The following is a 72,089-nucleotide window of genomic DNA, read 5'->3' as shown; positions in this document are numbered from 1 at the left end:
CTAGAGCCAATTTACCAGCACATAACTAAGCCCAAATATCATTAAAGGAACACAAAAGCCAGTTATTTGGCAATTTTTATGGGACAGGGTTGCCCTACTTACCAACTCTTAGACTTCCCCTAAGCAACTCCAAGTCTAATTTCTCTTTTCCTTCTTTCTCTTGGCCCCTCCAACTATTACAAGTAAACACTAATTCGTAGGAAGCCCATATTTGAATATAAGTAGTTAAGAGCCCAGGATTTGAATTTGAACCCTGATTAGATACACCCGGTTTCCAATCCCCAGGCCACTTTTACCACGTGTGTGATTCGGGCAATACCTCTTCATGCTTTGATTCTCCCATTTGTGAAAAGGGCATGATATTTCTTATCTAATGGAATTGGGGGAAATAATAACAGAATCTTCCTCACAGGGTTGATGGAAGGATTAAGTGAGTTATTACACACGAAGCACTTAGAACTTTCTCTGACCAATAGAGATCGGCTATACATATGTTTGCTGTATTTATTAGTAGGAAGATATGAGCACGCTGGCACGTTATAGAAGAAAATGATCTTTGTGTCTATTCTTTTTCACAGTGCTGTTATTATGCAAACATTACTAGAGATACAGAATGGGTATGTGGGTTGAAACACCTTTTTCGGCAGGCATTGGAAGCTGATGTCTCCGGGAGTGAACCCTTAGCTCTGGAAGTCAGTGAGCCCTCCCTGGTAGGTAGGGGGGTGTAGGCCAGGGGCCCTCAACCTGCGAAGGAAGCAGGGCAAGGAGAACGGAGTGGTCTTTCTCTGAACTCACAGAACTTACCCCCTGTACCGCTCAGTCTACAATCACCGGGATACAACGTGAGTCTGCGCTGCATTTCGGTGCTTATTTAACTCTAGCAGGGCCATGTGTTGCGCCAGGCGGGTTGGAAATGTCATCATGCCTTTTCCTGCTTTGTGTCCCCGCTCACACAGGAGGAGCTCAGCAAATACCTTGTGTTCACTGGGGATTTTGTTTCCACTGAGGGTACCAGGGTGCTCGGGCCGTCCCTCCTTGCTCTTTTGGGGTTGGGTGGGGCGATCCCGTGGCACCCCTTCTCAGCTGTTTCTCTGCCCTCTCCCTATGGCAGTGGCCCTGATTTCAATACCGCTGACTTAGCACGGAAGCCAAAAGGATGGGACAGAAGCTGTGGGACCCAGTCCCCGGGGCATGCCCGAGCCGAAGGCAAAGGGGGAGAGGAGGCGACGGCTCGGCTGGTGGCCCGTCGAGGGGGCAGGCGTCACACGCCAGCTCCTTGGCCTGCGTGGGCTCTTTGCCTGAAGTTCAATCTCATTACCAGAGGACTTCTGAGCTCTGAAGAACATCTCAGCAGAGGTGGAGTCCAATGCCCACAAGTGAGAGCCCATTCATGAATGAGGCTGTGTGACGCGGGTGAGGGGCATGGCTGTAAGATTTGCATGCGGGGACCCCTTACTACTGGGTATGGTTTATAGTTCGGTTTCTCTCAAATCTCTGAAATCGTGCTGAAGCCACGTCTGTCCATAGCCCCTGGCTGAATCGCGATGCTCTGCTCTCTTGGATTACAGAATTTATACCAAAACAACCTGATTTGCAGTGTTTGCCTATGTCGGTGGGCGAATACCACCACGCTGGCTGATGTCAGCTGCCATGGTTTAGTGTCCAGCTTGCAAAATTCCTGAATATTTAACAATCCTGTTTTTTGAGATGGCCCTCGCACACCACTGATTATCCGTACATATAATAGGAGGGCTTCTGGGTGAGTTTGGGCGATCTCTGCTCTCTTGCACTATTTTTTTTTTTTAGGTACTGGGGCCCAGGGATTGAGCCTGGGACCCCCTATGGGGGAAGCCGGGGCTCAACCACTGAGCCACATTGGCTCCCCTGAGTTGGTGTTTTCTTCGTTTTGCTTGCTGTTTTTTTTTTTTTCCAGGCGGCACCGGGAACCAGACCCGGGGCCTCCCTTGTGGGAAGTGGATCAACCACTCGAGCCACATTTTATCTCCTCTCTTGCACCTTTATTTTTAATTTTTTCTAGCTCTTTTATTTATTTATTTATTTATTTTATTTCTCTTCTCTCCCCTCCCCCGTTGTCTGCTCTCTGTATCCCTTCGCTGTGTGTTCTTCCATGTCTGCTTGTATTCTTGTCAGTGGCACCCGGAATCTGTATCTCTTTTTGTTGCATCATCTTGCTGCATCAGCTCTCTGTATGTGTGGTACCATTCCTGGGCAGGCTGTAGTTTTTTTCACATGGGGCGGCTCTCCTTACGGGCTCACTCCTTGCGCATGGGGCTCCCCTACATGGGAGACACCCCTGCGTGGCAGGGCACTCCTTGTGCGCATCAGCACTGCGCATGGGCCAGCTCACCACACAGGTCAGGAGGCCCTGGGTTTGAACCCTGGACCTCCCATGTGGTAGGTGGGCACCCTGTCCTTTGGGCCAAATCTGCTTCCCCCACTTGCACCTTTATTTACCCAGGACTGTAGCAAGACAACCTTTTTGAACTTCAGTTTTCTCCCTCATCTGTAAACCAAAAAAGTTGAAAGAATCAATTGCCTTCACTTTTTTTCCCGAAAGGTTTATATAATGTGACAATTTGTATGAAGCAGTATTTTTTCCCTTAAAGTGGGAAATACTTTTGAGAGGAAACATTCAGTTTCAAGTTTAATGACATTAAGTAAATATAGTCATCTCTTCCCCTCCTCAGCCCTTTATCTCACTGAGGCTCTTCTTGAACTTGCCTTCTTATGGGGTAATGGTTGAAGCAGACAGTCAAAGTCACTTTGCAGTTTCACCTTGCAAGTATTTTGATTTTCTAAGGCAGAAGTTCTTAATCTAAAATATTTAATACAATTAGTTTCCTTTGTATTCCTATTTTATTACATGCATATAAAAGTATTAATGTGGGAAGCAGACTTGGTCCAGTGGTTAGGGCGTCCGTCTACCACATGGGAGGTCCGCGGTTCAAACCTGGGCCTCCTTGACCCGTGTGGAGCTGGGCCATGCGCAGTGCTGATGCGCGCAAGCAGTGTCGTGCCACGCAGGGGTGTCCCCCGCGTAGGGGAGCCCCAAGCACAAGGAGTGCACCCCTGTAAGGAGAGCCACCCCATGCGAAGAAAGTATAGCCTGCCCAGGAATGGGGCTGCACACACAGAGAGCTGACACAACAAGATGACACAACAAAAGGAGACACAGATTCCCATGCCGCTGACAACAACAGAAGCGGACAAAGAAGAAGACACAGCAAATAGACACAGAGAACAGACAACCGGGAGGGAGCGGTGGCGGGGAAGGGGAGAGAAATAAGTAAAAAATCTTGAAAAAAAAAGACACCATCAGAAATGCTTTCTAAAAAAAAAAAAGCATTAATGAGGAGTGATCCTTAGACTTCACAGGACTGTCAAAGACTTGCGTGGCAAAAAAAAAAAAAAGTGTGTGTGAGCATCAGATGGAGAGTTCCGGAGGATGGAGGAAGAGAGCTTTCCCCCATCTGTGCTGCTGACAGAATCCTAGCAAAGGCACTGGGGGCCACCAACCTCACTAACCTCACTCTCCAGAATGCAAAGCTGGTGATGTGCTTATTCTGAGTAAATATGAATGAAATTAACTAAAATTTCTTATTAGCCATTAACTACACATAGGGTTTTGGTGGACTTCCTTTCCCAAAGCACGCCACCCATCCCCGCCCCCCTATTTTGTTCTTTGCCATATCTTTAAGTCAATGCTTACCATTGAGAGTTAGCATTCTTTCTGTCATTTATTTTTTATTTTTATTTTTTTAAAAATTCATTTATTTATTTAAATCCCCCCTCCCCCCCCAGTTGTCTGTTCTCTGTGTCTATTTGCTGCGTCTTGTTTCTTTGTCCACTTCTGTTGTCGTCAGCGCACGGGAAGTATGGGCGGCGCCATTCCTGGGCAGGCCGCACTTCCTTTCGCGCTGGGCAGCGCTCCTTATGGGGTGCACTCCCTGCGCGTGGGGCTCCCCTATGCGGGGGACACCCCTGCGTGGCAGGGCACTCCTTGAGTGCATCAGCACTGTGCATGGGCCAGCTCCACACGGGTCAAGGAGGCCCGGGGTTTGAACTGTGGACCTCCCGTGTGGTAGACGGACACCCTAACCACTGGGCCAAGTCTGTTTCCCTCTTTCAATCATTTAGAAGCACGCTCTTTCAGAATAATCTAGAATGAAAGAAAAGCTTATATTGAAACCTACTGCATCTTGGAAACTTGGATGTCTGTGAGCTTTCTCCTCTAACAAGGAGATGTTGTTTAGCACTCTCATTTTTTTTTCTTCAGATTTACTTATTTCTCTTTGTTTTTGCATTTGCTGTGTCTGTTTTTGTGTGCTCATCTTCCTTTTAGGAGGCAGTGGGAACTGAACCTGGGACCTCCTGTGTGGGAGGAAGGTACCTAATCACTTGAGCCACCTCTGCTCCCTGCTTTGTTGTATCTTTCATTCTGTTTTCCTCCTTGTGTCTCTTGTTGCATCATCTCGTTGCTTCAGCTCTCTGTCTTGTTCATCTTTTTTAGGAGGCACTGGGAACCAAACCCAGGACCTCTCATGTGGTAAGTGGGAGCTCACTCACTTGAGCCACATCCACTTCCCACTCCCTCATTCTTATAACAAACAGTGAGGACCACCCACTTGCCAGGCAGAGGCCTTGAGGCCAAACATGCCACATTCCTACCCTCAGAGAGCTTGCAAGTTCACTGAGGGGGACACTACGCAAACAAAAAGCACCAGCAGCAGGTGCTCAGTGCTACAGAGAAGAAGGGCAATGAGTGGTGGAAGGTGTGACTGCAACTTGTGGCTAGACAGTCCCCTCTTTTTTTGTTTTATTGATGAATGACATTTACTTTTTTTTAGATTTATTTTTATTTACTTTCTTTTTCTTTATTTATCATCCCCTCCTCCAGATGGCTCTCTCATCTGTCTGCTCACTGTCTGCTTGTTCTCTCCAAGAGGCACCGGGAACCAAACCCGGGACCTCCCATGTGAGAGGCGAGTGCCCAGTGGCCTGAGCCACATCCACTCCCCTTGGGCTGTGGCGTCCGCTGGCTTGTGGCATCTGCTTGTCATGGCAGGGGCGGAGTCTAGCTCGTCTTCTCTTAGGAAGCACCAGGACCCGAACCTAGGACCTCCCATGTGGTAGAAGGCACTCAAGGGTTTGAACCACATCAGCTTCCCTGGATTTCCTCTTTTATAATCATTTCCTTTTCATCGATTTGCACAGAATTTTATCAGTAAAGATAAATAAATGCATGGACTCTTCATTTTTTCTTCCTCATATGCAACTAGAACATATACAGTGTGTCTGAACCACAAATTCACATGAGCAAAAAGTAATACATTGCATTATTTACCAGTGGCCTCCATCCTGGTACACAGTAGGATTTTTTTTTTTTAGATTTATTTTTATTTTTTCCCTCCCCTTCCCCCCATTGTCTGTTCTTTGTGTCAGTTCACTGTGTGTTTTCCTGTGTCCGCTTGCAGTCTTGTCATGTGGGACTGGGAATCTGTGTTTCTTTTTGTTGCGTCATCTTGCTGCGTCAGCTCTCTGTGTGTGCTGCGTCAGCTCTCTGTGTGTGCGGCGTCACTCCTGGGCCGGCTGTGCTTTCTGCACATGGGGCGGCTCTCCTTGTGGAGCGCACTCCTTGCACGTGGGGCTCCCGTATGTGGGGGACACCCCTGCGTGGCAGGGCACTCCTTGCGCACATCAGCACTGCACATGGGCCAGCTCAGCACACGGGTCAGGAGGCCCTGGGTTTGAACCCTGGACCCTCCATATGGGAGGCGGATGCCCTATCCATTCAGCCACAACCGCTTCCCTTGTAGGATTTTAAAAACACCCCTGGGCCACTTCTTGGTGGGGGCATATCTGTGAGAAACCATGAGCCAACAGGATACCCTTAGCAGGGTGAGAGGTGCTGCCACGAGCCTCCTGCTCTGGCACCCACACTGAGCACTGTCACTCAAGGCACCTCTTCCAGGTGCTTCCAGCCAAGCCTCACCCGCCTCTGTTTGGAGGTCAGCCTTCAGGGCACAGGACCTGGCCCATGACGAAGCAGGAGAGGCGGGCCCCCTAGAGGAACTCCTTACCTCTCCGAAATGATTTCCCACCTGGAGAGTTGAGCCCTGAAATTCCACAGTTAGACAGCCATACCTCTGTGGGAAGCGTAATTTTCTTCAAAAATACCCGTGCCCCTGAGAAGTTACTGGTCATTCCTACTATTTTGTGAAGGAGTTTATGGGCTCATTTCCCGATCGGAGCTTTTGAAAGCCGGGAGCAAGGCAAATTTATAAGATTATTGGATTCGACCATTACGAGCTGAAAGGGCAGAGGAAGAGAGGGCCTAGGTTTGGCTCTCAGCTCACACCCACAAATCTGCCAACTCAAAGCAGGCCCCGTCCTTTATCGAAATGTCACTTCATAGTCACAGGAATTCCATAATTACACGAGTGATGCGCTTTCATCCATTGACCTCTCTTCTGTCTAGAAAATTCCCTCTTCAAGAAAACCCAAATGAGAAGCAAACAGAGGAATACAATTCCTAAGACAGAAATGGGGGGGGGGACCCTTAAAAAGTGACCAGTGCGGGCCAACGCTGCAATCCTCTCCGTGCTGTTCATGCAGGCTGCACACGTCCTGCTGGCTTGGGACCCCAAGCCCTTGTCCTCAGAGGAGCAGGACACAATTGCTCTGCAGAGCACTTAGCACGTCCCAAGGGCTCTGTTAGTGTCGAGGATACGAGCCGATCTTCCAAGGGTGTCTCCTCAGAGGAAGGTGCTATGCAAGTACAAGTACTGTTATTCTTTTAGTGCAAATTTATAATTGACTCTCTGTTAAATATTTCAGCAAGCGAGATTAATTCAGTATGATTGCCATCATTAAACAAATGCCTGATAATGACTGCTTCCTCATTTTAGCATTTCTCAAACCACTGGGGTAATCCCATAGAAGGCTTTCGCGCCTTTGTCACATTAATGGGGCTGCACAGCCCAGGGGTCACAACAGAGCATGCATGCCGCGAAATTTCTAGAAACCGGACCACAATCGAAGGCTACTGCTGGACGACTTGATCTCTGAGCTTTTCCCATTGCCATGGCCATTCCGTTAGGTGCAATTTGCATCCAAGTAGCTTAAGACAATTTCTATCAAACAAAGAGGATGCTTTTGCAACCAAAACACGGGAAGAGAGGTTCCTGGCCAGGTTTTCTGATGCTGAAACTCATGCAAAAGAAGAGCCAGGGACGGCTTGAGCCTGTTTTCCCACGGGCACGGCCACCCTGAGAATTCACCTGCCATCTCAGCCAGCAGGACCGAAATAGTTAAGTCCCGCCGGCCGTGAGTTAAAACCTCTGCCCGAGAGCAGCAGCGCAGTTCCAGACGTGGCTGCCAGGTGTGGGCCCGGGAAGGCTGCCCTCCCCACGCCGCTCTCCCTGCTCCAGTCCTGTCCGCGGCCACCTAGCAAGCTGGCCTCCTCCTGCAAAGGACACGGGCTGCACACACCCTGTGAGTCAGCTGACTGCTGAGCCGGAGCTGCTGCAGTCTGCGCCATCCCAAGCGCCTGAATTTCCAGCTCCTGCAGTTTTCTGGTCCTGCTGCGGCAAAAGCCAAGCGGCGGAGCTTTCCAGCCTTACTTTCCTGCTCCCACGTACCAGTTCTTAACCCAAGCAGCATTTGCCTTTGCTTAGCCGGGAGCCCAGATGCAGAATGAAGGCACATGGTGTGAATTTTCAGCCAAGCAGGTACTGCTCGGTGCCTGGAGGCCACACAGCCTCGGATGGAGACCAGCTGGTGGGACACCAGCTAGGAGGAGTTTGGGGGGGGGACTCCCCCGACCCCACGGCTCTAACCTGCATGAATAAAAGTCTAGGACCCTGGAGACGAGGCTTGTCCTGATTTGCCTGGCTGGGGCCTGCAACCTGGGTCTGCGGCTGTGACAATCTCCCAGCTCGCCTGAAAGCTGGTCACAGAGGCTGGCGCAAGATCCCTGCTCCTGGGCTAGGACCAGCTTTCCCGGAGAAGCCAGACCCCCCTGTCCTAAAGCAGTCCCAAGTCCTCCCTGGATGCAGCTGTGGACCAGCAGCGACACACCAGCCATCAAGTGGAGAACTTCTGGGATTGCAGCCGGGGGCCGGTGGCGCCTGGGAGAAGGACACTGTCTAATTTCGGGGGTCCGATGGCCTCTTCTTCTTTCCCTAAGTTATGGGGCTCGCTTGGTATACAGTTGTCTGGATTCGCCTGCCTCCCGGCAGTCCTGGTCTGCTCTGGCTGGCGACGAGGGCGCCAGGGTGCCTGCGGTAGCACGACGCTCTGCAGCTGGGACGGGTCACCCTGGCAACAGAGGAGGACGCAGGAAAAAGCACCCCGTTTATCTCCTCCTGCGGCGTGAGCGGAACATGGCTCTGCCTCGCCGGGATGCCCTCCTCGTTGCGCGCGCGTGTGTGTTGTGAGTTGTGTGTGCGTGCCTTCGTTCATCTCATCCAAGAGCCCAACGTGTCACCGAGGATGCGGCTTCTAATGATTTGGGGGAAAAAAAGAGCCCGTGGAGATGCGATTTGAGACAGCAGCCCGTTTAGGTTATTGCCACTTTGAAACACTCGGTTTGGGAAGCCAAGCCCTAAGGGACAAGCTCGGGTAACCGAAAAAAGATAAAGAAAATAAAAATGACAAGCATAATGGAGGCTCTGTGAAAGACCTGTCAGAGCATCCGTTCACGGATGGCAATTTCGCCAGGCTGGGACTGAATAATTCATAGACTGAAATTACCCTGCTTTCACCTTTCCATTTAAACCGGCATGATCTGAATCTCTAATAAATTTTCAAGATAAAGTAAAATGCCAATTCGAGTCTGAAGAGCTTTGAAAACCAGATGCCACATCCTGTCTCCTTGGGTATCTTTCACAATTATCCTGTGAGAGCGGCACTTCATCACGAAGCACCATTACCAGGGAAAATTACTGTGATTACAATAGCAGCAATAGAATGCCATCCAAAGAGCTCTAATTTACCTAATTTGCTAAGACTGTGTGGTTCCCGTGCCCATTGTGTTCTCCGTGCCTGGCATCTGTGGATCTATCTCACACAGGACAAAAGTGCCGCAGCATGGGCACCACCTAAACTCCGAAAATCTCCTGGGTTAAAATGTCTCCTTCCTTGGGATTGCGATTTTGTGTTTTGTGTGAGTGTGTTCCCAATGCCTGTTGCGGGAAAATGGTGAGCCTCTCATGGATTGGGTTTTATTCTTTGACACAGGAGAGCATTGGCTTGTTAGTTTAGACACGCTTATTTATTTTACTGTATACAAGCCTGTGCTTACCAGAAGGGAAGTATGATTGTATTCTGGGTGAGTAGTTTAAAAATGCAGCTAAGATGAGCTGTGTTTATGTCTTTTTTGTCTACCTTGAAATCTCTGTCTGCTTTCAGGTTAGAGATTCTTTCGGGGAACTGGAATCCTGGTGTGAAGGGTTTAAAAACCTCTCTGATTTAAATTAAGCTCAGGAGAAACAACCAGTAATGTCTGTGTAGCTTTTATTAAAAGCACGCATGTTGGATTCAGTGAGTCGATGAAGCTTTGGCATGACTTTGGTGTGTCTGTGCATGTTTGCCTTCCAGTAGAAGTCTGTCCTAAAGATAACTTTTTTTTTTCTCTTTTCCTGATAGGCTGCACAGTTCATTTCAGGGAAATTGTGACATCCTGAGAAGGTGGCATGGGTCATAAATCCTCACTTGAGAACAGACTGTAATCGTTTAGCAGGCACAGAGTCTTCTGGAATTTTTTTCCTCAGGAACAGGAAGGCAGTATGGGGGTTTTGCCCTCAAGTGATTTCTTTAAGTCTGAATCCTCTCTGGGAGGGTTTAAGGTATGATAGCAGTTTGGGAGGAAGGCAGGTTTGAAATCTATCAGCCTAGGATTCTGGTTTTCTGGTTCGGAGCTCTGGCTCTGATAGGGGTCTTAATCAGGTACCACAGCTTTTCCTTCAATTTCCCACAACGCCACAAACACCTTTGTGAAAAGGAGGTAAGTTGTCTTTCTCACCATTTGTGTAGCTGATTATGTTCTTCATTGGTTTCACTGGTACATGCTTTTTATATCATGCTTTCTTTCCACTTACTATTCTCACTACCCTTGGATAACTAACAACTTGTTCTCTGCACCTAAGGACCAATGCAAGTGTGGCGTTTAAAAAACATAATTTAAATATGGCTTTTATTTCCTTGAAACGCATTCAAGGCTTAATGCTTGTCAAAGGAAAAGGAAGAGTAGTTTTGCTTAGTAAATAATTTTTAAAAAATAATAAGCAATTTGCATGCATCAATTATGTTACCATATAGTTTTCTTTAGGATAGCTGGCGTTTTTCATACTGAATCTATTATCCTATCTTTCTAGAAAGAAGCTTGGCTGTTAGTGACAAAGGGTTTTACAAAAGCCCACACTGCCTATGTGCCAAAGTGTTTTCTTTTTATTAAAACATCGTCGTGATATTCTGCAGAGCGTTTTTAATTTCTGGCATTTTCAAGCTCTTTAGTAGTCAGAGTTTGAGCAGGGTAATCATTGATTGTACAAACTGGTTTACATGTCTGATATTTAAGTAACAGGTATTCTAAATTTATCTAAGAATAATTGGAAACCAGACTTTTGGGGGATTCATTGGAAACTCTATTTGCTTGATAAAAATAAAAAATTTGGCGCTTATAATTGTATGATTCAAGTATTTATACTTCATCTTCTCAGAAAATGAGTTTATTTTGTTTTTTTAGGATGCATGTGCCAGAATATTAATTTTAATTTTAATTTTTTTACAAAATGTGGGTAAGAATTTACTACCCTGTGTTAGTGCTTGGTGATATTAAAATTCACTTGTTTTGCCACATAAAAAAAGATAAATTCATCCTAGAGCTGCTAACTAACTTAAAAATTGTGAACTCCAGTGTTTCACTGAAATTAAACTTTCTTTTCAACCTAATTGAATGTAAAGAAACTTAACATTTTAAAATAAATTCTTAACATAATTGTTAATCCACTATCTACAACTTTTCACTATAAGTATATCTTACTTATTAGATGAAAAGGACTATGAGGCTAACTTTACAATTACAGTTGATTTGAAAAATATAATCAACTGTGAAAATACCTAGCAGGGGTTAATTTGGGTGATATCTCACACAGTCATGGCTTGCGCTTTTTTTTTTGGTGGCATTATTAAGATAGGTCAAGTAAATAAATATCCCCTCCCCACTTACGCTTGTCTTCCAATCACTCCAGAGCATGAGCTACAATTACAAATAGCAATTTCAAATTTAAACACATAGAAACCCACCCATAGAAACCACCACAAAAAGGCCTTGTGTTTAAAATGGTGTGTGTACATTTTATCACTTAATAATTACAGCTGTGTCTGGCTATTGGTGTATTTTAGGTTTCATAGCATTATGAAAGTCCAGCTTAGTGTAAAAACAAAAACAGCCAACTCACCTGGGACAATATTATCAATCTCTACTTAACATTTGTTAACAAGTTAATGAATATTGTGGTGACTGGATGCATTTTACATCTAGTCACACAGAATATTCAGAGTTGACGTAGGATTTCTCTAACATATTTTACATGAATGATGGTATAGTAACTTTCCCCTACTTTTAGGTGGATAGTCATGAATCATGCCTTTATCAAGTAACAGTATTTGTGCTCTACTAGACTGCCAAAGATAACAAGGTAGGTGAGATTAACAAAACAGGTAAAGAGAAATGAAACCACTCTCTATACAAGGAGCCCTTTTTTAAAGGTCAGGGTAGACGTGGTTAATTTCCAAGTTCCATTCCCATTTTTGGGCCAGCTTTCCTTTTTCTTTCCTGTGGGTCCATGAAAAGGAACTCATTTGCCTCTTAAACCATGACTAGAGATTTTCCCACCAAATCTGCTCTGCCTCTAACCTGTCCCCGCACTCCTTTCCCAGCTGGTCTTCTCTCTTCTCCTTCCTGAAGGGGCCTCCACGGGTCCTTCCTGGGAAACCACCTCCCCATTCCTGGCTTCCTTAGACTGTTGATTGGACCCACGAGACATCTGTTTAATCTCTTTAGCAAACAGTTGTCCAGCTCCACTCTTGGCCCTGTTTCCAGAGCACATTACCTGGATAGGCTGAAAATTTTCTAAATCATCCATTGCTACTCCCTTTTTGCTTAACAGTTCATTCCTCAGTTCATCTCTTTCCTCTAGCATTTTGCTAAGCAGCAAAAGAAACCAGGCTGTGCCTTCCATATTTTGCTTGGAAATTTCTTCAGCTAAATGTCCAAGTTCATTGTTTACAAGTTCTGCCTTCTACTTACCATTGGAACATAGTTCCGCCATGTCCTCTGCCACTTTATAGCAAGGATTTCCTTTCCTCCAGTTTCCAAGATCACAGTCATCTTTCTTTCTAAGGTTTCCAGAAGCACTTTTTAAAAAAAGATTTATTTTATTTTTTATTTATTTCTCTCCCCCCCCCCCCGCCTGTTGTCTCCTCTCTGTGTCCATTCACTGTGTATTCTTCTGTGTCTGCTTTTGTTATCAGGAGGCACCGGGAATCTGTGTCTCTTTTTGTTGCATCATCTTGCTGCATCAGCTCTCCGTGTGTGCGGCGCCACTCCTGGGCAAGCTGCATTTTTTTTTTGCACAGGACGGCTCTCCTTGAGGGGTGTACTCCTTGCACATGGGGCTCCCCTACGTGGAGGACACCCTTGTGGGGCACGGTACTCCTTGCACGCGTCAGCACTGCGCGTGGGCCAGCTCTACACAGGTCAAGGAGGCCCTGGGTTTGAACCCTGGACCTCCCATGTGGTAGGCGGATGCTCTGTCAGTTGAACCACATCCGCTTCCCAAGAAGCACCTTTAATGTTCATTTTTTGGGAAGATTCTGCTCATGACGATCTACAAATTTTATCAGATGATAGAATCTTCCTCTATAGCTCTCCTCCCTCTGAGTCCTCACCAGAAGAGCCTTTAAAGAGCGTATTTCTACCACCAGTCCCCTCAAGGCCATCTAAGCATTTAAGAAGCTCCTCAGCATGCTCCCAGCTTCCTTCAGGTTCCAAAGTCATGTCTACATTTTCAGGCGTCGGTTGCAGCGGCATCTCACTTCCTGGTTCCAAACACTGTCTTTAGTTTCCTAGGCCTGCGGCAAAAAAGGACCACAACAGCAGTGATGTATTGTCCCATTGTTCTGAGGCCAGAGCTCCAAGATCTGTGGAGAACCTCCCATGGCAGTTCCTTGTGTGGCCTTCTCCCCTGGGCCCTTCTGTCTGGGTCTCAAATTTCCTCTTCTTGTGAGGGTGGGGCCCCACTTACCCAGGGGCCTCGTTTTAACTAAGAACATCTTCAAAGACTCTTGTTCCAAATATGGTTAGGACTGGAGGGGGGTGGGGGAACTTGAACATATCATTTGGGAGAACATGTTCGTGTCTCAACAGTGATCTAGGATGAGTTTGTTTTTTTTTAAGATTTATTTTTATTTATTTCTCCCCACCCCCAACCCCCCATTACCCCTGTTGTCTACTGTGTGTCCATTCACTGTGTGTTCTTCTGTGTCTGCTGATATTCTCATTAGGTGGCTCTGGGAACCGATCCTGGGACCTTCAAAAGTGGGAAAGAAGCGATTACTCCTTTGTGCCACCTCAGCTCCTGTTCTGCTACGTCTTCTTATTTTCTCTCCTCTTTGTCTCTTGTTGCATCATCTTGCTGCACCAGGTCTCCACGTTGGCTGGCACTCCTGCGTGGGGTGGCTTTTCCATGCAGGACGGCATTCCCATGCAGAGTGGTACTCCTGCATGGGGGGGGGCATTCCCATGTGGGCTGGCACTCTGCATGGGCCAGCTTGCCCTCACCAGGAGGCCCTGGGCATCAAACCCTGGACCTCCTATATGGTAGACGGGAGCCCAATTGGTTGAGCCACATCGTTTTCCTATGATGAGTCCTTTTTTTTTTTTTAAAGATTTATTTTTTATTTCTCTTCTCTCCCCGCCCCCCCAGTTGTCTGCTTTCTGTGTCTATTTGCTGTGTGTTCTTCTGTGTCTGCTTGCATTCTTGTCAGTGGCACTGGGAACTTGTGTCTCTTTTTTGTTGCATCATCTTGCTGTGTCAGCTCTCCATGTGTGCGGCCCCACTCTTAGGCAGGCTACACTTTTTTGTGCTGGACGGCTTTCCTTATGGGGTGCACTCCTTGCACATGGGGCTCCTCTACACGGGGAACACCCCTGCGTGGCACGGCACTCCTTGAGGGCATCAGCACTGTGCATGGACCAGCTGCACACGGATCAAGGACGCCCTGGGTTTGAACCCTGGACCTCCCATGTGGTAGGCAGATGCCCTATCAGTTGAGCCAAATCCGCTTCCCTGGGATGAGTTCTTAACCCCTCTTTGTTTCTCAGTTTTCTCACACATAAAGCAGGGATGATGGTACTGCTTTCACAGGAAAATGATGAGGATTAAAACGGTTAATATTTGTAAAGCACTTAGAAAAGTGATTGGCCTGGAGTAGATGCCACAGAAATGTGTTAAATAACAAAGTAAATATGAACAATGCAAAAAATGAAAGTGCAGGGAATTCACTTGGATTGGAAAACGATGTGTTTCCAATCACACAGTGAATTTGTAAAAGAGCCACCATCCAACATACATATTGGAGCATCAGGATTACTCCTGAAAAGTCCACATTGCCCAAGAACTGATTTTAGCCAAAACAGAATATAGGTGTATCAGTTATTATAAAATCTCTAAAGAAAAAACAAAAAGAACTCTTCAAAACTAGAGTGTTACTATTCTGATAATTGCTAAGCTTTTGCTCTAGCCCTCCTCCTCTAGTTTTTATTCTTCTGTCCACAATTTTAACCCTTTATCATGTTAACTTCTTATTCCCAAGTAGTAAGTGTGTGGAGATAAGTCACTATGTCACTTGAGTGAGTTAATCACTCACTGAAAGTGAGGCACTGGAAAAAAGGGCAGTGCCTTACCCCCACCCCCACCCCAACACACACACTGTCATTGAACTGTGCCATCATATACAAAAGTAACAAAAGAATAGGATTGCAAGTGGGAAAATACCCAAAATCATAAAAAGGAAAATAAACGTCAACCTTGAGCCCACTACTCTTGAGGCAAGCACCAGTGGTCTATGTATACAGTCGGGTGTGTGTATAAATAAATTCTACGTATTGGATTTAAATTGCATAGCTGTTTGTCTGCTTCTTTGTCTATGATATATTTGTTTTCAGCTTTAGTAAACCTGTACAGTAGCTTAACAATTGCTAACCTATAGTCCCACGAGATATGAATTTAGCCCGTTAAAGGGCAGCATTTTACAAATTCTTTTTGTCATTAGCCTCACAGCATCCAGTCAACACACTGTTTTCCATAGTTCCTTCGGTCAACTTCTTTCTTTCTTTCAGCAAGCTCTCCCCTTTCCCCCTTCTTCCATTCCCTGGTATCCTTCGATCTACTTTCCATCTCTGTGAATTTGCTGTTTCTTGTCATCTCTTGGTGATGTGGTACAATATTGGTCCCGATGAGCCTTGCTTATCTCACTGAGCATGTTTTCAAGGTTCTCCCCTGTTACAGAATATCCAGTAACACAAAAAAAAACCTCCTTTTTTGTGTGATTTATAATGGTTTTATTTCACACAATTAAACCTGCAAATGAGTTCTCCATTCATTTTCTTTTCTTTTTTTTTAAAGATTTATTTTTTATTTATTTCTCTCCCTTTCTCCCCCGTTGTCTGCTCTCTGTGTCCATTTGCTGAGTGTTCTTCTCTGTCCGCTTCTATTCTTGTCAGCAGCACTGGGAATCTGTCTCTTTTTGTTGCGCCTTCTTGTGGCATCAGCTCTCCGTGTGTGCGGTGTCATTCCTGGGCAGGCCGCACTTTCTTTCACGCTGGGCAGCTCTCCTTACGGGGCACACTCCTAGCGCGTGAGGCTCCCCTACGCAGGGAACACCCCTGCGTGGCAGGGCACTCCTTGCGCGCATCAGCACTGCGCGTGGGCCAGTTCCACACGGGTCAAGGAGGCCCGGGGTTTGAACCCTGGACCTCCCATGTGGTAGGTGGACACCCTATCCATTGGGCCAAGTCTGCTTCCCCATTCGTTTTCTTCACTATGCAGCCAGGCATTGGGACGGGGGTCTATGAGATGAGCTGGGCTGCTCGTTCCACGAAGGGGTTGCGGTTCTTGGAAGAAATGCTACGAGGGATCTCAGCATGGTAAGACTTCCGGCACATCAGCAGCCCTTGACATCGTGGGCCAGGAACTTTTGGAAGCCTCTGGGCAATTGCGCTTTATTTTCTTGTTGCTCCTGTAACCAATGCTGGGCACCAAGATCTGGTCCTAGAATCTTCTCCACTCCCACTTGTCAACGCCGCTGGGGTACCGCCGGTTATACTTAATTTTGATGTATCTGACTGGTGCTGGATGAACTTCTTGGTCCTCCTTTTGACAATCTTGGGCTTCAAGTGGGGTCTGAGGGCACCAGGATGCCGAGCAGGAGATGACGGCCACCTCCGTAGTCAGCACCGACGAAGAGAGAGGCAAGGACGTAAGATGCTTTTTTTTAAAAAAATGAGCATATCCTGAGTATTCGTCCCAGTCCCTGAAAGAGTTTTTAAAAGCGAGCCCTTTAATTGTTATATAATGTTCCAATATACAATCCCTTTAATAGGACGTTGACGGTTCTTCTATATTTTCACTATTATAAATATAATTGGGTGACATTCCAAATGTAATGTGGCAGAATGCCTTGCTTGACAGTAAGCTGGGCCTGTTTTCTAGGGTGCAGGCTCATTATAACACAGCAGAGGTCTTCTTTTTAAAAAGACTTATTTCTCTCCCCACCCCCCCAGTTGTCTGCTCTCTGTGTCCATTCACTGTGTGTTCTTCTGTGTTCACTTGTATTCTTGTCAGCAGCACCAGGAATCGGTGTCTCTTTTTGTCGCATCATCTTGCTGCGTCAGCTCTCCATGTGTGTGGCTCCACTCCTGGGCAGGCTGCACTTTTCTCATGCAGGGCGGTTCTCCTTATGGGGCATACTCCTTGCACGTGGGACTCCTCTATGCCAGGGACACCCCTGCGTGGCAGGGCACTCCTTGCATGCATCAGCACTGCACATGGGCCAACTCACCACACGGGCCAGGAGGCCCTGGGTTTGAACCCTGGACCTCCCATGTGGTAGGTGGATGCTGTATTCATTGAGCCAAATCCACTTCTCAACAGAGCAGGGGTCTTTAAGTCCCTCTTCCTCCTCACAACCGCTAATGGGCCTGGGCTTGTGGGTTCCTGGGTTTTCCTTGGGCACAAGAGCCAGTAGACAAACCCTCGCTTTTCAAGGGTGTGCTTAGGTCAGCTAGAGCCTAAGTAAACTGCAGGGCCTGGACAGGGGAAAGTGGAGGCTTTGAACTTCTAGAGAAAAGAGGGAAAAGGGTCAGACCAGAAGAAGCGGTGGAATATCGCAAGATTAGAAGAGCGGGGTTGATTCCGCAGGTGGCTGGTGGTGGGTCCCCGAGGCTGAGTTTGGTTCACAGGATTGTTGGAGCAGCAGCAGAGGTGCTGGCCTGGACAGGACACTTGCCAGCCTAGAAATGAAACTTCTAGGAAATCCCATTCCTAAGATCTTGGACGGCTGCAACCCAAGGATTCTTACAAGGATGGCAGACGAAAACGGAAACTCAAAAAAGTGATGGCGCTTGGGTGTCCCACCACGGAGCTGATGGGTAAACCTGACTTAATATCCAGTATCAGGAGAAATTCAGGACTGTTACCTAGCACAATCCTTGAATGTATCACTCATTGCATTTCATTATTTTTCAGAATAGATTCCTAGATGGAATTACTAGAAAAGGGTTCAAACAGTTTAAGGCTTTTTTGGTAGATATTGAGCGTCAACTCTTATTTATGAGTTTTTGTATTTTCAGGTCCACAAATTTTATCCCTCAAGAAAGGTTGTTAGGGAAAGGAGGAAAAACAAAACCGGCCAAGGTGATTGATCATTAAATATAATTGATTGTTAAGCATAAATTTCCATTTATAACCTACCCCATTCCCAAAAGACTTCAATTACTAGATTGCTTTATTGATAAACCCAAGAGATAGTTAATCATTAAGTATTTAAGCACACAATATAAATTTCCACATGAGAAAGTGACATCGATTTTGTTAGTTATGCAGACTGGCAAGATATTATCAAGAAGATTGGAAACAGGTAGACCCGATTTAAATAAGCAACAACAATGACAACAACAAAACAACCTGCTTAAAATCTCTTAGTAGCTTCTCAGTAGCTTTAGGGCAAGAGCCAACTTGTTGACCAACGTTCTAGCTGCAGGGTTTTAGGCAAGCTACCTGGCTTCTCTGAGCTTCAATTTCTGCTTCTGAGTACCATAGATAATAATAGTACCTCCTTCATGGTGTTGCTGGGAGAATTAAAGGAGTTAATACACGTCACATATTAGACCAGTACCGGGCTCTGTATAAACATCATCATGGGCCTGCAGCACGCCTCTAAGCTCCCCTCACCGGAGGCCTCCCCTGGACTGAAATACTTAGTGTACTTAAACCTCTCCACATTTCATTTTTCTTGCCTTTGTATGCACTGCTTTTCTGCCTGGAATGCCCAAATATATATATATATATATTAATTTTTAAAAGATACTTAGATTACATAAAATGTTTCATAAAAAATATAAGGGATTCCCATATGCCCCACTCCCCACACCTCCCACATTTCCCCACATTAACAACTTCTTTCATTAGTGTGGTCCATTCATCGCAATTGATGAACACATTTTGGAGCATGGCCACTAAGCGTGGATTATAGCTTACCCTGTAGTTTACATTCTCTCCCACCCGATTCTATAGGTTATGACAGTATATATAATGGCCTGTATCTGTTGTTGCAATTGTCATTCAGGATCATTCTAAGTCCCTAAAATGCCCCCGTATCGCACCTTTTTCCCTCTCCCTGCCTTCAGCACCTCCAGTGGCCACTGCCACCACATCAATGATGTAAGTACTTCCGTTGCTAGAATCCCAATATGTCTATAGCAGAATCCCAGAAAGGCCACCTATGGAATGCCCTTGACCTCTTCGTTTCTTGGCTAATTCTCCTGTTCTCTTTCAAGATGCTGCTCCTGGGTCATTACCCTCCTCCTTTCCAACCCTCAGTCTGAGCTCGGCACCCATCTTAGGTTCCTCCATGGGGCTTGGCAGACTATATTATAATTGCCTGGCAGCGGACTTGGCCCAGTGGTTAGGGCGTCCGTCTACCACATGGGAGGTCCGCGGTTCAAACCCCGGGCCTCCTTGCCCTGTGTGGAGCTGGCCCATGCGCAGAGCTGATGCGTGCAAGGAGTGCCATGCCACACAGGTTGCGTCCCCCACGTAGGGGAGCCCCACGCGCAATGAGTGCGCCCCATAAGGAGAGCCGCTCAGCGCCAAAGAAAGTGCAGCCTGCCCAGGAATGGTGCCACCCACATGGAGAGCTGACACAACAAGATGACGCAACTAAAAGAAACACAGATTCCTGTGCCACTGACAACAACAGAAGGGGACAAAGAAGACGCAGCAAATAGACACAGAGAACAGACAACCGGGATGGGGGGAAGGGGAAGAAGGGAGAGAAATAAATAAAATAAATCTTAAAAAAAAAAAAATTGCCCATGTACGCTGCTCTGCCCCCACCCCCAGGTAAGCTCCCTGTAGGTACAGGATGTGCAGTATTTATTGTTGGATCTCCAGGGCCCAACAAATGCAATCATTTGTTGATTGAATGGGATAACTGGGAGAAGAATGGGCCTGTTTTATATGAGCAGAGTAATTTACTGTTTTCAAGTATTTTCACAAACATCTCCTTGGATTTGCATGGGACAAGCAAGCAGGGATAAGTCCCACTTTTACAGATGTGGAAACCGAGTCTCAGGAGGTTGAGGGCCTTGGCCAAGACACTGTATCATGCCAGAGGCAGAACCGGGACTGACCCCCAGTTCACCTGGCGCCCCTCTTTGCAGCCTGTTTTTTGCAATACACTGCCCCATCTCTCTAAAGTCTGACTTTGGAGGATACTGTGTGCTTTTGAGTAAAGGCTGATCTATTCAAGAAGGTGTTTAAAGAAAGTTAGAGCTGAGTAAACTCCGGAGACAAATGAGTTGGTTGGCAATGTGGAGTCGGCTGGTGAGGGCAAGGAATTGAGAAGATTGGAGAATGTTTTGGGAAGGTGGGAGAGGGGGCCTTTGGACGTGTGCCTTGTCCCGGACTTTGAGGAGTGGGTCCGAGCACTTACCATCGTCTTTTAGAGAGGGCTCTAGACCAACAAAAATCACTGTGGCTCCTTTGCCTTCATGCCTGCCTCTTTAAGCCTAAAGGCTCTCTAAAAACCTCCCTCGGTGATTCTTGCCTACAGCCCTGGGGAGGCCACTGGAGGTCCACCAACCCAAAGGAAGCAACGACCTGCCCTGCATTTTCCTCCAATACCCAATGAACTCTCCGCTTGGGAGCTGGGCTCAACATCCCACCCGACGTGTTTCTCTGCTAAACCCTCACACTTGGGTTTTAGAAGACTGGTGGGCAGAAGGGACCCACTCTTGACCACGCATGTGTGTGCTCAAGGAAAATTAATATGCTCACATACCAGTAAGGTTGTGACCAAAAAAGCTTAATTTCATTATCTCCCCATGGAGTCTTACAATTAAATGATCTTGTATTAGAGCTTTGTAAGTTTGAGCTGAAGTGTTCTCTCCTGCTGCCTTTAATTTCCAGTCCCTTCTGCTTTGCAAGCTATCATCACGGTAGTTCTTCCTATCTGTATTTTGCGTTTCAATTTTCAAACCCCTCTCATATCCATTACTGCATTTGATTCTTCCAACCCTGAACTTGAATTTAAACAAGGTACTTCAAGTTATTCAGCTGGTGAGCAAGAAGCTCAGAAGCTCAGGGTGCCCTACTGGGGACTGAGGATTCTTTGCTTACTGCTCTGAGGATGTTGCCACAGGACTTCTCTAAGTCCAGTGTGAGGTTAGGCTGCCAGGACACTGCAGAGAGGCACGGATTAGCCATCCCTTAGAAGGAACGCTTCGGAAGCCAAGCAGCAAGGATGAATGGTTTGGGGAGGAGGGGAACTCAGGAAACTTCCATACCCAGTTCAGCAAGGCAGAGCTTCCCGTTTAATTCTCAGGCTACGCGCACTGACTGTTTTGGCAGAGAAATGGTCATGAGTCAGAGTCTCGAAAAAGATCGCATCCTTTTACAAGCCATGTGGCCTTGAGAAGTTGTTTGTTCTTTCTGGGACTTAGTTTCTGAATTTTGAAAATGTCAGTAACAACAACTCTCTTGTCACGTGGTGAGAGCTCGCAAGAGTGTGGCTCTCCAAGATTTAGAGCACCAGGCACTCCGTAAAAACCTGCTGGCTGGATGGAACGAACTGGAGGTAACTCATGGCATACCTTTTCTAAACCCTGGCACTTGAAGAAAACAGGTGCTTTCAACCATCAGAAAACTACAGGTTTTTCATCTACAAAAAGGAATGAGGTTCTGCTGCATGCTGCTACACGAAAGGATCTTGAAATCATTATGTTAAATGAAGATGAGCCAGACAGAGAAGGACAAAGATGAACAAATTCCACTTAGATGAAAGACCTAGTATAAGCAAATTCATAGAGACAGAGAGTAAATTAGAGATAACCAGGGGCAGGGGGAGGAAAATATTAAGGGTTATCACTCCACGGGTACAGTTTCTGTTTGGGGCGATGAAAAATTTTTGGCAGGGGATGGCGGTAATGAAGGCATAATGTGAAGGTAATTAATGCCAATGAATGGTAACTTAAAAATGGTTAAAATGGCAAATGTTTATGTTCTATGTTACAACAATAAAACAAAACACTCTACAGAAGAGATGTTAAGAAATTAGCATCAACAAACCTGGCAATATCGTGAAAATGAATGTGGGTGAAAGAGATCATTTGTTTGATTGTTGTGAAACATGTCCCAGCTCTGTCTCTGGTCACTTAAAAGACTGGAGGGGAAGAGAGTGTCTTTTAGCTCATCTTTAACCTGGCTAAGGCAAGGGTTTTACTTTGGCTTCCTTGTTGGGGCTTCCTGGCTGACAAGCAGGGGCTGGCCAGAGGCTTTGGTTGGTTTGTGACGTTCAGGCCACTGGTACATTGAATTGCACCACACTTGCAGTCCTTGTGCAAGTTCACAATACTGCATTGTCTTCTCTTCCCTAGGGCAGGAATGATTATCTGGAAAAGTTCATTGTTGCCATTAGGGAACCTGGTGTCGCCAAGACTACAGAGCAATGCGAAGCAGAAATAAACCATGGGCTCTCAACCTCTGCCAAGTGATTTGCAAATGTGTTCACTTAAAGAATAAGCATAATACACAATCTTGTATGATATTGTGTCTAAGGAAGTTTTGTAATTCTATTATTAAATGCCCGTGTTAGGTTCAAGTGATTGCTTCACATCTACCCAATAGGGCATTAGATTGATCTTTCGCTTTATCCACACATATATAAAGGTAAACTAAACAAACTTGATTTCTAGATCTTATACTTATATCCCACTTTTTTTCCTCCTTGACATGCCTGAAATCACTTTCAAATAAGAGGAATAGCATTTCACTTAGAACCTCTAAGGGAAGTGGATGTGGCCAAAGCAATTGAGCTCCTGCGATTGCGCTCCCACCTACTACACAGAAGGTCCTAGGTATGATTCCCAGTGCCTCCTAAAGAAGATGAGCAAGACAGGAAGTTTACGTGTCAGCCTCAGCAGCAAGCTGACATAACAAGATGATGCAATAAGAGACACAAGGAGGAAATCATAATGAGAGCTCAACAAAGCAGGGAGTGGAGGTGGCTCAAGTATTTGGCACCTCCCTCCCACCTGGGAGGTCCTGGGTTTAGTTACCGGTGCCTCCTAAAAGAAAGGAAGATGAGTACACAATGAACAGACACAGCGAGGGGGTGGGGAGGAAAATAAAATACATCTTTAACAAAATAAAAGCCAAGTTCATTTGGAAGTTTTCCAGTGAAGTAGATGGAGGGAAGAGTAGGGGTGAAAAATAGGGGAATGATCCTCTCATATTTTTTTGGTATCTCACAGTGCTCTGAGAAGTAGGGAATGCATAACTTCAAAAAGATGAATCGAATAATCATAGACCTAATGAATCATCCAGTCTCCAAGCTTCAGGCAACTGAATATCTAAATCTTCTAAGACACAACATAATTATTATTTTTTACCTTGAAGATCTTCAGGAACTGAGGCATCATGATCTGCTTCAGGAGGCTGGCCTAAGGGTTACTTTTTTTTCCCTCTGTGTCCAACTGAAACTCTTCTTGCCTTTTAAATGAAATATTAAAATAATTTACCAGTCTTCTGGTGGAAAACAAGTAGATTGATAGACCCAACACCCAGTCCTAATCATTATTTCTTTTGTCTGCCTCTACTGTTGAAGCCGGGAAAGCTAAATGCTCATTTTCTCAGTTTCCTTTCTAACTGGGGGGTGATGATGTGAAAGCTCAGGCTCATGTTAAGTGGATGGATAATTGCTAGAGGATGGGGATGGGCAGAAATCTAGATATGCTTTTGTTTTCCTGATAAAACATGGAAAAAAATGTCTGACAATACCACTTTTCTTTTCTTCCTCTCTTCAATGTAGATGTGATGACTTGAGCTTCAGCAGCCATCTTGGAACCATGAAAAGGGCCTTGTGTTTTTGAGCCATTGAGTGCCAGCAACACCGACCTCCAAACATCCTAGGAGAAAAATCCACCCCTATTCCTTCCAGCGGATATCATTGGGTTTTCTATCATTTGCTGTTGATAGCTATAGCAGTTTGATATAGTTATGAATTCTAAAAATAGATACTAGATTATGTTTGTAATCTGGTCTGTACCTGACTGAGTTATGATTAGGGCTTTGATTGGGCCACATCATTAGGGCATTGAGTCCCCACCCCTTGGTGGGTAGAGACTCACAGATGATAAAAGGCATGATGAAGAACAGAGTGGAGGGGTTCAAGGTTGGAGTTTTGATGTTGGAGTTTGATCCTGAAGTCTTAGGCTGGAGCCCGGGTGGGGGCGGGGAACACAGCCATTCACCTGATAGTCTACAGTTGACCTTGTGGAGAGAGGGAAAGCCTAGAGAGCCTCCTAGTCTACAGCTGACCTTGTGGAGGAAATGGAGGAGGCTAAGCCCAGAAGAACCCAGGAAGGCTGAACCCCCACAGACATTGGCAGCCATCTTGCTTCCAACACGTGAAAATAGACTCTGGTGAGGGAAGTAACTTATGCTGTCTGGCTGGCATCTGTAAGCTCCTACCCTAAATAAACACCCTTTATAAAAACCAACCAATTTCTGGTATTTTGCATCAGCTCCCCTTTGGCTAATACAATAGCCGTCCTATCTGAAATGCATCACCTATAAGCTTCCATGTGGCTGAAGAGATATAAAACCATTCAGCTTCTCAAGCAGCCTCTGTCCTCCCACTGTACTTCTACAACCTTCCCCATCCTCAATCAAATCGGACTTACGAAGGCCTGTGTGTCTTGTTGCTTTTCCCTGTTGATCCCTAGTATACTTCCTTCTCTGCTCATCCCTAAATCCACTCCATCCTTAAAGACACACACTTTTCTGTAGCTTATCCTAAAGAATGGGGCCCACCCCATAAGACTCCAGTAAAACACTCTTGCGTGATCATGCATGTTTGCCTAGACTTTCCTGCACAGTCCCAATTTCAATTACTTGGTCTGATGGTCTCTGTAAGTGCACTTAGACTTGTTAGATCGCATGCCCTTATGTTTTGTGAGGGTTTTGATGTGGGGAGGGACTCAATAAAATTAATTCAGTTTCCCTTAGTTCAATATTGGTTTGAAGAACCGGGTCTTTTCCCATTCCTGTATTTGCTTCATCACAAAACCAATTATGAAGGTACAGTGTGGTCCATCCGCTTCTCAGAGTCTCTATACAGGAAATGCAAAGGAGGGTAGGACAAATGCACAGAACCTGATGAAGAAGCGACATTAATAATCATTGGTGACTTAGGAAATGCCATGTGGCATTAGTTCTTTCATCATTAACAGTAACCATGGACATTCCATAAATATAAAGGGAGTTTCATGTAAGCAGTGGTTCTGAGTCCAGAAGCTCCTCATGGAAACCAAATGGCTTACTTTAGAGCCAGACCTCCATTAGTGAACTTAAAAAAAGTCAATGTATTACTTTTTTTTTAAAGATTTATTTTTTATTTATTGCCCCCTCCCCGCCGTTGTCTGCTCTCTGTGTCCATTCGCTGTGTGTTCTTCTGTGTCTGCTTGTATTCTTGTCAGTGGCACTGGGAATCTGTGTCTCTTTTTTGTTTCGTCATCTTGCTGCGTCAGCTCTCTGTGTGTACAGCACCATTCCTGGGCAGGCTGCACTTTTTTCGCGCTGGGCAGCTCTCCTTACGGGATGCACTCCTTGCACATGGCGCTCCCCTACACGGGGGACACCCCTGCGTGGCAGGGCACTCCTTGTGCATCAGCACTGTGCATGGGCCAGCTCCACACGGGTCAGGAGGCCTTGGGTTTGAACCGCGGACCTCCCATGTGGTAGACGGACGCCCTAACCACTGGCCAAACCCTCTTCCCTGTATTACCTTTTTTAAACTGTCAACATTTAATAAGAGAAAACGATTCGACAGCAACAAAGGGGAAGCTCGCCGGGCCCTGGGGCTCAGGTCATGCACGGGTACAGCTCCATCCGGGGCCCCGGCTCGGGTCATGCACTGGTCCAGTTCCGTGAGGTCCTCCAAGAAGCTCAGGTCGCACCTGCAGGTGGTGGAGGCTCGTGGTATTTGTAGAGGGTTTTCACGGCGCCCTTCTTTGGGCAGCGGCAGAGGTCCGTGGAGTGGTCCCGCAGCACCCCCGATGAACTTCACGGCCACCAGCTTCAGGTTCAGGTCGAGGAAGGCTGGCAGGAGGAACTGGTGGTAGCTGCCCGAGTTCCTTGCCACCACGTAGGTGAAGCTGGCGTTCTCGGCCAGGCCCGGAACTCCCACTTCGGCAGGATGGCGCGGCCCAGGAGAGCGACCTCTGGGTCGTGACCACCTCGGGGTCGGCCAAGTGGCAGAGCGGTGGCAGGAGGGCCTGGAAGGCGTGACTTCTTGCCACCTGCTGGTACTTCTTGCCGCCACTGTTGAAGACGTCTCTGGACAAGAAGATGGCGCCTCACGCACCTCAAACAGTTGCAGCAGTTGCTGGGCGATCCTGAGCTCAAGGCACCCGCAGGAGGCGCTGGGGGTCGCCGGGCTCTCCATCAAGCCCAGGAGGTCTTCGGCCTGGGGCATCAGGAACCTGTCCAGTCGTCCCCCCAGGTGGTTCTGGAGCAGGAGAGCCAGCCCTCCTCCTGGCTTGACCGCTCTGAATTTTTCAGAGTAAGAAAAATTATCCTTGGAAATCAAAGAGTTAGTAAAAATAAGAGCAGGATTAGATTATCTTTAGGATTCCTTCTAGCTCCAAATCTGTGGCTGTAATGAACTTTTCAGACTTTTATGTGCTGAAATTACATGTCTCCAAATCATCAAGTTACATCTCGGGGAACTAATTGAAATGCCTTTCCCTGTCTTCCTGGACAATGCAATCCCAAAGCCATTCGATGAGGCGGTGGAAGGTAGATGTCCACAACAGAGGGACAGGGGAGCACAGAGGGACACGATGGCCCAGAACGAAGAGCCAGAACTGGAGCAGGGTGGAGAGTGTGCCCCCATGGAGGGGTGGCCCGGCCAGGGGGGTCAGAGCCAAGTGAGCAGGACCAAGCAAATAAAGAATATATTAAGGATAATGGAAACCAGGTTTCTCACTAATGGAGAAAGGAGGTTTAAAAATAGAAAGGGAGGGAAGCGGATTTGGCTCAAATGAAAGAGCGTCCACCTACAACACAGGGGGTCCAGGGTTCAAACCCAGGGCCTCCTTGACCCGTGTGGAGCTGGCCCATGCGCAGTGCTGATGCGCGTAAGGAGTGTCGTGCCACACAGGGGTGTCCCCCGCGTAGGGGAGCCCCACGCACAAGGAGTGCACCCCATAAGGAGAGCCGCCCCGCACGAAGAAAGCGCAGCCTACCCAGGAGTGGCGCCGCACACATGGAGAGCTGACACAGCAAGATGATGCAACAAAAAGAGACACAGATTCCCGGTGCCGCTGACAAGAATATAAGCGGACACAGAAGAACAACACAGCGAATGGACACAGAGAACAGACAACAGGGGTGAGGGTGGGTGGGCAAGGGGAGAGAAAAAAAAAATTGAAAGGGAGAAAAACCAGAATGAACCTGAGGGGTTGGACTGGAATTGGAGATATGCATATGAACTCATGGTCTTCAATGTATAGATATAGAAATAAATATAGATGTAAGTGTGTGTGTGTATTTGTGTTCCCCAGCTCTGTCCAGGAGCTGCAGCACCCCAAGAGCTATGAGCACCCTTAGTGTCCAGACCTTGGCTTCTCTACTGAAAGGAACCAGGGCTGCTTGGAGAAATGGCTAATTCCAGGGTGGGCCAGGCAAAGTACAACAGGAGCCTGGAACATATTTTTGTGCAGAAGTTAAGGAAGTACTCAAGGAATAATGGAGTTAAGTTTTTATATATTTTTAAAAAGCACAGAAACCAGCTTGAAAGGGCTCCCACTGGCCAAATCCAAGATAAGTTGTGCATTCAAATAAGTATATGAATCGATTTAACCCATTGAATAAAATAGGAAACCATCAGTTCTTAAACATAAATAAATAAAATGAAAGTTTGATTAGGAATGGGATGTTTACATAGTTCTGAAGCACTTTCCCACCAAATTCTTATTCTGTAGAAAGGGGAAAGAATAACTTTGCAGTGAAGAAGCCTGGCAAACATTACCTTAATCAATGAAAGTGACCACGACCAGTAAGGGGACAAATGGAAATCATGGACCACCTAAGATGAAAATAAGAACAAAGCATCACGTATGTGTTATTTCTGCCAAAGGTGCATAGCCTGAATTTAATCTTGAGGAAGCTTCCAATAAATCCAAATTGAGGGACTCTCTGCAAAAGAGCTTCTTAAAGAGGGGTCCGTAAGCTTGAATTGAAATTCAAAAAAAACATTCTTGTGGCGACGTGTTGGTGCAGGTATGATATATGTATTAAATACTACACAGTATAGCATGGACTTAGAAAGGGGTCCATGGTTTTCACCTGACTGGCAAAGGGGTCCATGAAACAAAAACGTTTAGGAACCCCTGCTCTTCAAAGTAACTGTCCTGTACACTTCAAAAGTATCAGGCTTGTGACACCCGAAGAAAGATGGAGGAACTGTTCCCCACAGAAGCAAGCTGAAGAGCTGTGACTCTGGCCTGGGTTTTTTCACTATAAATGACATCCCTGGGGCAATTGGAAAAACCTGAATAGGTTCTGAGGCTTAGATGGAAGCAGTACATCAATATGAATTTCCTGATACGATGGCTGCGTTGTGGTTATAAAGGAAAACAACCTTGATGGTAGGAAACAATCTTACTAGAGCATTCAGGGAGTGATCAGGCATCAAGTCAGATCAATGACTTCAAATGTTTTAGAATAGTTTTGTGTGTGTGTGTGCGTGCTGTCCTTCTATTCTGTGTTTGTAATTGTTTCCAAAAAATTTAAAAAGCATTAAAAATGAGAAAGTATTTTTTTAGAAGATTTATTTATTTATTTCTCTCCCCTTCCCCACCATTGTCTGCTGTCTGTGTTCATTCTCTGTGTTCTTCTGTGTCTGCTTGTATCCTCATTAGGCAGCTCCAGGAACTCATCCTGGGACCTTCCAGAGTGGGAGAGAGGCGATCATTCTCTTGTGCCACTTCAGCTCCCTTTTCTGCTATGTCTTTTAGTGTGTCTCTTCTCTTTGTCTTTTGTCGCATCATCTTGCTGCGCCGGCTCTCTGCGTCAGCCGGCATTCCCGCACGTGGTGGCACTCCCGCGTGGGCCGGCACTCTGTGTGGGCCAGCACTCTGTGTGGGCCAGCTCGCCGCACTGGCCAGCCTGCCTTCACCAGGAGGCCCCGGGCGTGGAACCCTGGACCTCCTGTATGGTAGACGGGAGCCCAACTGCTTGAGCCACATCCGTTTCCCTAAAAATGAGGCAGTTTCGATAATGAATCTAAACCCAAACCCAGCAAATCTTAGAACCCAAAACAATTTTTCCGTTATCAAAAGCTGACAGCAATCAATTTGTTGCAGGGTTTGCACAAGTATAAATCTAAAGCTTTATTACAGTATACAAATATAAACTTAACCTGCTTGACAAGCACTTACTGGATACCTATTTAAGGTAAATCAAGGGACTATGAGGACCTTTTTTTTTCCTGGTAAATAGGGACTTTAAAAAATGAGTCTGATGTGGACTCTGCCTGCAAAACTCACAACCTTGTTACACAAGCACACCCCAGGCCACAATCCCATTCCATAGGATTTTAGTTTGACAAAGCATTAATTTCAATGTCTCCCCAAAACTACATTCGGATTAATAACTAATTGCAGAAAGGAAAGGAAATTGAGGCATGGATGGACCCAGAGTTGGCTTAATCAGTCAAAAGAAAGCAGCCACATTCACAGCAGCTGGAACCTAGAGCCTGATTCTCACTGAACACCTTTACATATACCTGATATATGTTCCATCTTTATAATATAAACACACTGGATAAAAAATCTCTCTGATGACCCCTTTTACCTTCCTTCTGAATGATGGTTCCAGACATTAAAATTAGACTCTCCAAATAAGGAACTGTTCGGGTTTTCAGGCAAATGGGCACTTTCAAAAGTCCAGCAGCCCAGCGGCTGGATTGCACTTTAAAGGTGCATCCTCAGGTAGCCTCTTCCCACCCGGCCCCTCACTCTGGAGCGCGTGTCCAGTGTTGACATTCAACTGAGCTCTCCTTTTCACTCCTGAAAGCCAAGTCCAGACGCGATCACATCCCAGACCAAAACTCTCCCCAAGCTCCCAATTCAAATATCTTCCTTCACGAAACGAATCATAGCCATAGCCTTCTTCACATGAATTTTCTGTTTCGCTTGCTGACAGAAAAATCTAAGGAGCCTTGCTTAAATGTGCAAGGAGGGCTCGTTTTCCATTTTCGAGTTTGGACTTCAGAGAGACTTATGTAACTTAGTTTGGGTTGCATAATCAGCTTTTAGGAGGAAATCCTTCGTGTGATTGGCTAAAGCATGTCTCTCATTGTGGTAAAACCGCATTCTCATTTCTGTGTTTATTTTGTAATCCATGTCAGTGGTCATGGGTTCTTTAACTTCATTTAATTATTTAATAGATGTTTCCAAAGACTTGCAGCCTGCCCAGCATGAAGGGAGGCCCTGAGGTCCCTCAGTTAACAGGATTGCCATGATCGCCGCCCTCCTCGAGCTCTTTTCTCTTCCCTGAATCATCCTGCAAGTCCATATGCGAATATGGTGATGCTTGAGAGTGGAAGATAGTCAGGCATACAGCAAGACAAATTGCTGCGTGAAACGGTGAAAACTTTAGTGAGGATCATGGACGTGAGGACTGATAAACACTTGTCCTGGTTGGGTTGCAGTCACCGCTTCTAGAAAAAAGGAGTGGAAAGTTCTCAGAGTTTTTGAAATTCTGACTTTTGCTTAATCTCTGGATTGCATACAATCTTGCTTGAGCTTCATTCACAATGATGAGTGTGTTGGCCATGTACCTGTTTTGTTTTTTTCCAAAGTCGGGATGGATTTATCCTCTTCCTTCACATTCTCGTATCTGAAGGCAAACACCATCAGAATTCAGAAAAGACTGAGTTTAGAGGCCATAGGGGGAAAGGGGGAAAGCTAATCACCTAGTCAATGTGGGTTTAAGCTTTATGTGAATATATAAAAAAAATAAATAATCAGGAGGGCAACGATCTATGTTGGCCTCCTGGGAGGCAGTAAGGATAAAAAGCACAGATTTTGGTGTTACACTGGCCACTTACATGTGATCTTGGACAAGTTACTTGAACTCTGTGATTCTCAGTCCTATCACCTATGGAATGTGGTTAGTACTATCTATTATATGATGCCATTATGAGGATTCCAATGTAATAATTTAGGTGAAGTGCTACAAGCCCTGTATGTAAAGGGCTTAGTGTGCACAGAAATATGCTGAGATGGCTTCTGTGTGTCATTTAATCCAGGGTGGGTGGGTTCTAATGTACTCCAATCTCTCACATTGTTAACAGTTAATAATGGCTAACCAGTGTTGTATTAGTTACGATAGGCTGGGTTATACTGCAGTAACAAGCAAACCCTACATCTCAGCAGCTTTTAAAGAAACAAAAGAGTTTTGTTTCTAGCTTAAGCAAAGACCACTGCAGCCCTGTGTGACTGCTCAGGGAAGCTCTTCTCCTTGGGTACCTCCAAAACAAAATGTGCTTCCGTTATCACTGAGGCAGGAAAAGAAAAGGCTGGGAACAGCACGGGTGACCAAATGCTTCCACTTAGATATGAAATGTCATCCACTTACATTTATTGGTAAAAGCAAGAGAAGGTCATTCCTACACTCAAGGAGCTAAAGAAATGTGATCCCCTAAATTCCCAGAAAGAGAACTAGAAATGCTGGTGACCAGCACAGATGCCTCGCAGTCTATCACAGTGGAGTAATTTCGAATCTAGGTGGAGGCTAAAAGTTATTAGGAAAGTACTCAAATTCTAAAATTTGAAAACTGCATCAAAATTTTGGTGGCCACTCACTCAAATGACTTGTGACAATGATACCCTGTTTTAAAACAAGGCTGTTTCTTTACTTATACATTACAATCACCAGGCTTTATTTTCCCTATTTTTTTTTTTTTTTAATCTTTCTTGCACTTTTGTGACTTAGGGAAGCGGCGATGAATAGTACCAAGCACATAGTAAGTGCTTATAACTCATTCATTGATTGATTAACACCATCATAAAGAAACCACATTTGTAAATGCAATGAATTGATATATTATGTTTCATTTCCAAAGTCACAAGGCAGGGAGGGAGCCAGAAAGAAACTTTTATGCTTATTGCCATTAGCCACAAGAGTACATTTATTACTTCCTTGAGAAAAGTTGGCCTCAGACGAGTTATTCATTATTTGTTGGCAGTTTCCAAAGGTGATTACCACTTTCAGCCTTGGACGAGAGTCATGCACAGAAGGTTAGGAGCTGTAATGGTGCAAAACAGTGTCAGACACAATTAGAGAAAACAGCCTGACTCTAGGTCATTTCACACAGTGTCTGCCCAGAGAGAGAAAGGACAAAACGACTTCTCACCTTCAAAACTCAGCTCCAGCGTCACCTCCTCTGTAAAGTCAATTCAAATCCCCAGTCAGGTTTCTATAGATTTTTATCTATACCATGCAGTGCTAGATGGCCACATTTATTTCTAACAGCATACCCCTCTCCTTCCCTGGATTCGGAGCCCCCAAAGGACAGAGATCTGGAATAACTCACACGTACCACCCCCAGGATGGATGACTTCTCAGATGACAGAAGGGCAAAAGAAACCTTTGCTGAACTGAATTTACTTTATAAACCAAAACTGGACCGCTTGCCTCCCCGCTCTCCGGGTTTTAACATGACCAACCAAGATCTCTATGCAAAGAAGGAAGATGAGGAGGGTTGGTGTTGTTTGTATTCTTGGGCCAAGGTACGCCCCATGCCAAAAGAGAGAATTTGATTCCATTTCAGAGCCAAGGTCTCGGGTCCAATTTAATTTGATCCCCCGATGGCCCAAGCTGATTAACTGTCAGCCCCGGCCTTTCTTTGCAGTCAGCCTTGATCCCTGATAATTCGCCGTGAAGTGGGTGGGAGTTGGCTGTTTCGGGCATGAATCTTAACATTAAGTCTTGTTCAACCCTCCCCGGGCCTTATTTAGGCCAGGTGGGGAGGGGGCTCGCCGCCCCGAGAGCCGCAGGTGCGGTGGGCAGCGGGGCCCGGGGTGGAAAGGCTGCGGGGGGGCAGGCAGCTGGGGGAATCCCAGGTGTGTGTGAGTTGGCAGGGGTACAAAGGGAGGAACGCTGCCAACAGCTCAAAGTCCCTGGGCTGCGCAGCTGCTGGCCCGGCACTGGCCCGTGACACTGCGGGGATGGAGGCGCAGCCCCCTTCCCAGCAGCAGGGACCCCTGAGAGCGCGGGCCACGCTGCAGGCGGGGGCCACGGGCGGCGAGTTCGAGCACCCGCTCTCAGCGGAAGAGCTCCCTGGCACCCTGGACTCTCCCCGTGCCTAACACAGGACAGGGCTGGCTTTTCAAAAGGCTGCCCTTGGACGACTGAGATAAAGAAAACGCCGCTCAGTCTCTTCCCATCCAGGGACCTATTCCCAAGTATGACAAGGAAGTCGATGAAAACACAACACAAAGCAACTCCCCGAGCTGCGAGCACGAGTCAACAAGGCAGAGAGGCTCAGGGTGAAAAACAGGCTCAAGGCCGAGAGGCAAAAATAGCCGCTGACCCCTTCTGCCCGGCTGTGGGAGGCTTTTGTAAACACGCTCATCCTAACGGGCCCTGCTGCATCAGCCTCGGTCCCTGCAGGCGAGAGGAGCTTCTAGGGGCGCTCAGGCCAGGGTTTCAGATTTGGTGACTGTGAATTACGGACCTTCTCTTGTTCTCCGAGGACAAAAGGGAACTGCTGGCCGTGAATCTGCAGGGCTCTCGTTTCCACTAAGCCAAAGAGCAAAGCCCCTGAAGATCGTGGCTTTGCAGGGTCGTGAGCCCTTCTTGCCACCCCAGCTTCCAGAAGGATGAGGAAGGAGATGAAGTCCATCCTTGGCCACACGCGGCTCTAGACTGACCTCTCCCATCTCGGCTCTAAGTGCAAAGGGCAGAACCTGCTGACGTGCCCACACGACAGCCATCCCTCCATTCTTCCTGCTAACATGGTCCCAGCTTGGGGGAAGCGGGGCGGTGGCAATGGCACAGCAGAAACACTCATGTTTCCAGGCTCTTCCACGCCTGGGTGTGGGCAGCTGCGGGCCTCCGGGAGGGTCGACGCGGATGGCCGGGTGAGCTCTCCGGACGGGGGCTGCCCCACGGTTAAAGGAGAGGAGGGGAGTCGGCACGAAGCCGTTGGGCCCTCGCTATCTTCGCTCAGGCACGGGGGACGCACGGTGCAAGCAAAAACACCATGGAGACGAGCTCTAGGCACAAGTCTGATTTATTGTAGAAGGGGACATGGTTTTATAGGGTCTAGGGATACGTAAAGGGACTTGATTGGTGCCGGCGGGTGCTGTTGCTTGCGTAGACGGTTACTGGACAGTAGGCGGTTACTGGACAGTAGGCGGTTACTGGACAGTAAGCTGGCTAAGGGGTTAGGAGCAAGGGAGGGGAAGGGGAAAGTGTGGGCTGTCTAGATAACGGCTAGGCGGAAGACGGAGAAGGGGAGAAGGAGGGGCAGCGCCGGCTGCCAATACTGGGCGGGAAGGAGACGGGGACACCTGGGCATGGCTGTGTGGCATTTATCGTCAAAGAGACACCGGGAGGGAATCAGGTGTGGTTCAACTGATAGAGCATCTGCCTACCACATGGAAGGTCCAGGGTTCAAATCCAGGGCCTCTGACCCATGGGGAGCTGGTCCACGCGCGGTGCTGATGCGCACAAGGAACGCCGCGCCACGCAGGGGCGTCCCCCAGGTAGGGGAGCCCCAAGAACAAGGAGTGCACCCCGCAAGGAGAACCGCCCCGCATGAAAAAAGTACAGCCCACCCAGGAGTGGTGCCGCACACACACAGAGCTGACGCAACAAAAAAAGAGATGTGGTTTCCTGGTGCCACCTGACAATGCAAGAGGACGCAGGAGAACACACGTCGAATGGACACAGAGAGCAGACAATGGCGGGGAAGGGGAGAGAAATCAATAAAAAAAAAACTTCATAAAAAGAAAAAAAGAAAGAAAGCACACATGCTTGTCAGAATTTATGGTTCCCTTTATCTGAAGTTCAAGAAGAGGCAAAGTAATCTGAGGTGATAGAAATAAGAATAGCAGTTATCTTTGGCAGGATTTTGATTAAGAAGGGGGTCGAAGGAAAATTCTTTGCTATTAGAATATTCTCTATAGATTGGATAAGGTGGTTCCACTGCATTTGACATTTGCATTTGCTGTGTATACGTTAGATCGCAATAAAAAATTTAAAAGATGAATTAGACATGCTCCTGCCCTCATACCTGATTCTTTAACTTGACCACTCAGAATAAACTCGCCATTTCCCAGCCTCCTTTGATGCTACATGTGGCCATATAAAGAAATTCTGGCCAAGGGGATGTAATCGCAAGTGTCATAGGAGATTTCGGGGGAATGTCCTTATATGAAGGGGTTTTAGTAAATGACTGGGAACAAAAAGGGGTGGAAAGAGAGATGGCAGTGATTTGTGATGTCTAAAATCTTCCTTTTGCTGACCTAGCCTAAAATGAGCAGCAAGTGATCCTAAATGCTCGTGCTATACTTGAAGGAAGAAGCAAAAGTCCCCCAAATACACAAAATAACCATACCTTGTTTACTTTGGCATTAGCATCACCATACCCTAAGAGCAGGAAACTGCTAGAAGGTGGTAGCCATAAACAAATTTAAAGTGGAGAGATGTGACGTTTTAGCCTAGTAGGAAAAGAAGTTTTTATTATTATTTTCTCCACCTCTGCTTCAGCCTGGAGAAACGTTAACAAAAATAATCCTCCCTGTTTGACCGCGTGCTATTCAACATGTACATGAGTAAATAACTGAGAATTTGTTTTTGATGATTGGGTGAGCCCTTAAAGAAAAGGAGTATGAATCAAATTTGTTAATGTTTCTCTTTCCTAAAAAAAGATTATTATGATTCTTAGTCAGCTGACTCGTTTCAATAGCAGTTTGTCTACCACTAAAAGCCATAGCCCCACATCTGTTCCTCGTAAAAATCTATAATCAGCAAATGCCCACTGCCTTTCAAAACTTATTTTCTTCATCCACCAACTATGCGCAGACCTGGCCAAAGCTTGTTGCTCTTGTCACCGAGACATAAAGACCTTGCGTTTATTCCAGGATAAGTAAATCAGCAGTGTTTCCAAGAAGAATCAGTGTCCGCCACTTAGGTTCGTGAAAAATTTGAGCCTTAATTACAAAATGACATTTTCAGTTATTAAAATGCCCGAAGCATGCAGAGTTTTTTGTTTTTAAGTTTATAACATCCGGACCTTTGTGATACTGTGTTTCGGGTCACAAGGCTAAAAGACATTTGAGAATAAAAACAGTGGACTTTCGCAGTAAAAAAATCCGATTCTTGAAGCAGCCACTTTAAAACACCCTTTCCACACAAAAAAACCACTTATTCATAAAAAGGATGGACTTAGAACTGAGCCTGAAGGACAGCAGATCAGTCCACTAGCGAGTGAAGGACTGCAGCTGGAATTGGCCTGTGGCTGGCAGTTCCTGGGTAAAGATTTAGATATGGCTGGCAGTCCTGCTTGGTCAGACCGTCTTGTTGGGTAGGGCTGGCCTGAGTTGTTTAAAAATAGCATTTCTACAAGCATAGTATATAATGGAATTATATGGAAAGTTTAGTGCTGCTTTTCCTGGCAGTGACAAATCCTACATATTTTCTTTTTCTTCCTCTTAGAATAGTCAATCCTCAATGGTTTTTTCAGCTTGGAGCCATTTTAAAAGAAAGGCACATGTCGGGAGCTACAACAAACTTCTGTTTGCCTTAAAATGCTAGCAGGGAAGCAGATATGGCTCAAGCAGTTGGGCACCCGCCTACCATACGGGAGGTCTCGGGTTTGGTTCCCGGTGCCTCCTAAAGAAGACGAGCAAGACAGCAAGCTGATGCGACAGGCTGGCACCGTGAGATGACGCATCGAGATGACACAATGAGGAAACACAACGAGAGACACAACAAGCAGGGAGTGGAGGTGGTTCAAGCTATTGGGTGCCACCCTCCCACGTGGGAGGTCCTGGGTTTTATTCCCAGTGCCTCCTAAAAAAAGACGACGAGCAGACACAGAGAGCACACCACGAACAAACAGAGAGTGGATAGTGAGTGGAACAACGAGGTGGGGGGGCTGAAATAAATAATTAAAATACATCTTTAAAAAAATCTAGAGTTGAAAAAAAAACAAAAAGCAAAAAACAAACTAAAAACCCCAAAACACCAGCAAAGAAGGGTGAGTGAGCAAAGTGATGGTGTAAAGTTGAGAGGAGACTTCGCATGCACAGTGCACAGGGCTGCAGACCAGGGGCACAGCCTCGAGACCCCACTGCCTTGGAGCAGCTGTTCAGCGCCCCCTGCCCAGAGGCTGTGATGTAACGTAGACTACTGTCTTTCAACGAGCTGAATGTGAACACCAAACATTGGTCCCTGCAGACAACAACTCTTAGTCACAAGTCTCAGCCCTCATAGGCATCTTTTAAAGATTTATTTATTCATGTATTTCTCTCCCCTTCTCCCCCACCCCGGTTGTCTGTTCTCTGTGTCTATTTGCTGCGTCTTCTTTGTCCGCTTCTGTTGTCCTCAGCGGCACGGGAATCTGTGTTTCTTTTCGTTGTGTCATCTTATTGTGTCAGCTCTCTGTGTGTGCGGCGCCATTCCTGGGCAGGCTGCACTCTCTTTCGTGCTGGACGGCTCTCCTTACGGGGCGCACTCCTTGCGCATGGGGCTCCCCTACGCGGGGGACACCCCTGCGTGGCAGGGCACTCCTTGCGCGCATCAGCACTGCACATGGACCAGCTGCACACGGGGCAAGGAGGCCTGGGGTTTGCACCGCGGACCTCCCATGTGGTAGACGGGCGCCCTAACCACTGGGCCAAGTCCGCCGCCCCCTCATAGGCATCTTAGAGCTATGATCCGCTCATTAAAAATTGCTGAAAATAAGCATATTTCCTTTTGGAGGATGGGCACTATTTTGTTAAAACGCATCTTTTTTCAAGTCCAGCGTGCATAAGGGCGTCCCTCACAGACTGGGCTTTTGTAGGAGTGCGGGGATGGAGGGCTAAGGAAGGCTCACGGTTCTGGGTCAGAAGGATTTGCTGACTCATACAAGCAAAGGAAGGGACTGGGCAGTGCCAGTTTAGGGTGGAGTTTCTTTCTCTACCACTGAAGGCTTAATTGTGATGCTCGAGAGCACTGACTCCTCGAGAGGTACAAGGCTGGTGACCCCACAGAGACGTTCGGTGTGTGCTCCGTGCAATGAGCTTAAGTGGGTGCACAGACATTTGCAGCATGTCCTCCCTGCAAACCCTGAGAGAGCTTGGATGGGTAAGGATTGCCTCCTGAGCCACGATTGTTAGAAGGAAAGCTGTACCTGTAAGAAAACAAAAGCTCACCCAACAGTGGAGGAGAAAAGAATGAATGATCTTGCAAGAACGGACACTCCACCTGGATAAAATGGCTGGTGCACCAAACAGCAAGACACAGTGACATTTATACCCTACACCTAACAGCAGGTCCCGCCCCTGCTCCCCATTGATTGGGTACCTCAGGGGCTACAGCCTATCCCAATCATCTAACTGTTCTGTGGTTCCGCTCTGAGTCCTGGCTCCCACGCTCTCTACATCCAGTGGACTGAGCCGGCTCAGCCCCACTTTCACTCCTAGAGCGCCTTTCAAATTTGGCACCGCTTTCACTATTGACTCCGCCCTTTCCCACCATAGGCCCTTCTTGCTTTGGCCCCACCCCTACTTCTCACCATTGGCCCTTCTTTCTTTGGCCCCGCCCCCACTTCTCACCATTGGCCCTTCTTGCTTTGGCCCTGCCCCATTTCTCACCATTGGCCCTTCTCTCTTCCACCCTGCCCTCATTTCTCACCACTGACCCTCCCGCCTTTTGGTGCCACTTTTCAAATTCCTGGTGCAGCAAAGCTTCTAGAACCCCTTTCCCTCCCTCCTGGAATGGCGGAGGGGGCTCCGGCTTCCCCTTTATCAAAACCCCAGGGGAGGGAAGTGGACTTGGCCCAGTGGTTAGGGTGTCCGCCTACCACATGGGAGGTCCAGGGTTCAAACCCAGGGCCTCCTTGACCCGTGTGGAGCTGGTCCATGTGCAGTGCTGATGCACACAAGGAGTGCCCTGCCACGCAGGGGTGTCCCCCGCGTAGGGGAGCCCCACGCTCAAGGAGTGGGCCCGGTAAGGACAGCTGCCCAGTGTGAAAGAAATTACACACAGAGAGCTGACACAACAAGATGACCCAACAACAAAAAACACAGATTCCTGGTGCCGCTGATAAGGATAGAAGCGGTCACAGAAGAGCACATAGGGAATGGACACAGAGAGCAGACAACTGGGGCGTTGTGGGGGGGGGGAAGGGGAGAGAAATAAATAAAAAAAATAAATCTTAAAAAACAAAAACAAAAACAAAAAAACCCCAGGGGAAGCAGGTGGGGATGGGGGGGGGTCAACAGGCAGCTCAAGGGCTCTGCCTAAATATTTGCCCTTTGACCCTCAAGCTTGAGCTACACAGAGGGCACCATAAGAGGACGCAGAAAAAGACTTCTGCAGAAGAGCCGACCAAACGGCTGGAGGCCCACGAGTGGCATCGGAGGGGCCCGGGCTGAGAAAGCTCGAGGGGGCACTTGAGCAACTGCAGGCCTGGCTCAGCCTCTGAAGCCACGAGGGGCGGCATGCTCCCTTTAAAGGAGTGACGACCCCTGGACCACCCCCCATCACCCTGCGAGGTCAGGGAGCACCCACTGGAAACGACAGAGGCAGAGCTCGGGTGTCAAGTTCTGCAGAGCCCAGTCTTGATGAGGGGTCCCAGCTTTGCCACAGCAGGAAGCAGGGGGCAGATGACGGGGCCACCCACAGCCCCCCTGCCTCGTTAGCCTCCCCGGAGACCGGCGAAGGCCCAGCAAACTGTAAAGACCTCTGGACTCTTGCCACAAAAGTCCATTCCAAGTTGGGAACATTTCCATTTTCCCCCATTCTTTTTTACTAGAAAAAAATGAACAATTTGGGGAAATTATATGACTGATACAAAAGCATAAAAAAAAAAGGATTGTTAGACTAGCTAATGTCTTACAACCCAACAGGATGAAACTTGTCTTTACTGAAGGAGGAGTTGAAGGTTAAAAGGTAATGCTCGCCTACAGGTTGAGATCTGCACGCAGAATTTCCAGAGTGCTGAATTTCAACAGGGAAAACTGTGACGACGTTGCAACTCATCTCATGGAAACTTTTCAGGTAGAGGAGGGATTTGACAAGTGAGATCTCACTAATAAGTGACAAAAATGATGTGACTAACAATTTGACGTTTTTAGTGTTAAAGTCTCTATTGAAATAGAACGTGTAAATTAATACCCTTAAGAGACCTGCAGAGAGGCAAAACCGAATGGGGATCACGAACCCTATTAACTCCCATGTCTCCAGCCTCTAAGGAAAAATTCCAGAGGGAATGGAGCGTGAGGAGGACACTCTCAGTGTATAGAAACTTTGGAAAACTCACAGACGTGCATCTTATAAAGTTGCATAGCACAGGCCCCGTCTGATTTTATAACCGAGATTTATGTTGCTGACAAAATGAGATACATAACCAGAGAATGACCGTGTTAGCCTTTTCTGGAGAGAAAATAAGGTCTCTAAAGATATTGTTTACTTTGCCAAGTTATCTATTTTTTTTTCCTTAAATTCTCCACACTGCCCAAGGCTGGAACTCGAAATCTATTTGTTCCCATCAAATCAATTTCCCCACAGGTTGAAGAATGCAGTATTTACTCTGCTTAAAATTCTTTAGCTGTTAAGAATCCCAATTCAACAAGAATCATTGAGATCAAGGGGGTCTGTAGAGCAAAGGTGGGGAGGATATGTAGAAAAAAACGAGACCCACACTGATTATTTCCTAATGAAACTGCTCATTCAGTCAGAAAGTGGGAGGACTTAAATATAAACAGATTTGTTTAAATACAGTTTTATTACTATTCTGTAGGTTGCTTTAACCCTCTGCTGACATGAGTTATTAAATAAATGGTGCTGGTTTCACAGATATGAAAGGACTGAAGTTAGCCCTATCTGCAGGATTGCTCTGTATTTATTTTCACACGTTCAAAGATTGAGAAAATTATGTGGCTATAGAATGTATTCACGGATGTCTTGAGCTAGGAATTCCATCCCGCAGGACTACCTGTCAGGAAGTGTAACAAAATTGAAAAAAAAAAAAGAATAGAAAATAACAATAATAGTCACAAATTTGTCGGCATAATTTATTGAGGGTGCTGCTTTCCAGATAGCTTATCTCTAATCTTGTCAACAACCCTGCAAAGTGGTATTAATATTCCTATATTACAGATGAGAAAACTGCAACGTACAGAAGTTATCCAAGGTTACTGTCTTAGTCAAGGTTAAATTAGTGTAGAACCGAGATTTTCACATTAATCTGCCTGACTCTTAATCCGCACACTGTCCACCACCATCCTCTCTCCCATTCTACAATTAGGGAGCCAGGAACTGGAAATTCAAAGGTCCTAGGTTTCATAAATAAAATGTTCATGATTCCAATTCCATAATCAAGGGGCATGAATTCATTTCCAATGTATTTGTGTGCATGCTTCTTCTAATCTACTTCTAATCAACTTCCCTGATTGAATTAAAATTTAATGTTCTTCTTCACCCTACACTGAAAGGAGAACTGGTTTTATTCCTTTGCATTTATTGAGTCCAGGCTCTGTTTCATCTAACGGCCACACATCTCAGTCCCTGCCGTGCCTGTTTTAATTATGACATTTGTGAGCCTTGTAGCAAGAGTCCAAACATGCTGATTTAGAAGGGCAGATCATACAACTGGTAAGCCTTCCTGGATATTGCAACATCCCTTTTCTAAACCCATCTGGCAATTAACCAGTAATGCCGAAAAGCATTTTATACTGCATTTTGGGTTTTATACTTCTAAGAGGCATAAATTAAAAGCAAAAGGAATGTTGGATTAGAGGCCAGCCCTGCCCTACACCTGCTTTGCCACTTTGTCTCTCTCGGAACATCATTTTTCTCTTACAGCCAAATGGGGATGATAAAAATGGCCTTACAGGACTTCCACGATCTCCTTTCCAGCCCCACCCACAGCTCTTTTCTTTTCTTTTTTTTGAGGTACGGGGGCCAGAGATTGAACCCTGGACCTCGTATGTGGGAAGCCGGTGCTCAACCACTGAGCCACATCGGCTCCCTTGAGTTGGGCTTTTCGTTTGTTAGCTTTTTGTTTGTTTGTTTTTTTTTTAGGAGACTCTGGGACTCGAACCCAGGGCCTCGCATGTGGGAAGCACGTGCTCAGTCACCGGAGCCACATCTGCTCCCAATAGCATCTCTAAAACTTGGAGTACGCTGGGATCCAGCCTCTTTGGACTGTTGGCTTTCCCCAGTAGATAAATACGTCCCACACCTCTGAGGCTCTGCTCAATCCCTCATCCAAGACTGACCAGCACTCCCCGGCCAGTGGAACCCGTTCTCAGGCTTCAGGGTATCTCCCCCAATAAATGCTCCTCCTCCTCAGTAAATGCTGAACAAGTGGGATAAAAGTGGGAAAGGGGTTGGGCAAGGAGGTGCTCCTCTTTAACCGGACTTGGTTCAAAGATCATTCAATTAGGGAAGCGGATGTGGCTCAAGTGGTAGGGCTTCCGCCTACTATATGGGAGGACCCAGGTTTGATCACTGGGGCCTCCTGGTGAAAAAGGAGAAGAGAAAGTGTGTGCCTGCACGGCAAGCCAGTGCCCACATGGTGAGCCAAGTACCCACATGATGAGCTGCATGCCCATGCGGCAAGCTGAGTGCCCATGTGGGGAGCCGAGTGCGCCCACAAGGGCCCACGCAGTGAGTCAAGTGCCTGCGCGGTGAGCCGAGTGCTCACACAGTGAGCCGTGCCCATGCGGTCAGCCAGTGCCTGAAAGTGAGTCATGCAGCAAGATGACAACGCAACAAAAGAGAGATGAAGGGGAGAGTCGAGGTGAAGCACAGCAGAGACCAGGAACTGAGGTGACACAATTGACAGGGAATCTCTCTCCACATCAGAGGTCCCCAGGATGAGAAGAGAAGACAAAAAGAACATAGATACAGAAGATCACACGGTGAATGGACAGAGTCAGCTAAAACAGCAGGGCAGGGGATTAGGGAGGGAAAGAAAAATATTTTTAAAAATTATTCAGTTGTCAAAAAGACATATATAAAAGAGCAGTTTAAAAATTACATTTTCCGGAGTACAGAGTTTCTTTTTGGGGTGATAAAATGGTTTTGGTAATGGATGGTGATGATGGTAGCACAACATTGGGAAGGTAATTAATGCCACTGTTCTGTCACTTCAGAAACGGTTAAAATGGGGAAGTGGAAGTGGCTCAAGGAATTGGGTGCCTACCTACCACACGGGAGGTCCTGGGTTTGGTTTCTGGTGCCGCCTAAAGAAAATGAGCCAGAAAGCAAGCTGATGTGATGGGCTGGCATGGTGAGCTGATGCAACAAAATGATGCAATGAGATGACATAACGAGGAAACACAATGAGAGACATAACAAGCAGAGAGCAGAGGTGGCTCCCTCCCATGTGGGATGTCCTGGATTTGGTTCCCGGAACCTCCTTAAAAAAAAAAGATGAGCGGACAGTGGATACAAAACAAAGAGGGGCGGGAAATCAATGAAATAAATCTTAGAAAAAAGAGAAATGGTTAAAATAGGAAATTTTATGTACTATTTATATTATCACAATAAAATTTTTAATAAAATGTAGCATTAACTGCTTAGAATGGACTACAGCCATTAGTTAAATAAACTTAGAGAAGTCTCTCTAGAGAAAAGGGTGATTACTTAAGAGAACTCTGCCTCACATGTACTAATTGATAATGAAATGCTTTGAAATGTTTTAACTTGTGCTAAATTCTAAGATCATAAAAACTTCCCTTCTACCTTTTCACACTAGGGAAACTTTTCCTTCCTCGTCTTAGCAATTGTAGAGGAGCTATTTTAAAAAGTGCATTTGCCAGTGAGGATATGATTCTCCACCACTTAATACAATCTCTTGCACAATTCTCAAGTAAGTAAAAAAACAAATATTGCACGATCTCACTGATAGGAAATAATTAAAATGAACAAATTTGTGGAGTCAGAAACCTGAACACAGGTTACAGGGGGCTGGGATGGGGATAGGGTATGGGGAGTTAATGCTTAAATTGTGCAGTTTCTATTTGGGAGATTGGAAAGTTTTGGTATTGGGTGGTGGCGATGAGAGCACAGCACTGTGACTATAGTTAACAGCACCAAACTATATATTTGAATGTGTTTGAAAGTGGGAATTTTAGGTTGTAAATATGTTACAAGAATAAATTTTTTTGGAAAAGAGTAGGACTGTACAATACCAGCAGTGAACCCTAATTAAACCATGGACCAATTAATAATACAATTATAGTCATGTTGTTTCATCAGCTATAACAAAGGCATTACACTAATACAAAGTGTTAATAACAGGGGAGGGTAATGGGAACTCTGTATTTTCTGCATAATTTTTCTGCCAAACTACAACTTCTCTAAAGAAAAAAAAATTCTCATGTAAAGAAGTGATTTTTGAGGGCTGTATAACAGTGGTCTCCAAACTTTTGATTGTGTACTCCTATAATTTAAAAGTTTTCAGCACACACATCACCAAATATATGCATAATTTTAGTTCACCCTCAATATGCATATGCTTATTTACTTATAAAATATGTATATATATCCTACAGTATTAATAATACAGCAGAAACTATTTAAAAAATTTTTTTGAAAGATTTATTTTATTTATTTCTCTCCCCATCCCCCCGCATTGTCTGCTCTCTGTCTGTTCAGTGTGTGTTCTACTGTGTCCGCTTCCATTATCAGGCGACACTGGGAATCTGTGTTTCTTTTTGTTGCATCATCTTGCTGCGTCAGCTCTCCGTGTGTGCCGTGCCATTCCTGGGCAGGCTGCGCTTTTTAGATTCGGGGCGGCTCTCCTTGCCGGGCGCACACCTTGCACATGGGGCACCCCTATGCGGGGACACCCCTGCGTGGCATGGCACTCCTTGGGCGCATTAGCACTGCGCATGGGCCAGCTTACCACATGGTCAGGAGGCCCTGGGGATCGAACCCTGGACCCTCCATATGGTAGACGGATGCTCTGTCAGTTGAGCCACATCCGCCTCCCAGAAACTACTTTTAATGAAGAAATAAAAATAAATCTAGTTTTAATATTTTCTTTTTGTACCCCCATTAAATGGTCTTGCATAAGAAAAGACTAAACCTTGGTGGAAAAGCTAAATTTTTTAGTGGAAAAAAGGAAATCACGTTTTCTTTTCTAGACTATTCCCTGATGTTGGCGCTTTCCTCTCTCTATGCAGATCCTCTACAGGATCACCAGCATTCTTCAAACTTTAGTGAAATAAAAGAGAAGGAGGTTCTAGAGCTCCGGATTCTCTAGCTGGAAATGCCACAATTTCACCCCAAAGGTTTGCTGTAAGGTTGTAAGCATGGCAGAGTGAATCTTGTCAGATTATTCTGGAATTCCTCATTTGTTTTTATTGTGACCTGACTTATAAAATTTTACTTTTTTCTTCAGTCTCAGGATTTGGGTTTGTATGATTTAAATGGAAGAAAACATTGTCAAAACAGTATCAAGGAGTTACCACTTCAACATTACTTTCATTATATAAAAAGTTCTGTTCTTCGGATTTCTAATAATAGATTTTTACCTGCATCTTAAGGAAAAATCGAAAAATATTAAAACAAAGGGCTTTTAAAAAATGTATGCAAATGTCCACTAGGTTTAAACCACTTTCCTTTCAAGCACACACATACACACACACATAGGGAAAAGATCAGATGGTTATTCACCAAAAAGTTAACAAGGTAATGTCAGAATTGTGAGACTGAGGTTAATTTTGTTCATGCATTTCTGTAATAACAACAACAAGGTATTTTTAAATAAGGGTATGCATAAAACAACTGTTTATAATTTACATAAATTCCTATATTATAAACTTTCAAGTAGAAAGTTTAAAAATACCTTTTGGAGTCATTGGTGTTGAGAAAAAAAAAAAACCTGTACATTATTTCCAAGTTCAGTCATGCATTTTAATTTTAACAGTTTTTAATGTTATTTTGGTTTCACATAAGAAAATTGCATTGTAAGTCAATGGAGTCTCACTGATCTGGATTTTAGACACATTTTAGATTGGCGATGAAAAGAAAGGCAGAGAATGGGTCCAGAGGAACTTGGAAAGTAATGGAAGCCAGGCAGAGCAGATGGGAGGCAACAAGGAATATGCCTAAATCAGGAGGTAGATATATGTAAAGAAGATTAAGAGGATGCTGAAGCCCATCCAATCCAAACACACAATATTCCTTATAAGGAAAAACATGACAGAGTGTGTCTTAGTGGGCAGTGTAGGCCTGTCTAAAAGCCTCCTACTGAATGCAAGAGACTTTTTTTTTAATGAAGAGAAAAAGAATTTATTTCCAGAATTAAGTTTGGTACACCTGGGGTCTTAGTGATAGAATTAAACCCATTTCCACAGGGATTTGGCTGCCAGCGCTTGAGGAACACATGGCGAATACAGCCCACCTTCCTTTGCAGGTGGCATATACAGTACTGGGATTCAGGGAGTCCATGAATCCCTCCAAAATTGTATATAAAATTTTGGGTCTATGTGCATTTTTCTGGTAACAGGCATTTTTCTTCTTAGATTTTATCAGATCGAAAAAGGGGCCACAGCCCCGAAAGGTCAAAAGCTAACGTATTTTAAAAAAACCATAAGCAGTTGGTCCAGAGAGAATTGAGTTCAGATTTGTATTTCACTCACTGTGGGAACCTGAGTGAGTTACTTGAATCATCTGAGATTAATTTTTTAATGCAATGGGAATAAGAATCTCTCCCTTCTTAGAATTATTGTGTATCTTAAAATAATAGCTGTATACCAGCAAATATTAACAGTAGACACTACAAAATGATAGCTATTATTATATATGGTATATATCCATCACTATGCAAATAAAAATCTGGAATGCCAGCTCCCCCTCTTTTTTTCGAGCAAAGCCTTAATTTTGTTTCGGGGTCCACCCTCGCATGAGCCCAACCTGTTCTGAATGACGCACAATGTCATTGACTCCTTCATGCAGTCCTCACCTCTGGATGGATTTTTCTTTCCTGCCTCAAGCTGAATATAATTAATAAATATTTAAAGCCAGCCAGGAGTTGAGCACACAAAATCCTGGAGAGATAAGAGACATACAGAAAGAAGCCCATTTTTGCCTTGGTTTTTACATGCTTCTGGGATAGAAAGTAGAGGTAGAGCAGAAAAGTGACACCTGATGTCTGGAGCAATCGGACAGGTCTGGGGAGGACAGAGTGTGAGTTTGGAGTTGTCAAAGAGACCTGGACTTGGGAAGTGGTTGTGGCTCAACTTTAAGGGCTTCTGCCTACCATAAGGAGGGTCCAGGGTTCGATACCCAGGGCCTCCTTGACCCGTGTGGAACTGGCCCAAGTGCAGTGCTGATGCACGCCAAGGAGTGCCGTGTCACGCGGAGGTGTCCCCCGTGTAGGGGAGCCCCACGTGCAAGGAGTGAGCCCCATAAGGAGAGCCGCCCAGCGTGAAAAACAGTACAGCCTGCCCAGGAGCGGCGCTGTACACATGGAGAGCTGATGCAGCAAGATGATGCAACAAAAAGAGATGCAGTTTCCTGGTGCACCGAGGGTACAGGCGGACACAGAAGAACACTCAGCGAAAGAACATAAGAGTAGACAACAGGGGGAAAGGGGAGAGAAATAAATAAAATAAATCTTTAAAAAGGGAAAAAGAGAGAGACCTGGAGTTGAGAGGAGGAGGGAAGCACAGAACAGGCCCATGAACCTGTGTGTAATTCCCCTCGGGTGTTTGACAACTACTAAGCAGTGAAGGCACCTGTGAGTCTTCCAGAAGTCAAGCTGAAAACCACTGCTGGGATTTAGAGTCTTGTGGTGATGAGGCAACCGAGGTTGAAGTTTGGGACCCACCAGGTGGCGGGGCCCACGTACAAATCCCTGGCTTTCAGCTGAGACCCAAAAGACCACCCTGGGAGTAAGAACAAACCATCAAAAGACCAAGCCTCACGAAGTCTAAGGCCCACCCTCAACTGGACAGGGCTGATCTGAAACTGCTCTACCTGCCAGCCAGAAGAAAATTAAATCCTCTTTGGATGCAAATATCATCTGCCAGAGCCTCTAGAATTTTTCATACACAATGTCTGGCATTCAATAAAAACTTTACAGGAGTATCAACAAATGGGACCAAATGACCAACTGCCCTAAGAAGAAACAGACAATGTGGACAGATCTATGGGTGATAAAGATATTGGGGCTATCAGACAAGGAATTTACAATAACTCTGATTAATAGGAAAATATTATTTTAAGAAAATAAAGAGAGAGATGGAGAATTTCACCAGAAGACTCTTGGAATGCAGGAAGGGGCATGAGGGAGGCTTGTGGGCCCTGATAATGCTTTTTATCTTCATATCGATTACTCTTGTGTAACAGTAAAAACTCATCAAGCCGAATATTTAAGATTTATGTATGTATGTTATACTTTTTTAAAAGTTAAGAAAAAAAGTGAAGAGGGAGGGAAAGAAAGAAAATGCCTAACTTCTCTTTGCTTGACTCTGTTATCCTTGGCATTGATGAGCTTATCGCAACTCTGTAGGCAGACACGGCTGATGTAATGAGGATGGCAAAGTAGAAAGCTGAAAATTAGCTAGGTCCAGGGCTGATATTCCAAATCTTTACAGCCAGTACACCACAGGCACCAATCAATCAGAATGCACACTGGCTTTACGTCAGCTGGTATGGCTGAACTGGAGTTTGTCATCTTTTATGACAATACTGAACCACTGAATTACCTACATGAGACTAGCCCTACCGTAAAAACTAAAAAATCAGGATCTGGAGCTGGATGGCTTGGAGCTAAAGTCTAGACCCTCCACTTAATATCTGTGTAACCTTTAGAAAATTATTCAATTCTCCATGCCTCAGTTTCCTCATCTGAAGTTGGGAATATGCCAAGAGGTTTGTGTAAAGAACGAAATGAGTTTATGTATGTTTAGGACATAAAACAATACCTGAGACATAATTCGTTCTCAATGTTATTTCTTAAATTAACTATTAATATTGTCTGTGGGTTTTTCTTTTAATGTGAAATAATCGACCCCTTCCAATTTATGCCTTTGTTTGGATCTTCTATTACTTGACAAAATCGCCCTAGTGGAGTCACATGGCAACAAGCAAAGACAGAAGAATAAAAGCAATATCTAGCCGGTCTTCAGGCAAAAAGTCCTTTCTAGATGAACATTTTTCTAAACATCCTCTCAGGCAAGTTCTTTTCCTTTTCCCCTGCCAAGACTGAACTTGAACACAGGTGTACCGCTGCTGGTGATACAGATTTCCCCACATATTTGCTGTATTTCAACAATGACTCACAGACACTGTGGCCGTTTGAGATTATTTATGAATCACCAGAAAGAAAGATTATGTTTGTAAACTGGCCTGTTCCTTTGGTGTGATGCCCTTTGCTTGTATTAAATTCAAAGTTTTAAAGTTTACTTAATCAAATCAGTTTAGGGCCTTTCATTCGACCGTGTTGGTAAGGCGTGACTCAGGTTAAGTCCTCGCCTTATAAATGGGCACTCACTCAAGAAGACACTGGAAGAGAGAGAATTCTACAGACACAGAAGAGATGTTTGATCCTGCGGCCCTGGGAGAGAGCTGAGCCCTTGGCCTGACAGTTTGCAGCTGAGCCGCTGAGGAAGCCTGGAAAGAAACGTGCTGTATGCCAGACTGACGCAGGAAGCCCTGAGAGACGAGCCCTATGCCAGCTACAGCTGAGATCAGAAGAACCTGGGCCCGTGGAGCCTAAAGAGGAAGAAGGAAGGAGAGACCAGGCAGAGATTGTCCACCATCTTGCTTCAGCACGCGGCAGCGGACTTTGGTGAGAAACCAGCCTTCAGCTGAACTCCTTAGGGCCTTGTCACTGTAAGCTTTTACCCCCAAATAAATACCCTTTATAAAAGCCAACAGATTTCTGGTACTTTGCTTCAGCATCCCGTTGGCTGACTAATACAGACGCTTTTTACATTATTTTATTTAAAACATTGTAAAGCTCCCATTGCCATTATATACTTAAGAAGTAGAGCAGCAGAACTGTAAACAATATTTTCCTTAGTTCCTTTCACCTCCGGGATTCATGCCAAGTGACATAGAAGTTACTCTCAGTTGCTTTTTGATGGCCTTGATTCAAGTAGGGGCTGCTCCTGACGTCCCCTGGGATAAAGCATTCCTTTGGCTTTCAAAGATGAGGACTCTCAACAGTCATGTCACACATACATGCTTTAACTCCTCACCTTAGTTTGTCAACTCTTGGAGAGTAGGGTCCACTTCTCATTTATCTGGCATCCACTCTCCATGCTTACTAGAATGCTGAAGAAACCTTTCAATGGGTGTGATGGCTAACTCAGTCCATAAATTACAAGAAAAGGAGCCACTAAAGCAATACCTGTATACCATTTAAGAAAACAAAAATAAATGAAAAAAAAAAAGTCAAATATATCAGCTATAAAAAGTTCGCATTCATATCTGGGCCAGAAAAACAGCATATTGACTTTGCTTTTAAAATATCAGTTGTTGCGAATTGGTGTTGCTCGGTGGTTGAGTGCCTGCTTCGCACATATGAGGTCCCCAGTTCAATCTCTGGTGCCTCCTTAAAAAAAAAAAAAAAGTGAATTTTATGGAATAGCTGCTAAAAATTTACTTCAAATCTAATAATCTAATCTGTGGGTTTGGAATACCTAAATCTTATCCTAATAAAATAATTATAAGCCACAATTCTGCAGCCTGGGGGTCCCATGTGCACTGGTCCTTTGAGTTCTTATTGCATTAATATCAATATAAACCTGAGCCCACATATCCCATAATAAGGTAGCATCAGCATTCTCCACGGTATCTGGGAGGAGTCTCAGGAACCTTGTGGTTTTCTCTGTCACTTCTTACCCAGACTTCCTGTTTCCACTGAACTTTCTGCCTCAGGCTCCCTGGGACTGCTCTTCTCCACTTCCCATTTTTTGGGCCCAGGCACTACTAGCCTTTATTTCTGAAGTTCCACAAACAGGAGCTCTTGGAAGTAGCTGACTTTCCCTAATGTCTTAGGGATAAAAGGATTATACCATGGTGCAGAATGGGCAGCAACTCGAAACGACTTAAAAACATCTCTATCCAAGGCACCTAGCCTATCACTACTCAGGGAATTTCCTTGACCTCCCTGCTCCTCAGCACATTAACAGCTATCTTAGTTTACCAGAGCTGCTATGACAAATGCCACCCACCGCTTGGCTTAAACGACAGGAATTGATTGTTTCACCGTTTTGGAGGCTACGACTCCAACCCCAAGCTTTCCCCAGGTCAAGCTTTCCATGGAGCCCGCAGTGTCCTAGAGCTGGCTTGGTCTCGGCCTCCATCACAAGGTGACGCCTTCTCTGGCTTCCACTTCTGGCTCCTCCTAACTGATTATGTCCAAATTCCCTCTGCTTAGAAAGACTTTGGCCATTCTGGATTGAGGCCCAACCTCATTCAAAGTTTGCCTACTCCTTAACTATTAACACCTTTGAATGTCCTGATTTGAGGACTTGACCATTTCTTTTGTGGGGGTCATCATTCAATCCCCAACAACAAACCTCCTCTTTCTTCCCCTCTTCCCACATAATTCTCTTCCCTCCTTTCCAAAGCTCCCAAACCTTTGTGTTCCTCACCCCCTGGGGGACACTAATTCATTCTGCTAATTTATAAAACAAAATAATTTCGTTCTCTTTGTTGCAACTCTCTCCTTCTAGACACCTCAAGAAAGTCAGGTATTTCTCTAAACACAGCAGTCTTTTATCTCTGGGCCAATGTTCCCTCTGCCCCTGCTTGTAGATACAGGGTAGTATTTTTTTTTTTTTTTAATTTATTTATTTATTTCCCCCCCCCCCCATTGTCTGTTCTCTGTCTGTTGCTGCGTCTTCTTTGTCTGCTTCTGTTGTTGTCAGCTGCACGGGAATCTGTGTTTCTTTTTATTGCGTCATCTTGTTGTGTCAGCTCTCCATGTGGGCGGTGCCATTCCTGGGCAGGCTGCACTTTCTTTCGCCCTGGGGACTCTCCTTACGGGGCGCACTCCTTGCGCGTGGGGCTCCCCTTCGCCGGGGACACCCCTGCGTGGCACGGCATTCCTTGTGCGCATCAGTACTGCTAATGAGCCAGCTCCACAGGGGTCAAGGAGGCCCGGGGTTTGAACCACGGACCTCCCATGTGGTAGATGGACACCCTAACCACTGGGCCAAGTCCACTTCCCTCTTTTATTTTTTAATAGCCATTTTATTTCTTTCACATTGAACAGGGAATACACTTGAGGACCGAGAGCTACTAATACCCATCCAAAATTTCCCTTCTCTAGGACTTGATTCTAAATTGTCACAGGCTTTTTCTAAGTCATTCCATGGTTGAGATTCCTAAGGAAATAATCCACCCCCCCTTCCCCCCAAAAAAATCAAACAAACAAGAAGTTACATTCAGGAAGATGTTCATTGTAGAATTATTATAATAGTAAAAATGCGAAAATAATTATATAGCTACTCGTAGAGCAAATATTCTGTGGTCATTAAAATGCAGACCATAAAGATGTACAACAGCAAGGAAAATAGTTACAAGACAGTATGTTTTAAAAACAGGATGTAAATTTGTATGGAAGATGGCAATATAACTATGTTTGCAAGGCAAGTATAGGAAAAATACAGAAAAAAATATCCAAGGTGCTAAGAGTGGTAATGCTATGGTAATAGGACTCAGATTTTTTTGTTTCTTTTCTCTGCACAACCATTTCTCTGTAATAAGATTATGTTCATTCTACTAGGAGTAAACTTACAACTTTAATTAAAATAAGTATAATTTTAATACATTGAATCATCCTGAAAATATGAAATTAAAAGCCAATTGAGGCAAATGAAGTTGTGTGTAATCTGAGCATATCATGTAAATCTCTATCAGATACCTAAATTCTATGCTATAAATTCACATTTAATTAATTTCAGTGGCACCCCATTTACGCTGTCACATCAACTCTCTGGAATATGATTAAGAAACAGGTAAACATAAAAAGTGAAAGGCTTCTAGCAAAATGAATGTCAAAGTCCGTGCACTTTACTTACAGCTCTTATAAGAGCTAGTTAGGGGAAACAGAATTGGCCCAGTGGTTAGGGCGTCCATCTACCACATGGGAGGTCCGCGGTTCAAACCCGGGCCTTCTTGACCCGTGTGGAGCTGGCCCATGTGCAGTGCTGATGCGCGCAAGGAATGCCTTGCCACGCAAGGGTGTCCCCCGCGTGGGGAGCCCCACGCGCAAGGAGTGCACCCCGTAAGGAGAGCTGCCCAGCACGAAAGAAAGTGCAGCCTGCCCAGGAATGGCGCCGCCCACACTTCCCGTGGTGCTGATGACAACAGAAGCAGACAAAGAAACAAGACGCAGCAAATAGACACAGAGAACAGACTACTGGGGGAGGGGGGGAATTAAATAAATAAATAAATCTCTAAAAAAAAAAAATTAAGAGCCAGTTAGGTTCATTCTTGACACAACACTAAGAAATTGGAATTTCTAGGCCGCAGCGTGGGAAAAGCAGGAAATTGAAAAGTGAATGGGGATGCCAAAAGTGACATCTGCCAATCTGACAGCCAAGTCCGGAAGTAGAGAAAAACACCCCAAAGTGGACCAAAACCTTTAAAAACTGATTTATCTTGGGTGCCAAGCATAAAAGCATTCCAGCATTTTGTTATGACAGGGAATTGCTCACTTCTCCATCACAAGCAATAAACGAGGCATCATACTTGGGCTTTTCTGGAAAAACAAAAAGTCACATTATAGAAGAAATTTTCACCTCAAATTTTCTTCATGTTGCTCTGGTGCTAATTAAGTACTAAGAGAACATTTTTCAATCTCAAGACTTGCAATGCGTCCTTTTGTCTCCATTCCATATGCGTGTCAGCTTGGCTTATGTGCTCAGTACCCCCCACCCACCATGCTTATCACAGGCTCGAGCCACCCCAGTCTCTGGAGAACTAAAACTGAGATAGTAAATGTCAGTTTCTATTATAGCGACAAGAAATTCTTCCTCCAGGGCAGGGGTGGTAAACCCTGGGAGAAAGAAACCTTCCGCCCTATCTGAGCCTCCTGCATATCACAACAGTCAGGGCTGTTTGGAAAGTTTTAAGGTTGTTTGCGTTTGTGGATTTGTTCCAAGTGAAGCACATGTTTTTCAAAAACCGAATGCCAAAGATAACAAAAAATGCAAAGAAGAGAGGAAAGGGAGGCTTACCCAGCATACACGAGCCAGCCAGGATAAGACTTATTAAGAAACAGAATGTTCAAGGGCACTTGAATCTCTACCACATTTAGAATGACCCAGAAAGATGGAGGTTAAAACAATACACAGAATCATTTAGAAGTCGGTGACTTAGGACCCTGAATGCGTTTTAACATGTGCTTCATGTCACTTGGGGCAGAGGTCACCGCGTTACTCTCTTGCTTAAGCTGTTTACAGCTATTTTAGAGGGGTCTTCGTTGACAACGTTGTTGCCAAGTAATTTTCTAAAAACGTTCTGTTTATTGTCCCCTGTCCTTAGCTGCTGTAATTTGTTTTCAGGGTTGATGGTCAGTACTGTCACTGCATTTAGAAGATGGAACGGGTTTGCACGATTGTTCGGGGTACGCCTGTTGAAACTCACTGCTGTTTCTTGAACCCACTTTAGATTAAAAAGAGTAGGCCGTTTATAGTTTAAAGTAGATAATGGGAGAAGGTGATTTGTATTATTAAAATTTAGCATTTCCATAGCCCTTACGTTTCCAAAGGCATTTATTAATTATCCAGCCCTGTACCCTTGAGCTCTAAGCCACTTGGATTCCCTCTGATTTCGATAAGCAAGCGAGGGTGGGCAAGGGTAGTTGGCTGGTGAGCGGTTCCTCCCTTCCTGTTAGAATTCCCACTGCTTTTTTCCAGGCCACCCCACCCAGCTGGGATGTGCACAGGCTGGCTTCACTCCTTTGAAGTTTTGTGTTTGATGTTCTCTGAATGTGCGTTTAAAATACACTCCAAAGGCACATATAGATTATTTTTGGATTATTTGATATTTGGGATTTTCCCTATTACTCTTTGCTTCCACTCATTAGTTTACCCCTTCATTAAAATCTGTGTCGAGCTCCCACCCTGTCTGGCAGTGAGCTGGGCTGAGGGGAGATGGAGCTGGAGTCTGGCAAGGCAGACAGTAAAGATATGACTGAAAATCCTGCCAGCTGAGGCGCGTGGTGCCTCCCAAGAAAACACCTTGGGAGAAGCAGGATTGGTTCTTCCTGGGAGGTTGGAGGGGGTGTGTTTTGAACTAGAACTTGGAAACTCCCGTTTTGTGTGTGTGCATTGGGTGGGAGGCAGGGAGGAGAAGGTGAAGTAGAGACGGTGATAAACAGTGTTACTCCAGGGAGACAAAACAACGTGAAGAAAAGAATTCAGGGAACGGCAGCCGGTCCTGATTACAGGCTCACTTCTTTGTCCTGATGAGAGGATTTGTTGTAAGGAATGATGCGAAATGAGGCTGGGCTAGTGGTTTGGAGGCAGATTCTGACTGTATCCAATTACCTGCTGAACAGGGTGATTTTTCCCCAACTGGACTATAAATTACTAGAAGTAGCCAGAAGTATAAAGAAAGCAATAGATAAAGTATATACTGTATAGGAAAAAATGACAAGGGGAGATTAATTATTTGGATGAGAAACTGAGTGACCAAGTATCCAAGAGAACCAAAGCAAGACCAAGTGAACAGGTTTTAGGCAGGAAAATTGGCAATTAACCAAGGGACAACATGTCGAAAGTAATAGGATGGAGGAGATTTTTCTGATTTTATATCAATAGAGAAATCATATCTCAGAGAACAGGGACTTCATTCATTCGTAAGCGATTAGAGGGTTGGATACTCTGAATTTCCAGTCTTATTTGCTCATTATTCCTCTGTCTCTGCTCCCTTCTGACTTTTCTCCCCCCTTGTACTTTATACCCAAGTGATGCCAAGCTCCACCTGATGCCAGCTTCCACCGGAAATCCAATCCTATCAGTGATACTGTGGTGTTATTTCTGCAGCTTATGAAGATGTGCAAGAAGATGGGAGAGCGGGTCACATCACAACTTTGGGCCAGTTCCCCTTTATTTCCTTTCCCGCAGCATCACACTGCTTATAGAGTTCCCACTTACCCATAAAGCTTCCATCCATGACATGTGGCCCTCCCCACCTGCTCTCAGCAGATCTGGCCTCTGACCCACAAGTTGGTTATAACGATACTAAATACAATAATAAAGTAGGAACAACTACCATTTATTGAGCACCTGCTATGTATCAGGTCCCAAAGCTAGGAGCCTACACGTGTGATCTCATCTAACTCTTCAGCTCGATGAGGCAGGACTTAATTGACCTGTCCAAAGTAATGCAGGTGGTAAGAGGCAAATCTATCAGTTGCCAAAGTGTGTCATCTTAACAAGCACTGTATTAAAATGTCTTCAGTTACTCAGTGCTGAAGACACATTATCCTAGGCATCCTTGGGACAAGAACGCAATAGCCCTCAACACACTGTGAAATTCAGAAACCTCAGTTCTTCCAAATAAAAAATTAGTGAATGAAGTATTGATATATAAGTTAATGTCCCTGATAATTAAAGTGATTGTCCCCCAAAATACTGACCTTTTAAATATTTATGCTTTTTTTTTTTTTGGGTGAAACTCTTTCTGAAAGGTCCTGGACATTTTTGTGTAATAATTAACAGAACATCATGCAGTTAGTCTGACTGCTTCTAGGTGGTTTATTTTCAAGACCCCGAAACCACTTGTTATTGTACGACTGTGTCAGCAAAGCCTCGAGGAATCAGTGACTTCACCCTGGGTAGAAAATGGGTTTATACTAGATGCCGTGTCTCAAAAATTAGGATATTTGGAATTCCCTTCCTCCTGCTCAGCTATTTGATAAGAACCCACAGGCCTGCCAGCACTGATGAGCTGCCACATTTTGGCCCAGGTACCAGGTAAGAAGCTTGCTCTAAAAGCATTTCCTTTGTTTTACCTTTCAAATGATTGAATATCCAGGAACAAATATTTGCATATTTCTTTTGTTAAATTAAAAAAAAAAGCAACTAGTTATTTTAGAGTTGGTACTGACACTGTGGCAAGTGCTGATTCTAATATAGACGGGCTCTTTTGTAAGATTGCTTGAGAGCGCCAGTACTATTTATTCCAAAAGGGCCTTTAAACAAGCATATGTAGCTTCTTGCTTAAGACATGTGAAAAACTGGCAGTCAAGTCAGCTGCTTCCTGGTCCATTCCTTTTTAAAAATAATTTTCAAGGCAAGCTCAAACATCGCTCTCACAGTTGGATACCAGAGGAGTTAATGACTCCACGCTCAAAAGGAATGACTTTTTTGAATTATCAATTTGACAAAAGTCTCCCTAAGGCAATACCTTTTACCCCCTGACTATTCCCCTGCTTGGAGTTTGCAACTGAGTATTAATTAGTTAAAGCTGAATCCCAGGGCGCACTAGCCCTTGTCTTTTCTTTTTGAACGAGTACTAAGTTTACATTAAAATGCAAGTCATTCTAAATTCTCCATTAAGTGAATTGAAAGTTCCCTGGTTAATATTTTCTGCAAATGATACAAAGTACGGAGGTAGCCTCTAGTATGACTGACTCTGTCTGAAGGCAGGTAGTTGCCTACATGGAAGGATTAGAATGAATAGAAATGTGTGGATGTGGATTGAATTGTGCCCCCCAAGAAGATACATTCAAGTCCTAACGCATGGGCCCACGAATGTGATCCTCTTTGGAAAAAAGATCGTTGAAGATATCATTTGTTATGATGGGACCCAAAAGGATTAGGGTGGGTCCAGACCCAATATGGCGGTGTCCTTGGAAGGAGAGGCAACTTGGACAGAGTCTGTAAGACAGAGGAGAGAAAGGCATGTGACAGAGGGAGAGAGTGAATCATGCCCCGAGCCAAAAACATCACGGCATCCCCCAGAGCCCGGCAGACCTCAGCATGGGCCTGCTGACACCTCAAGTCAGACTTCCAGCCTCCGGCACGGGAGACCAGAAATTCAGCCCTCCAGTCTGTGGTTCCCTCTCACAGCAGCCTAGGAACCTGCGTCAGTGTCCCCTCCCCAGAGCATTTTCCTCCTTGGCTTGGGGCGAGTGTCTGAGCTCTGCGATGAATAAGTCGGTCTGGGGGTTAGTCATTGCTTTCACTTCTGCATTAAGTGGTACCACTCCTGGAAGAGCTGACTCTGGTTCTGGGCCAAGCCCACCCTTGTGGACAGGGGCCCAACAGAGAGGAGCCTTAAGGCCCAAGCAGGAATGGCTCTGGAGGAGGAAGCTTAGTTTTGCAGGGAGTCTTGGGACAGCTGGAATTGGAGGAACCTACGGTAGAACACCTGCCCAAAGTGGGTCGAAAGTCAGACGAGGGTTGGCATCGTTTCTTATGACAAAGGGTGGGCTCCCAGACTTTCCGCCTGTTGATGTCAAATGCATATGTTCATAGTTTGGTGGCGCTCATTGGGATCAAAGTCCTCGATTGGAAGGACAGAGAGCATTTTCTTTCTTTAAACTTTTTATCTAGAAATAATTTCAAACTTATGGGGCAGTTGCAAAACCAATACAAACTCCATACAAAGAACACCAACATACTCTACCCCATCTCCCAGATACCCAGATCCAGCAATTTTAACATTTTGCTATTTGACCTATCTTTCTATCCGTCCATCTGCCTATCAATCAATCAATCTCTTGCCTATCGAGAGATAGATAGATATAGGCAGATAGCATTTTAAGTTTTCACATTAGTATGAATCAGGCTTTTGTGCCTAATTTTCTACGTGATCAAAATGATGGGGGGAGCAGATGTAGCTCAAGTGGTTGAGCACCTGCTTCCCACGTACATTGTCCTGGTTTTAATTCCCGGACCTCCAAAAAAAAATGGTAGTTGCATGAAAGAACTGGTCCCTCCATGGGGAGTGGGAGTGGAAACGGGGGGTCACCCCAAAAGATGAAAGGGAAAACTGAAGACAAACTTCTACTATTCAATAACTTTTGATAGCCGTGCTTCTATAGAAACAGGGCTTCTTATTCTCTAGGTGTCTTTTGAATACAGAGAATAGAGATGTTCCAGGAATCAAAGTTATAAAAGAACTTGGAAAACCTTGAACTAGTCATTTCACTTGGCAGAGAGAAGGGTCAGGCTAGAAACAGGGGCAGGCGGGATTCCAGCATTCTCTGCCTACCAGGTGACCGCCAGGCTTCAGTTACCAGCAGGGCCAACTGCACCATTCAAGGGGGCCAGGACAGAATGAAAATGTGTAGTTTTCTGTTCAAAAAGCAGGAAAAGTACCATTAAAGGAACTAAAGCAAAACCTTTTCCTTTCCTTCATGGTCTGTCTCCCTAGAATTGTCAGTGTTTCTTCTTCACTATTTGATGTCATTCTAAATGAAGAGAAATTAAAATTTTTAATTATTAGCATGGATTGTACCCTTTATCTGTGCACTGGGCAGTGCCAGTTTAAAATGGCATTTAACTTATAAATGGATCACCAAAATTACACAATTCATATTTTGTAGCTTATGCATGTATACATCAGAACTGTAGAAATGCTGCACAAAACTAGCATGACCATTAAATTTCACTTCTTCTCGTGCACATGTTCTATCAACACACTATCTTCGGCTCTGATGGGTGAAAAGAAAAGGAAGTATGGGTTGCCCTAGCTTTTTTCCCTTTCCTTCTGTGTCACTGTTTCCAGCTCATACAAGGCAGTAACATAAGTTAGAAAGGTCGGCCTTCCTTGGGCATTTCCTACAAAGCCATCGCCTTCCTTCTGCATTTGAAGCAAGTTATGGTTTGAGTGGAAAGCATTACCTCTTGCAGAATCTCCAGTGAACAGATGACAGCTGCCTGACAACAGAGTGCTGTGTTGTTTATACATCATTGCTCCTTCAGGACATGGGCTTAAACCATTGGACATTGCGTTTACGATGTGCTCACATGAAAAAGTGAGTATCATACCACTTACTGCCAAAGCAGATCACTCACCGCAGAGGAGGGCCAACGGTTTAAAATACAGACAATGAAAGAAATACAGCACCATCAAATTAAAACACGTGAATTTCCAGAAACCCATGACAAAGAAGAAAATAAGCTTGTTAAAAAGATAAAGGACCAGTTACCTCTTGCTGTGGTAGACAGTAATACTAGCTTTTTTTTAAAAAGATTATTTATTTTTAAAATTTCTCTCCCCTTCCTCCCCTGCACCCTGTTGTCTGCTCTCTGTGTCCATTTGCTGTGTGTTCTTCTGTGTCCACCTGTATTCTTGTCGGGGGCACTGGTAATCCGTGTCTCTTTTTGTTGCGTCATCTTGCTGTGTCAGCTCTCTGTGTGCGCGGCGCCACTCCCGGGCAGGCTGTGCTTTCCTCATGCGGGGCGGCTCTCCTTGCGGGGCGCAGTCCTTGAGTGTGGGATACCCCTATGTGGGGGACACTCCTGCGTGGCATGGCATCCTTGTGCGCATCAGCACTGCGTGTGAGCCAGCACACCACACGGGTCAGGAGGCCTGGGGTTTGAACCCTGGACTTCCTATATGGTAGGTGGATGCTCTATCAGTTGAGCCACATCAGTTTTCCCAGTAAGACTATCTTGAAGTTAATGGCAAAAGGGTCACAGGAAGGCAGTGTCCCTGGGTGGTGCTAAAGTTGAAAATGGTCAACATTGTGATTTAACAGTTCTAAGAAATACACTGATAAGAACACACATCTGGGACTTGAAAGATGTTACCCAAAATGCACACTATGAGACGGACAGGTGCAGAAACCTGGCAGCTGTGACTTACAGTGGAGTTGGTAACTATAAGAATCAAGGGCAACTTACCAAGAGCCTTATGGCACAGATGGAAGAAGAAAGCTGGGAGCATGTACCCAAGATGATGGAGACAGAGATGGAGATGGAGCAGGTGCTTCTTTTTGTTTGCATTTTTAAAGATTTATCTTTTATTTATTTCTCTCCCTTTCCTCCCCCCCCCCAGTTGTCTGCTCTCTGTGTCCATTCACTGTGTGTTCTTCTGTGTCTGCTTGCATTCTTGTCCACAGCACTGGGAATCTGTGTCTCTTTTTGTTGCATCACCTTGCTGCATCAGCTCTCTACGTGTGCGGTGCCACTCCTGGCCAGGCTGCACTTTTTTCGCACAGAGTGGCTCTCCTTACGGGGTGCACTCCTTACGTGTGGGGCTCCCCTATGTGGGGGACGCCCCTGAGTGGCACGGCACTCCTTGCATGCATCAGCACTGCATGTGGGCCAGCTCACCACATGGGTCAGGAGGCCTTGGGTTTGAACCCTGGACCTCCCATGTGGTAGGTGAACGCTCTATCAGTTGAGCCAAATCTACTTCCCTGGAGCAGGTGTTTTGATGAAGGTCAAGAAAAAGTTCAGAAACTGAAATGGCACAAATGAAAAAGAATTTGGAAGCACAGCATGATGAATTGGGGGAAAAACGTCATCAGTTTGAGGGTGAGAAAGCAAACCGGGAAGCTCAACAACATTTATTAGAAGAACAGAACTCTTCAAGAACCTTGGAAAAGAACAAGAAGATCTTTAAAACCCTCTTTTGCCACCAGTTCCATATTAGTTGCCAATATGCCAGCTTGGATATGCATGCTTGTTGGATCCATTTGACCAATTTGCACCAGTTTTATCCATAATGATGGATTTAACAGCATGGCAAAAATTTTTATTTTGTTGTTGTTCTTGATGGAGATTAAGATGCCTTGAATGTCTAGAGTTGTATACTTAGAAAGTAACAGCTCTAAGTAACTTTCCTACTTTTTTTTTTATTATACAGATATCTTCAATTTAATGCAAGAGAACATTTTGCTATTGGACAAATAGGTACTAGCGGCTTGATTGTTTACAGGATATTCCAAAATAAAAGAACTTTTGAAGGTTTCATTAAGGATAAAGTGGTATATTAGGATGCAAATTCTGCTTCTCTGTGATAATTATAATACAGAAGTTCCATTCAATGTAGCATAAACAATAATGTAATCTAGTCTAACACAGTTGACCTTATTTTTTGACACTTCCATTGTTTAAAAATACACATGGAAGGGAAGCTGTTGTGGCTCAGGTGACTGAACTCCCGCCCACCACATGGGAGGTCTGCAGTTTGGTTCTTTCCTGGTAACTCCTAAAGAAGACAGTGAGCTGGCATGATGGGCAAGCATGGTAAGCTGACACAAGAGACACAAGAAGGAAAACATAATGAGAGACACAACAAAATAGGGAGCAGAGGTTCCCAGTGCCTCCTAAAGAAAAACAAGCAAGATGGCAAGCTGACACGATAGGCAGATGCAACAAGATGACACAACAGGAGATACAAGAAGAAAAGAAACACAATGAGAGACAAAGCAAAGCAGGGAACAGAGGTGGTTCAAGCAATTAGGTGCCTCCTTCCCACATCAGAGGTCCCTGGTTCAGTTCCCAGTGCCTCCTAAAGACAGCACACAACAAATGCAAACAATGAGGGAGTAGAGAGAAATAAATAATCCAAAAAAAAAAAAAAAAAAAGCACATGGAAGGAGCCTTTATGCTTACCTTGCACCTAGAGCTTTTTTTATAACAATCTTTTTGTTTGTTCGTTTGTTTGTTTTGGCTTCCTTAAACATATACTAATCTCATTTAGTGCCCTCTTTAGCCAGAATCTCATTACTGCTTCGTTTTTGTAAAAGCATTTAATTTAGATATTTTCCATATTTTGGCCCTGCTAAAATAGAGCATAGCATCTTTCATATGGTAAGAACCAACAAAGAAACTTTCTTTGAACTCCCTTTTTATACTTTATGGTAAATAGCAGGGGCAGATGCATTTACAGATCATTTCTAGGCAAAATTGTGTGCAGTCTCTTTAATTTACTAGAAATGGGGCTCACGGCCACTTGAAGAGTAAAAGGGTCCATTCTGCATTTAGCTGTATCCATATAGTGCATTTCTGTATTTTTTGTTTGTACTGTAAAAATTCACATAAAATATGTGATGTGAAAAAAAAAAAAAAGAACTCAAAATGGATCACAGGCCTAAATATAAGAGCTAAAACCCTGAGGAGAAAACATGGGTGTAATTTTTTTAACCTGGGATAAGGCAATGGTTTATCAGACATGACATTATAAGCAGAAGTGGCAAGAGAAAAAAAACACACAAAAAGTGATGAATTGGAAATTGGACCTTATCAAAATTTAAAAATTTTGTGCTTCAAAGGACACTATCAAAAAAGTAAAGAGATAATCCACAGAATGTGAAAAAATATTTGCCAATCATATCTCTGATAAGGAGCTAGTATCCAGAATATAGAAAGAAGTCCTACAACTCAGCATTAAAAAGATAGCCCAGGGAAGCAGACTTGGCCCAGTGGTTAGGGCATCCGTCTACCACATGGGAGGTCCGTGGTTCAAACCCCGGGCCTCCTTGACCTGTGTGGAGCTGGCCCATGCGCAGTGCTGACAGGTGCAAGGAGTGCTGTGCCATGCAGGAGTGTCCCCGCATAGGGAAGCACCACGTGCAAGGAGTGCACCCCATAAGGAGAGCTGCCCTGCGCGAAAGAAAGTGCATCCTGCCCAGGAATGGTGCCGCCCACATGAAGAGCTGACACAACAAGATGACACAACAAAAAGAAACACAGATTCCTGTGCCGCTGACAACAGAAGTGGACAAAGAAGAACACGCAGCAAATAGACACAGAGAACAGACAACTGGGGTTGGGGGGGGAGAGAAATAAAATAAATAAATCTTAAAAAAAGAAAGAAAGCCCAGGGGAGTGGATGTGACTCAAGTGGTTAAGTACCTACTTCCCATAAGGGAGGTCCCAGGTTTTGTCCCTGGTGCCTCATAAAAACAAACAATAAGCAAACAAATGGCAAAAACTACCTCGGGAACTGATGTGGTTCAATGATTGAGAACTGGCTTCCCACACACAAGGTTCAGGGTTCAATTCCCACGCTGGTACCTAAAAATAAAAAAGAAAGAAAATCCAATTTAAAAATGGGCAAAGTGTTTAAATAGCCATTTCTTCAAATAAGATATATAAATAGCAAATAGACACATGATGCTCAGCATCATTAGTCATTAGGGAAATGCAAATCAAAATCACAAGATACCACTACACACAAAAAAGATGGATGATAAAAGTGTTGGAGAGGGAAACGGACTTTGGCCCAGTGGCTAGGGCGTCCGTCTACCACATGGGAGGCCCGCGGTTCAAACCCTGGGCCTCCTTGACCCGTGTGGAGCTGGCCCATGTGCAGCGCTGATGCGCACAAGGAGTGCTGTGCCACGCAGGGTGTCCCCCGCGAAGGGGAGCCCCACGCGCAAGGAGTGCACCCGTAAGGAGAGCCACCCAGCGGGAAAGAAAGTGCAGCCTGCCCAGGAATGGCGCCGCCCACACTTCCGGTGCCACTGACGACAACAGAAGCGGACAAAGAAACGAGACGCAGCAAAAAGACACAGAAAACAGACAACCGGGGGAGGGGAATTAAATAAATAAAAATAAATCTTTAAAAAAAAAAATGTTGGAGAGAATGTGGTGGAGAAATTGGAACACTCTTAAATTATTGGTAGGGATGTAAAATGGTGCAACCTTTGTGAAAAACAGTTTGGCTATTTTTCAAAAGTTAAACACAGAGTTACCATATGACCAACAATTCCACCCCTAGTTATATACTCAAGAGAATTGAAAACATAACTCCATACAAAAAGTTATACCTAAGTGTTCATAGTAGCATTATTCATAATAATCATATAGTAGAAACAACCCATATACCCATCAACTGGTGACTGTAAAAGCAAAATGTGGCATATCTATACAATAAAATATTTTGGAATTTCATTTTGGGATGACCAAGTATTCTGATTAGATAGTGGTGATGACCACCCACGCTTGTGGATATATTAAAAACCAGTTATACATAAAAAGGCTGAATTTATGGCATGTAAGTTACACTCAATTAAAAAAATTAGGCCCTTCAAATAGATTTTAGCCAAGATGAAAACAAATGGTTTTAGATGTACTTTACTTGCTAGGAAGTGCCTTTGAAAAAATAAATGTTTATCCCTTGCCATTAACACATGTGTATATTAAAAATCATTTTGAAGCTCTCAAAATGACAAAAATAGCTGCCACCCACACTGATCATATGATTATGTGGAATAGATCTCTAAGTTGTTTCATGGAAAAAGGAAATTTTTGCTTTGAGCTAGAACTTTCTCAAGGTAACTGGATAACCAGAATAAAAAGATCCTAAATAAAGGATAACAAGATTTAATAGAGAAATTTTTCAAGTGAATAAATTCTAAGATTACTAGATATAGAAAATTCATATTTTTTTAATTTTAGTCTTAAGAATATAGTTGTCCTGATTGTTTGGGCCATAAGAGTGTCTAGTTTCTGACCATCTGATTTGAATTTTGGTTAACTGAACAATGTGCAGCAAGCGGGTAATACTGAAGATTTACCATCCTGGTCTTTATTCTAGTTAGGGCTGACTAGTAAAACAAATGGCATGGGAACCCTGTAATTGCCTCAGAGTCCAACAATCCATGTTCCATGTAAACATCTACCCTGATATGCTGATATTCAGCCTGGCACACTCACAGAACTTTGAGGTCACACCCTGACTCTACCATTCATAAGAGACTTTGGACAAATTTCTTAATTCCCTTTAATGGTGAATCCCCTTTATAAAATGGGCAAAATAATATCCCCTTTGCAGGGGTTTTGCAAACGTTCAATGAAGTAACATATTGAAATGACCTGACACGTAGTAGGTGTTCATTACACGGGGACAGCGTTGATGACGGTGGTGGTGATGATGATGATGATGATGAGTGATATAAGGGTCCCAGATGAGATACGTTTCTGCAGGCCTTGCCATACCTAGCACAGGTAGATACTAAATAAATACGTGTTAGTGATAAGTTATTTCCCAGTGGAAATCACACAAATCAAAGAACATTTGTCTTCTCTTCACAAGTGATTTGCCCCAACGCTGGTTTGAAAATTCCCCGTGCATTAGTACTAGCTAAGAGCTTTTCGTTATGTTTTTCCCCATCTAGAAGGTTCACCCAGTCTGTATTATGCCAAACCACATAATCTCATAGAATGAATTATAGCCCCAGTTGGAAGGACCTAATTGGATTTCAGCCATTGCTGGGAAAGTTGTGGTCCTTGTTTAAGATTATTATTTGAACTGGCTCAATGCCTTTTTTTCCCAGATTGATAGTTTCTCCATGGTGTCTGATGCTATTTTCACTTTTAGGTAAATTTTCACCAGATTAAAAAAAAAAAACACACCCTCAATTTCAGAAGTAAAAACTCTTGTGAGTTTTTCTAAATCCCCATTTCAGAGACTTCAGTCTTTGAAAACAAATCTCACCACATTGGTTTTAGAGTTCTCTTCCCCTTAATCATCTAGCCAGCTGCTTTCACTGGCAAAAGGAATTAATGTTTGGTTATTGTTAGTTTATTTGTTTCAGAGGAGCTCTGTTGTATCCTAGTTTAAGCCATAGATATTAACAGTAGTCCAGCAAACAATACAATACATTTGGGTCAACTCAGTTTCAGATAGTACCACTGGGATATTAGAGTAGACTGAATTAAGTACAATTCATATCCAAACTAATATTGCCATCTTGTCCCACAACAAATTTTAAATTACTACAAAATAAAAAACAAAAAGCAAACACTAAGTTAAGCTCATAAGATGGAAGTAAGATGTTTAATCAAATATAAATTTTGAAACTATTCAGCTAATTCTCCAAAGTTTACTGGTTAATTAGGTTGGCCGGGCTATGGGAAACCAAAACTTTACTTTTACCTCCTCCAAGACGAAATTCTAACTCATTGCTGGGAATAAGGAAACTAATTTGTAGGTTTCGGTGCCTCTCTTTCCATCTGGCACCGTCACCCCAAAAGTCAGGACCATGTTAATGCCCAACCCAAGAGCAAATTCATTTCTTTATTTTTTAAAATTTTATTTCATTTATAGTTCGGAAAACTAGCCTCTGAAACTCTGGAGCCTACAGCAATTCTAGAAAGAATTCTGAGGAGGAGACAGTCTAGCAGATCAACTGAGGCGGCTGTAGTTGGCACCATGGGGTCCACCCACTGCTCAGCCCAGGGCTCCGCCCCTACCAGGGGCATTTTGTGGCTGAGAATGGTAATTGCCCTTGAATGCTAACTCCTTTCCCAGCTTTCTTGCCACAGCCTGTTATTGATTTGTTGTTTGTATATTTGGCTAAACCCTAAAGCTGTTTATCTTTTCACCAGGGTAACACGTTCCGTATGTATACCATCTACTATACAAAATTGAGCTTTTTAAAATTTTTCCATTAAACTAGCTCCTTCAAGCTTCTGAGATTTGGGGAACATTTTCTCACGCAGATTTTCCCGACCTTTCGTGACTTGGTGGACTTCCCTCAGTCCCTGTCAGCTGTAGCCTTTTGTCACCAGTCCTCTCATCTCAGCAAGCATCAAGAAGGAGATGGGAGAGGAGATGGAAAACTGGGAGGGGGTGTTAGGGATGGAATGAAAGCTGCTTAGGGGTGGGAGGACATGGGGCAAAGATGAAGGCCTGAAGGATTGGCCACTGTACAAGAAAAGGCTTCTGGTAAAATACCCATGGTAACTCGAAAGAAAGTGCTGTACATTCATTGGCCTTTTCAAGAGGTACATACATTTGAGAGAAAGCAGGAGATGCTGGTTAAATCGACCACTACACATGCCAATAGGATTAAAAACTGAGTCAGTATAGTAAAGACTTTTTAAGGCACTTACATTATCTATATTCTTAGAATAGGAAAAACATTTGAACACAGCATTACACATATTGTAGTGGAACCTATTAAAATGCACATGAAAATTTAATGATTATAACCCTGTCTCATGATTTTACATACATACAAATATTTGAGTGCCTACAATGTGTTGGCTACTTTGCAACTATTGGGGATTCACCCATGAAAAAGATCAACTTAGCTCCAGTCCTCATAGAGTTTTCATAAATTAAACATGAAATTAATATGCTGGGTGATAAAAGCAGACAGTTATGGTAAGGGTGCTTATAACTCCAGACTCAGAGGGTCGGGGAAAGTTTCCTATCAAAAGTGATAGTTCAATGGAATCTAAAGGCACCATTCATTCTACAAATGTTTATTAAGCACCTAGAATTTGCCAGATACACAAGGCCCTAGGGATACAGTAGTGAAGAAAACAAAGTCTTGTCCTCAAAAATCTTACATCCCTGTATTGAGAGACAAAGAAAGCAAACCATTAATAGTATGAGTGAAAAGTTCTAGGGAGGAAAATTAAGGAGGGAAGGCAGGTAGGGAGCTGTGCTGCGGAGGAAGGCGCCGGCTTCGACTTCATACATTCATCAAGGACTCCCTCACTGACCAGCTGGCATTTGAAGAGAAGCCCCAAGTTAGTAGGGAAGGAGTGAGCCTGCTGTCTGGGGAAGCAGCAGTCCAGGAAGGTAAGGGAAAGTGATCAGGCCCAAAAGCAGAAGACTCCTTGGTGGGTTGGAGGGATATCAAGGAGGCCTGGAGCAAAGCAGGCAAGGAGAAGTGGGGCAGAAGATGTCGCTGGGAGGAACGCACGGGGCCTTCTTTCCACAGGGCTGTGACTCTACTCTGAGATGGGAGAACGTGGGATGGTTTTGAGCAAAGCAGTGATCTACCTGACTTCTGGCTACTGTGCTAAGAAATGACCAGAAGGACACAAGTGAGGAAACAGGAAAATGAGTTAGGAAGCTGTTGTATTTATGCAGGTGTTTTAGTTTGCCCAAGGGCTGCCAAGGCAAAGTACCAGAAACCGGTTTGCTTTTAGAAAGGGGATTTATTTGGGGGTAAACGCTTGCAGTTTCTAGGCCAGGAGATGGGCAGGGATGCTCTCTCACCGCAGTCAGCCACTATTGATTCTGGAGTGTTGTCGTGTGGTGAAGCAAGATGGCCGCCTGTCTCTGTGGAGGTCCCTGCCTTCTGCTCCAGAATCTTCCATCTCTTGGAGCTCAGCTGTGGGCAATCAAGCATAGAGCTTGTCTCTTTCTGGGCCCCAGCTCTTTGAGCCTCCAGGGGGCTTCTGTTTCCCTGCAGTCCTCTTCCTCACATGGCAGAATCAAACATGGCAGCTCCCTCTTCCTACATCTCTCCAGCTCTCTGTATTTCCTTTTATATCAGACTCAGCAAGAGGGTGGAGACTCAACATGAATCATGCCCCACGGATGTGATCCAGTCAGATGGGTCTCACACCCACAGGTGTGAGCTTAAAACATAATCTTTTGGGAAACAGGTGTGGCTCAAGAGATTAAGCTCCCAGCTACCACATAGGAGGTCCCAGGTTGGGTTCCCAGTGCCTCCTGGAGAAGGGGGGCTGGCATGATGGGCAGGTGCAGTGAGCTGATGCAACAAGATGACTCAATGAAGGGACACAAAGAGGAAAGGCAATGAGAGACAAAACAAACCAGGGAGCAGAGGTGGCTCAAGCAATCGAGTGCCACTCTCTCACATGGGGAAGTCCCAGGTTCAGTTCCCGGTGCCTCCTAAAGAGAAGATGAGCAGACACAGAGAGCACACAGTGAATGAACCAAGAGAGCAGACAGTGACCACAAACAATGTGTGTGTGTGGGATAAATAAAGAAATAAAATAAATCTTAAAAAAGCACAAAAAACCATAATTTTTGCTTTTACGGATTCACAGAATTCAAACTGTCACACCAGGCAAGAGACACGGCGGGCTTTGGCCAGGTATAGTCGTCCAGGTATAGAGATGGGGGCGGTAAGAAATGGCTACATTCTGGATAGATGTTCTTTGGAGGGGAATGGACTTGGAGACGAGACTTGACATTTGCTGAGATGGGGAAAATGCAGAATGAACAGGCTTTCCAGATGGGAATAGGGAATTAGGGTCGTGAACACGTTAGGTCTGAGATGCCTACGGGACATCTGAGTGGCGATACTGAATAAGAAGCAGTTGAGGGAGACATCGAGGCTGGAGAGGCAAATTTGGGAGATATCGGTAAACAGATGGTAGTTAAGCCATGAAAAGAAACGCGATCACCTAGGATCACCTAGCAGGGTTTGAAAGTCAACTGCAAACCAGACAGCCCCAGTCTTACACTAAGCAGATCATTTATGGGGCAAGGGAAGAAGTCATAACAGAGCTGGGAAACGCAGCAAGCCTTTCTATGCCAGATCCCAGTTTCCACCAGACATCTCAAAATGGTTCAAGGAAGAGAGTGGCCGCATATGTACTGACAGGAAAGATGACGTGTCTCCAAAGATAGATGGGAGAGGTCTGATAATCATCTCTAACAGCTTGCTCATTACACTGCCTTGTCTGCTCCACAGATTTCGGGGAAATTAGGTACTTATCATGAACGGTATCCCAGCTCACGGAAGCTAAAGGCATGGGAAGGACTGCCAATGTGTTGATCCCATCTTGTTTCTTTTCCTTTCATTTTTTCGAATAAGCGCATGTATTTCTCCTAAGAGAACTGAAGAAACTTTTCAGAGTAGATAGGATGAAAATTTCTAAACAACAGAATGTTTTCCTTTATATATTTAAAAAAAAAGATTTATTTATCTATTTATTCCCTCTCCCCCTTGTCTGCTCTCTGTGTCCATTCGCTGTGTGTTCTTGTGTCCGCTTGTATTTTCATCAGGCGGCACCGGGAATCTGGGTCTCTTTTTTTTGCTTCATCTTGCCACATCACCTCTCTGTGTGTGTGGCACCACTCCTGGGCGGGCTGCGGTTTTGTACAGGGCAGCTATCCTTGCGCAGGGGCCACTCCTTGCGTGGGGGGCTCCCTTGTGCGGGGACATCCTTGCGTGGGCCAGCTCTCCTTGTGCACATCAGCACTGCACGTGGGCCAGCTCACCACACGGGTCAGGAGGCCCTGGGTTTGAACCCTGGACCTCCCATATGGGAGGTGGACGCTCTATCTGTTGAGCCATATCCGCTTCCCAGAATCATTTCTTTCCAACTTCTTTCAAGCAGCAGAATGGAGAGGAATGGATCACCTTTTGCGATTGCAAGACCTGATGGTCATAAAGGGCTTGAATATTCAGCCAGCCCCAGGGACACATGTTCCAATGACCAAAATGCCCGGTGGCTCCTCCAACTGGCTGAGGCACCAGAAGACCCCAGGGTAGGGGTCTTCTCTGACATATACCCCACGATCAGTCACACATCTGCAATGCTATGCTAATGTGGGTAGAAAGGTCGATGCCGGTTCCCATAAAGTTTTCCAGTGACTGGCTCTTTAGAGTTACCCTGCAGAGTTCTTTGTTTTGTTTTAATTAGGTTTTCTTTGGCTCTCACTCACCCAGATTACCTGTTATTGACCCAGAACTCCCACAGTTACTGGTGACCTTTTTTAAAATTAGACTCTGCATTTTATAATCTGGGATGGTAACACTTGGTTCAATTAGCTGACACACTTAACCTGACCAAAATTACTTGAGTAGAGTCAGCTCTGTAAGAACCATTGATTGCTTTTATTCCTCTCCTAGGGCAAAATGCTTCAATTTCCTGTAAGACAACAACCTTCTCTTCAGAACCAGATCTGTTTCCCAGCTACCTAAGAAAAATTTGACTATTATTTGCCAGCTGTTAACGGAGACCTATAACCTGATCTGCCCTGCCAGATCCAGCCTTACAAATAGAAAGATTTGTATCCTTCTGGCAAGATTTCAGGACTGCGGAGGTGAATCTAGAGAATTCTCCCAGACTCCCTGAGCCTTGCTGTTCAAAACTCCACCATTCGTGAATCATTTCTTTAGCTTAAATATGGCCTTCTAAAACATTCTTGGAAGGGATAGCATCACCTTAAGTCAGTTGGGTGGTCAAGAGGGTATTTAGGTGGGCAGGGCGAAGAAGAGACTTGAAATAAAGGTGGCCAAGAAAAATCTTTGAACGCTGATAGTTTCGTTAAGGACTGTATTGCAACCCTGGTGCAGTGTAGGTGACAGTGACAAGT

General features: G+C 44.9%; 1 long non-coding RNA gene and 1 pseudogene across 1 annotated transcript; both read left to right on the top strand.

The window, feature by feature from the left end:
• Nucleotides 1–9,920: 9,920 nt before the first annotated feature.
• Nucleotides 9,921–24,367, top strand: LOC131275341 (uncharacterized). The gene is made up of 3 exons (XR_011647051.1): nucleotides 9,921–10,027; nucleotides 11,652–11,723; nucleotides 23,677–24,367. It is a non-coding gene; the product is annotated as an uncharacterized lncRNA (long non-coding RNA).
• Nucleotides 24,368–33,106: 8,739 nt separating this feature from the next.
• On the top strand, nucleotides 33,107–62,329 carry LOC101433346 (septin-7-like; annotated as a pseudogene).
• The last annotated feature ends 9,760 nt before the right edge of the window (nucleotides 62,330–72,089 follow it).

Source organism: Dasypus novemcinctus, chromosome 22 (assembly GCF_030445035.2).
Source record: "Dasypus novemcinctus isolate mDasNov1 chromosome 22, mDasNov1.1.hap2, whole genome shotgun sequence".
NCBI lineage: Eukaryota > Metazoa > Chordata > Mammalia > Cingulata > Dasypodidae > Dasypus > Dasypus novemcinctus.
This window is presented reverse-complemented; position numbering and strand designations above follow the sequence as displayed.